Source organism: Vulpes vulpes, chromosome 6, assembly GCF_048418805.1.
Source record: "Vulpes vulpes isolate BD-2025 chromosome 6, VulVul3, whole genome shotgun sequence".
In the NCBI taxonomy this organism is placed as follows: Eukaryota; Metazoa; Chordata; class Mammalia; order Carnivora; family Canidae; genus Vulpes; species Vulpes vulpes.
Window position 1 is genome coordinate 86,140,321 of NC_132785.1, and position 72,089 is coordinate 86,212,409.

General features: G+C 33.5%; 1 pseudogene; it reads left to right on the forward strand.

Annotated features, from left to right (window-relative positions):
• Positions 1 to 7,358: 7,358 nt before the first annotated feature.
• LOC112921314 (kinesin-like protein KIF2A pseudogene) lies at positions 7,359 to 56,788 on the forward strand (annotated as a pseudogene).
• The last annotated feature ends 15,301 nt before the right edge of the window (positions 56,789 to 72,089 follow it).

Consider the following 72,089-nt stretch of genomic DNA (forward strand, 5'->3'; position numbering starts at 1 on the left):
GACCTGACAATTCTACTCCTGGGTATCTACCCTAAAGGATGAAACTTATATCCTGACAAAAACTTGTGAGCAAATGTTTGTAGTAGCATTATTTTTAATAATGCCAAACTGGAAACAGTCCAAATGCCTATCACCTGGAGAATTAAAAAAATAAAATATAAAGTATTCAATAATGATATATTATTCAACAATAGAAAGGAAGAAACTACTGATAGTTGCTATAAGAATAAGCCTGAAGGCATTATGCTAAGTGAAATAACCCAGACACAAAAGACTTCATATTATATGATTCTGTTTTATTGAAATATCTAAGAAAAGTAAATCTGTAAGAAAACCTATAAAGAAAAGTAGATTAGTGGTTGCCAGTACTGAAGATAGGAATGAGCACTGATAGCAAAAGGTCAGAAGGGATATTTTGGGTTGATAGGTTTTAAAACTGTATTGTAATGATGGTAGCATAGGTCTTTAAATTTATTGAAAAGCTATTGATTTTTCCACTTAAAATGGGTGAATTGTATAATATGTAGGCTATGCCTTATACGTTAATAAATTTGTTTTAAAAAGGAAGTAGGAACAAAAAGTAAGTCTACTTTTTAATTACATAATGCAATTAGCATAATATAGGATATTAAATATTTTCAAGTATAAAGATCCATAAAAAACAATCTTGCAATTAAGTATATTGTTGGTATAAAATTCAAATAACAAAGAAAATAGCAAACGGAGAATGCTGATGCACGCAGTATTTAATGAAAATTGTTTAAGTATTTAACTGGACATTAAATAATGTATATTGCATTCAATTTATATGATGTAATATTATTTTTTAAAAATCGGTAACCAAACACAAATTAATTACAGCACTTAATTTTCATTTTATCCTAGCTCTTATAAATGCTTTAGTTGTAAGAAGTTAGGTTAATAACAGTAGAAAGAAAATGAAAGAAAGAAAGAAAATGTCAAGAAGAAGTAATGACCATACATTGATTAAATAACAGTTGAGGATATGTTGCTACGTTTGCTAATAAATTAACACTTTTGTTAAACTGCTTTACTTTTACATTTTGCCCACCTAGAAAATATCACAAACTGTGAGCCTTTCAAAGTCATTCAATGTAGCTCACCCTTCTAGTTTGTAATAGTAGTAGAAAGTCCCAATCTCGTGGCCATTAAAGGTAATAATTCACTGCTTGCAATACTGGTCATATAGAATGTTTACTTACTGAGTACCTACTAGGTGCCAATCAGAAAGCTCAGTGCTTTATATGAAATTACTCACTTAACTCTTACAACATCTTTGGGAGGTCAGTGAAGAAATCAGAAAAATGAGGATCAAATATCTTAAGTAATTCGCTCCGCTCCCACAGTTAGGAAATCTAAATTTAAATATTCAAACTCAAGTGTATTTGACTCTAAAACCTGAATTTCTAGATAACAGACTTAATGACATCTACTTCCTGTTGAAATCAGTATTCCCCTGAATTAGTTAAGGTCTCAAATAATCAACATCCCCATTTTAGAAAAAGAGGTACTAAGGTAGATAAGCACTGGAGTGTTTGTGCCATATTTGTGTTATATACGATTCATACAAAAGAATAAATGTGATATCTGAGTACATTATGAAGCATAAGGATAAATTCAATTACGAAATATACTCAGTTAAGGGGCCAGCCCGGGTGGCTCAGCGGTTTAGCGCCGCCTTCAGCCCAGGGCCTGATCCAGGAGACCCAAGATCGAGTCCCACATCAGGCTCCCTGCATGGAGCGCGCACACGTGTGTGTGTGTGTGTGTGTGTGTGTGTCATGAATAAATAAATAAAATCTTAAAAATATATATATATATATACTCAGTTAAGAAGTAAAAAACTAATAACACCTGAAGATACCTCCTATATGCTTCTCCCTTAACCTCTACCTTTGTATCTTTCTCTTCACTTTTAAAATGTTAATTCTTTTGACTGAACTTTATTATAATATTACAAGACAGTATGTATTGTATTCTGCAACTTCTTTTTAAAACTGAACTGTCCAGGGTGCCTGGATGGCTCAGTAGGCTAAGTATCTGCCTTTTGCCCAGGTCAAGATCCAGGGGCCTGGAATCAAGTCCCGCATTGGGCTCCTTGCTCAATAAGGAGTTTGCTCCTCCCTCTCCCTGTGCCCTTCCCCCCTTCTTGTGCACTCTCTCCTATACTCTCTCTCTTTCTCTGATGTAAATAAATAAAATCTTTTAAAAAAAGAATTATTTTCTATTTCTATTCCCTCTTCTGTTAAATAATTGATCTTATTTTATCTATTTTTTTCTTTTGGAGTATTTTCTTCATATTGATATTTGATTCACTTATGAACTTATGAATTCTGAATATCTATTATATTAGTTAAATATTTTCTTCTTTGTATATTGATGCTTTATCTTCTTTATAATAATTTCTCAGCAAATTATCTTTTTTTATTTTTTTAAAGATTTAGTTGAGAGAGAGGGAGTACATAAACAGGGAAAGGGGCAAAGGGGGATGGAGAGAGAGAATCCTCAAGTAGACTCCCTGCTGAGTGGGTGGTCCACCATGGGGCTGGATTCCAGGACCCAGAAAGCTGAAATCAAGAGACAACTGCTTAACTGACTGAGCCACCCAGGTGCCTCAAGCATTTTTAAAATTAAATTAAATGTATTAATATTTTCTCCTATGATTTCCACTTTTATGGATTGTTTAGAAAAATCTCTAATTATTATAGATAATATGTCTTGTATTTTCTTCCTAAGGATTTTAAACTTAACTGTAGGTCTTGTTTTATTATAAACATGTTAAGCATATAATATATTGTTCAAGTCAGGTTATACTTTTTGCAACATTTTACTATGAAAACATATAACATTAAGAAACATTGAAAAAAGTTTTATAGTTAACATCCATATACAGCATATATCCACCACCTAAATACTATCATCATTATTATTTTATTTTGCTTTATCATTTATCTATCCATTAATTATTCCTTTATTCATCTATCAAACCATCTTATTTTTTAATGAATTTCAAGTGGTTCAGGTATCAGTACACATTTTCTTAAATAACTTCACCATGAGTACCATTAACTAGAATTTAATATTTCTTCACAGGTTGTTTTTCCTTTGAGTTAAAATTGACTTGCAATGACATACAATGAAATTAGTATATAAAAGTATTTTAGTATATTAAATAATTTGGTGACACTTGACAAGTGCATATACCTATGTAATAAAAAAAGACAAAACTTTTTTTTGAGCGAGAGAGAGAGAGAGACAGAGAGAGAGAGAAAATGTGCAACTCTGGTGGGGCGGAGAGAGAGAGAATCTTAAGCAGGCTCCATGCTCAGCATGGATCCAGATACAGGGCTTGATCTCTTGAGCCTGAGATTATGAACTGGGCTGAAATCAACAATCAAGACACTTAACTGACTGAGCCACCCAGGCACCCTATAAAATAATACTTTTAAGACATACAATACAGAAGCACCTGGGTGGCTCTGTGGTTGAGCATCTGCCTTCAGCTCTGGTCATGATCCCAGGGTCCTAGGATGGAGTCCCACATTGAGGTCCCTGTAAGGAGCCTGCTTTTCCCTCTGTCTATGTCTCTACCTCTCATGAATAAATAAATACTATCTTTTAAAAAAAGATATACAATATAAACAACATCCCAGAAAATCCTCTCTTGCCTCTTTCTTGTCAATCTCTACTCCTAACACCATGGAACAACCACCATTCTGATTTTTTCTACCATATATTAGTGTTATCTGCTCTGGAAATTTATATGAATGGATTATACAGTGTGGGGCCTTTAGTGTCTAGCGTTTTTTTGCTCAGCATAGTACTTTTGAAATTCATCCTATATTGCATAAATCAATAATATTCTATATTTTATTGCTGAATAAAATTCCATTGCATGAATATATCATAATTTTTTTAACCATTCACTTAGTTATATCCATGTGGGCAATTCCAGTTTTTCAATATTGTGATTAATCTCCTAAAACCATGTCTTCTAGTAGACAAGTTTTTACTTCTTTTGAGTAAATATCCTGATGTAGAATTTCTGTGCTTTAGGAAGGGTGAATAGTTTTATATAAAATTATGAAACATTTTCCCACAGTGGTTGTACCATATTGTGTACTCACCATGAATATCTGAAAAGTTCTGGTTACTCCACATGATTATATTAGATCTTGAAATTAAGTAATGTAAATCCTCTTCTTTTTCAGGATGATTTTGAATATTATAAGTCCTTTGAATTTCCATATAAATTTTAAGATCAGTTTGACAGTTTCTGCAAATATGCCTGCTGTCATTGAGATTGTGATTGCACTGAATGTAGAAATCAGTTTAAGGTGGATTGAAATAATAATAAAATTGAATTTTCTGATTCATAAAAATTGTATATCACAATTTATTTGAGTCTTTAATTTTATCAGTAATATTTTGTTGTTTTTAGTGTACAGGATTTTATGAATGTTTTGGGGTTTGATACTATTGTATTAGAATTGTTTTAACTTTCATTTTGCAATTTTTATTGTCAGTACATAAAATTATAATTGATTTTTGTATCTACTAATCTTTCAAAAGTGCTGTATTACTACACAAAGTTGTTTTGTAGACTCCCTAGGATTTTCTATGTAAGCAATCATATCAGTTGCAAAACAAAACAATTTTGGTGCTTATTATTTCTTTTACCCGATTCATTGTAAGGCCAAATATAAGTGAGATAAGTGAGCATAGCCATCTTTGCTCTTTCTCATTTTTAAACAGCTTATTAAAGTATAGTTTATAAAGAACGCATATATTTGATGTGTACAATTTTATGGTTTTGTACATATGTTAATATATATGCTACCATCACCACAATCAAGGTAACAGATATATCCAACATCTTCCAAAGTTTTCTGTGTGCGCCCCCCCCAATATCTTTCTTTTTACATACTTAATGTGAGACTTATTCCCTTAAATTTTGAAGTGCACAATACCATATTGCTAATTATGGACACTCTGTTATATAACAGATCTCTAGAACTTATATTTTATGCATAAACTAAAACTGTATAGCATTGAATAAAAACTGACCACTTCACTCACCCCCCAGACCCTGGCAACTGTTATTATATTTTTTGCAACTTTGAGTTTGACTATTTTATATGCTTCATGTAAGTGGAATCATACAGTATTTGTCTTTCTGTGATTGGCTTATTTCACATAGCATTATGTCTTCCAGGTTCATCTGGATTGTCACAAATGGTAGAATTTCCTCTTTTTTAAAGGCTGAATAATATTCCATCATATGTGTATATATGCCACATTTTCTTCATGCATTCATCTGTTGATGGAAATATGTTTTTCCACACTATGGCCACAGTGAATAATGCTGCAATGAACATGGTTATCCAGATATCTCTTTAAGATATAGTTTCAGTTCTTTTGGATGAATGCCTTGAAGTGAGATTGCTGATCATATGGTAGTATTATGTTTAATTTTTTGAGAACACTTCATATGATTTTTCATAGTTACTACACCGTTTTTCATTCTTATCAACAGTGTGAAACATTTTCAATTCTCCACCTTCTCACCAGCACTTGTTATATTTAGCTTTTAAAAAAAAAACAGTCATCCTAACAGGTATGAGGTGATGTCTTGTTATAGTTTTGATTTCCATTTCCCTGTTGATTAGTGATGTTGAGCATTTTTTCATATACCTTTTGATTATTTGTATGTCTTCTTTGGAGAAATGTCTATTCAGTTCCTTTGTCCATTTTTAAATTGGTTAATAAATTAATTTTTTGTTATTGAGTAATAGTAGTTTCTTATATATTTCTGATATTAACCCCTTATCAGGTATATGATTTACAAGTGTTTTCACCAAGGACATGAAAAACTTGTATGCTGAAAACTACAAAACACTGATGGAAGAAATTATAGAAGACACAAACAAATGGAAAGACATGCCACGTTTGTGGATTAGGAGATTTAATATTGTTAAAATGTCCATACTACCCAAAGCAACCTACAGATTCAATGCAATATTATCAAAACCCACTAGTGTTTTGGAAAGAAGTAGTGAAAACAATCCTAAAATGTATACAGAACCACAGAAGACCTCAAATACTCAAAACCATCTTGAGAAATAAGACCAAAGCTGGAGGCATCACATTTCTTGATTTCAGAATATATTACAAAGCTACAGTAAGTAAAACAGTATGTTACTAGCATAAATATAGACATATAGATCAGTGGAACAGAATTGACAGCCCAGAAATCTACTCACATTTATTTGGTCAACTGATTTTCTTTTTTTCTTTTTAATAAAAGCAATTATACAAACACTTTAAAAAATTATTTATTCATGAGAGACACAGGAGAGAGAGAGAGAGAGAGAGAGAGAGAGAGAGGCAGAGAGACAGGCAGAGGGAGAAGCACGGTCCATGCAGGGAGCCAGATGTGGGACTTGATACCGGTTCTCCAGGATCATGTCCTGGGTTGAAGGCAGGCACTAAACCACTGAGCCACCCAGGCATCTCAGGTCAACTGATTTTCAACAAGGGGGCCAAGAATACAAAATGAGGAAAGTATCATCTCTTCAACAAATGCTGTTGGGAAAACTAGATACCCACATGCAAAAGAATGATTTTTTTTTACACGGACATTGGGTAAAAGCTTCATGGCATTGGTCTCCACAGTGATTTCAGGGATATGACTCCAAAACTATAGTCAATAAAAACATAAATAAATAAGTAGAATTATAACAAACTAACAAACTTTTGCACGATAAAAAAAAATCAACAGAGTGTTAAAGCAATCTATGGAAGTTAGTGAACATAATTTTGATAACTACGAAAGATAAGTGAAAGAAAATAAACACAGAGATAAGAAGAAAAGGACCAGGCTGTCTGCTTCTCCCCCTTCGACAGACAACTGCAACTTCTGGTACAGTACCAGCTGCATCCCTGAGACACAATGGAGAAGATAAAAGTAAATGAATTTGGCCATATTCAGTGCCTGGTCACCAGGGCTGGTTTTAACTCTGGCCAAGCGGAAATTTTTGCCATCAATGACACTTGATTGACCTCATGTACATGGTCTACATGTTCTAGTATGATTCCACCCACAGCAAATTCCATGGCATAGTCAAGGCTGAGAACAGGAAACCTGTCATTAATGGAAAGCCCATCTCCATCCTCCAGAAGTGAGATCCTGCCAATATCAAATGAGTATGTGGTGGAATCCACTGAAATCTTCACCACTATGGAGAAGGCTGGAGCTTACTTGAAAGGTGGGGCCAAGGGAGTCATCATCTCTGCCTCTTTTGCTGATTCCCCCATGTTTGTGATGTATGTGAACCATGAAAAGTATGACAATACCTTCAAGACTGTCAGCAATGCTTACTGCACCACCAACTGCTTGGTCCTTCTGGCCAAGGTCATCCATGACAACTGAGCATCTTGGAGAGGCTCATGACGACAGTCCATGCCATCACTGCCACCTAGAAGACCATGGACAGCCCCTCTGGAAAGCTGTGGCATCATGGCCCAGGGACAGCCCAGAACATCATCCCTGCTTCTACGAGCACTGCCAAGACTATAAGCAAGGTCATCTCTGAGCTGAATGAGAAGCTCGCTGCCATGCCTTTAGTATTCTCCCTCTGCCTCCAAAGTGTCAGTCTTGGATCTGACCTACCACCCAGAGAAAGCTACCAAATATGATGACATCAAGAAAATGGTAAAGCAGGCATCTGAGGGCCCTCTCAAAGGCATCCCGGGCTGCACTGAGGACCATGTTGCATCATGTGACTTCAAAAGTGACGCCCACTCTCCCATCTTTGATGCTGGGGCTGCATTGCCTCAATGACCTCTTTGTCAAGCTCATTAGGAAATAATGTCATTGTTATGACAATGAATTTGGCTGCAGCAACTGGGTGGTGAACCTTACAGTCCGCATGGCCAGGAGAAAGAAACCCCTGGACTACCAGCCACAGCGAGAGCAAGAAGAAGACCTTAGCTGCTGAAGAGTCCTTGCCCCAACTCATCATCCCTCAACACATTGAAGGGCTTGGGGAGCCCTCCCTTGTCATGTACCATCAATAAAGTACACTGTACCCAGCCAAAAAGAGAAGAAAAGGAGCAGTACACAACACTACTGTAAGTGAACACTAGTAGACACAATTAAAGAACTACAGGACTGAATCATATCTGGCATCTACTAAAGAGGCAGATTGCTTTTGAAGTTTGAACATTCCACTATGCCTGAACAGAAGTGTAGTAACATAATGTTACTACATATCTTTTACCTAAATAAGATTATCTACCAAAACAACAACAACAACAAAGTGGAGTTAAGCAAAAAACTGCTACATCCCTCATCCAAATACAATTATTTATATATCAGCAATTGGCTAGAAAGCAGTGGAATATTGCATTAAAATTTGTTAAACACAAAAATTGAAAGCAACTGTATCTTATTCTGTATAATTTAAAAAATTATAGGTACTTTAGATAAGTAACAAGATGGTGCTTTACAAAATAATAGTGCATGAAAAGAAACATTTCAAGAGTTAAGAATTGTGGAAACAGGAAAAATAAATTTCATAGGTAAGAGAAAATAGAAGCTTTTCTTAAAAGCCACAGACTCTGTGGGATGTGGATAGTAAAAAGTAGTAGAGTTGAGCTTCCCAACTTTGTTTTTTGAAGTCAAAAAGGACTTTGGAAAGTCAAAATGATTTCCAAGATCACATGAGCTTAGCAACTGTTGAGTTGAACCAAATTAATAGTCTTGAGGACTTTTCAGATGCTGTAATAAACAAAATAGCAGTGTATATGATCAAAAATAGATGATAAAGTATGAGAATCCTTTATCCTTACTTAGCTACATAATGCTACCCATTAATCCATTCATTAAACAGAATGCCAATTAATATGCTTATTATTAGATAACAAATTTTTCTGGAATTACGATTTGGAAAGGACTGCTGTGAAAAGTATGAATTACCACAGATAACAAACATTAGTTAATCTTTGCAATCAAACCATGTAGCCACGTACGATGCCCATTTCTCTCTTGGACAAAAATGAGAACTCGAATATAGCCATAAGTTGTATTTAAAATTACCAGCTTATGATTTGACTCCTTAAGTGATGTTTAAGTGTTGTTGGTTTTTTTTTATTCAATGCTTTATTTAAAGAAATAGCTTAAATTATAATTCTTTCTATTCAATGTGCTTGGATGAGAGGCATAGTTTAAAATGTCAGTTTCTGAAACTGAACTAAAGAGAAAAAAATAATCACAACAAAGCAACAACTGGGAACTTAATAGTTCTGTGGCAGCAGCTGCAGCTGTCTGAGAGACACACCATGGCTGTGCTGTCCATCACTGTCACCAACATGGACTTCATCTTACCCTGGCTAACATGGTGGTATTCAGTAGGGTGTTTCAGAAACCAAGATTGCTGACCCAGGCTGAGGAGTAGCTATGCTGTAGTGGATGGCCAATCTCTAGGAGCATCTGCTTACTTTTGGAAAGAGGCAAGGCTGATGCTACCTTTTGCCCTGGATTCAAGAGACTAAAGTTCTAAGTGAATCTGGGCTTTCTGAGATCAAATTTTTGGAAATGACAGAAGTTATTAACTATCTCTATGGGGATTCAGAGCAGTAGAAGATCTGTGACCCATTCCAGAAGTCCTCTGAGGAAGAGAGAAGCATTTGGAGTTTTGGAGGCAGGGAGTCTTTTGATCCCAGAAGTACTTCAATGTCTGGAAGTGGTTCCCAGGACATGAGAGATTTGCTGCACAAAAGCATGTGGATGGTAGTCCACTCAAGGAAAGATATTTGAATTTTCTTGGTAACTGAATAGCTTTACTTCTGCCTTATAAGAGGAGTTAAAAAATTAAATCACAGAATGGATTAAAATAAAATGAGGCATTTTTTTTTTTCTTTAAAAAGAAGGTTCCATTACTTATTAAACAGAGGATGGGGCAGGTGAACATAGAGTAGTAAAATTTATGTATCCAGTAAAACTGGATGATGTGGGGTATAAAGGATTATGTATGCAATGGTCTGTGACAATGTAGGAAGCAAGATGAAGCATACAGTAGGCTGAGCTTTAGCATGTCTACAGTCATGCTGTTGCTCATGCTTCATGCCATGCCTTTGCTCCTGCATCTTCCTTATCTAGCTGGGAAACCCTATTCATCAAACATCAACTTCACAGAGCCTCAAATTACCTTCTCAGGAAATGTCAGTTCCTCTGGTCTCTATACCTTTGGGGTACTTCGTACACCAAAAAAAAAAAAAAAAAAGATTCCTAATATTGTCACTCAAATATAAGCAAAATGTGAAGAAATATGTGAAGAAATACAGTGAATTAATTACTCTTGCCTTAGCACATAGCTAATCATGGTATAATAAAGTATTAGACTTAAGTATGTTCAGGGACACAATATGAATATCATGAATGAAAATAAATTGTGTAGAGAGAAAAGGACTCGATATATAACCCAAGAGAAGCTTTCTGGCATCTCTTTCATTAGTTATATTTGATTAATCGATTATGGCATATAAACAAGGCTGTGTTTTTTTTAAAGATTTTATTTATTTATTCGAGAGGGAGAGAGATAGAGAGAGAGAGAAGCAGAGAGAGGCAGAGACACAGGCAGAGGGAGAAGCAGGCTCCATGCAGGGAGCCCAACCTGGGACTCGATTCCGGGTCTGCAGGATCGGGCCCTGGGCAGAAGGTGGTACTAAACCACTGAGCCACCCAGGCTGCCCAACAAAGCTGTGTTTTTTTTTTGTTTTGTTTTTTTGTTTTTTTATATAAATTAATTTTTATTGTGTTCAATTTACCAATATACAGAAAAACACCCAGTGCTCATCCCATCAAGTGTCCGCCTCAGTGCCTGTCACCCATTCCCCCCCACCCCCCGCCCTCCTCCCCTTCCACCACCCCTAGAGTGGGGAAAATTAACAAGGCAGGAAACAACAAATGTTGGAGAGGATGTGGAGAAAAGGGAACCCTCCTGCACTGTTGGTGGGAATGTGAACTGGTGCAGCCACTCCGGAAAACTGTGTGGAGGTTCCTCAAAGAGTTAAAAATAGATCTGCCCTACGACCCAGCAATTGCACTGTTGGGGATTTACCCCAAAGATACAGATGCAATGAAACGCCGGGACACCTGCACCCCAATGTTTCTAGCAGCAATGTCCACAATAGCCAAACTGTGGAAGGAGCCTCGGTGTCCATCGAAAGATGAATGGATAAAGAAGATGTGGTCTATGTATACAATGGAATATTCCTCAGCCATTAGAAACGACAAATACCCACCATTTGCTTCGACGTGGATGGAACTGGAGGGTATTATGCTGAGTGAAGTAAGTCAATCAGAGAAGGACAAACAGTGTATGTTCTCATTCATTTGGGGAATATAAATAATAGTCAAAGGGAATATAGAGGAAGGGAAAAGAAATGTGTGGGAAATATCAGGGAGACAGAACATAAAGACTCCTAACTCTGGCAAAGCTGTGTTTCAATGGAAGTTTATTTAAAAAAATATGGGGCAAGCTATATTTGGTCCTTAGGCTATCGTTTGCTGACACCTGTTACAGAAGATAGAATTTTATTTTTATTTTATTTTATTTATTTTATGTTTTTAATCAGAAGATAGAATTTTAATTAAAAATTTGCAATATCTGCTTTAGTAAATCTATAATTTTTGCATAGGTTGTAATGATCTAAGTAAAATGTCATCAGTCATATGTGAACATTGTAAAAATATTCTTTTACACAAGGGAAATATAAATGATTGGTTCTATAACAGCAGCCATAGAGAAAACTACCACAGTGGAAAGTTAGTTATTTGAAAAGATAAAAAAAAATTGAGAAACTCTATAAAAATGTGAAGGAGAAAGAAGAGAGAAAGGAAATGACAGTATTAAGAATTAAACTTGGTATATCACTATATGTGAAAGGATAAAATGAGAATACCACATAACTTACAGCAATAATTAAGTGAAAGAAAAAATCTCTAAGGAAAACATAGATTAATGAAAACAAAAAAATAAATGGAAAAGTTGAATAGTCTTAATAGTTTTATATCTAACAAAAGACTGAATTAGTAAATAAAAAAATTCTTACACAGATTTCCACATACGGATGCTTTTGCTAGTGAAATGTTTATAGAAGAAAAAATGCCAGTTTTCACTAAGCATTCTTAGGACATAAAGGACAAATCCCTTCCCAGTGATTTTTTAAAATAAATATAAAAATATTTCCTTTACACTGTCCCTCAATAATGTCTTGGTTGAGCCCCTACTTTTCGGTACATGCTGGGATCCTTCATCACACTATTTTTGACAAATTCCATAAGATTTCAGTTACTCTCGATTACTACAATGGTATAGTTTTCATACTTAGAACACAGAATTTTCTATTAAAATTGCCAATCTTGAGCTTTATTCAGAGACTAGAGCACAGGTCATCTCCACTTATAATACGTTGGTAAATAGGTGGAATGAACTGGGAGAGATGCCCCTTGCCCCCACTAAGATCTTGGGCTCTCTGCTCTTGGGCTCTGAAAGGGGATATAAGGAACAGAAGTCTCTTTTCATGGCTAATCAGTCAGTGTTGAGGAAGAATTCCAGGACTCACATGGCTCTGTCTGCTTGCCTGGTAGCCTCTGGTGAAGTAACTGTTTCTACAAAGATGGTGAATGGCCTTCCTTGGAATCGTGTTCAATTTCACCTCCACCACTGAGAACGGTTCAGCTCTGCCAGTAGTTTCAGTCTTTTTCCTGGATTGATTATCCCGCTGATTTTGAAATGTCTCTGACTCCTGTTCCTTCACAACCATTGTGTTTCTTCACATAAACAACAGAAACCACTAGACTTCTCTTCCACAACCTCTAAAATACATGAAGATACTTATGCTCGTTTCCTGTCACAGATTATGTTCCCCAGAAAGCAGACACTGAGGAGGATACATGTATGCAGAAAATCTACTGGAGAGTGTTTCAGAATCATCAACCAAGATGAGAGAACAGGTAGATACTGGTACTATGATTTTTATAATTATCTAATTATAAAACCTCTGATTGTTCATTTCTACTATGCCCCATTGTTTCCTCAAGTCTCACTTCCTTTTGCATAAAGCTGAGCACATCCATGTTGGGGGAATCTTCAACACGTGGCCAATAGGGTCTACTCTGCAGGAGAAGAGGCACTTCTTAATAATATTCATAGACCAGAATATATTTAATATTAAAACCTAAGTCATTACAAGACAAGAATCTTATAGACCAATTTTCCTTAGAAATATAGTCTCAAAAAATCCTTGGCAAAATATTGGCAAGTAGAATATAGCAAAACATGGGATGAAAAATATATAATGACCATTGGAATTGAATTCAAGAAATCAAGATTGTTTAATGATCAAAAATTCAATGTAATTTTCCACATTAACAAAGTTAAAGAGAAAAAAACAATCGCTCATCACAAAGATTTGACAAAAATCATATGGTAAAATTCACACTTCATTCACAATAAAATTTTTCAGAAAAGTAGGAGTTGAAAAGAACCTCTGCAATCTAAAAAAGTACCTCTTTAAAAACAAACAAAAAACAGCTAACATTGTAGGTAATGGTAAAATACTGAATATTTCCCCTTTGTGATTGAGAAGGAGAGAGGGCCTAATATTGTCACTTCTATTAAATAATGTTTTTAGGAGTATTAGCTAGTGCTGTAAGGTGAGGATAAAACACATAGAGATTAGAATGGAAGAATTAAAACTGTGTTTATCACAGAAGATATTATTGTGTTGAAAATCTTTAAGAAACAAACAAGAAAATCTTTAAGAAACTTATAAAATCACTACTAGATTTAGAGTAAAGGATATTGGTAAGAATGTAGGATAAAATCTAATAGTGATTCACCTAGTAAAAGCGAAATGTATTTTATAGAGTTGCAAGCATCCAAAAGCAAATGAACAGATGTGCATCTATCTTTCATCCAAATGGAGAGGGAAATACTTCAGTATTTCATTATTAACTCTGGTGTTTATCATGTTCTGGGGTTTTAGTTTTCAAGTTAGGCAACTCACTTTATTTTTTTTTAATTTATTTATTCATGAGAGACAGAGAGAGAGAGGCAGACACACAGGCAGAGTGAGAAGCAGGATCCATGCAAGGAGCCCGATGTGGGACTCAATCCTGGGACCCTGGGATCACACCCTGAGCCTAAGGCAGACGCTCAACCACTGAGCCACCCAGGCATCCCAAGCAACTCACTTTCTATTCCTATTTCACTGCAGGTTTTTATAATAAATAAATAAATACTAAATATTATAGAATGCTTTTTCTAATTCTAGAGAAATGATGTGATTTCTTCCTTTTTTGGCTTATGTGTTGAATTAATCTTATTAACTTTCCAACCAAACTTGAATTTCTGGGAGAAAAAAAACAAACCTAGACATGATACATTATCATTTGCATGTATTGCTGAATTTGGCTGAATGATTCTGTGTCTATGATTTTCTATCTACACCCAAGATCTACACCCATCTACATCTCCAAGATTGAAATCGGCATCTAATTTTCCTTTCTCATGCTGACCTTGTTGGGTTTTGGTGTCAAGTTTATATTTATCTGAGAGTATCTCTACCCCAATTTTCTATTATTTAGAAAAGTTTCTATAAGTTTAGAATTATTTCTTATTTGAATTATGTTAAATTTACCCTAAAATCCCTCTTTATGACTATTCAATTTCTTGAATATTGACTATATAATTCAGTTGTCAACTGAAGACCTAATCACACATTCATGGAACCCAATGAGCCTCAGGCAAGATTGAAAAAAATTCTACCCCTAGAAGCATATAGTGAAACTGCAAAAAAATGTTAAGATACAAAGAAAATCACTAAAACTATCTAGAAGGAAAAAAAAAAAAAACTCTTCAAATCACTATTGACTTCAATTTCTTTTTTCTTTCTCTCTTTCTTTCTCTCTTTTCTTTCTTCTTCTTTCTTCCTTTTTTTCTATTTTTATTAATATTTTATTTATTTGATATAAATAGAGAGAGCACAAGCAGGAGGCGCAGCAAGGAAAGGGGCCAGCTGACTCCCTGCTGAGCAGGGAGCAGGATATGGGGCTAGATTCCAGCACACTAAGATCATGACCTGAGCCAAAGGAAAGTGAGCCACCCAGGTGCCCCTCAATTTCTTTAATAGTCATAATATTATTAATGTTTTCTATTTTTATAGTCATTTCTACAAGCAATATTTGTTCTAAATTTAAGTTGTGACATAAATATTTTCATAATACATAACTGGGGGGGGCACTTGACAGGATGAGCACTGGGTGTTATTCTGTATGTTGGTAAATTGAACACCAATAAAAAAATAAATTTATTAAAAGAAAAAAAAATGATATTCAAAATATTTTAAGACGATAAAACAACATAAAGATAAAAACAACATAAAGATATTTATAAATAAATGACACTGAAATACTCAGTTTTAGTAATGTAAATAGTAATTTAGCACCATAATTTACTAATATATATATTAGTAGTTTTATATATATATCTATTTGTGATTATATATATATATATAAAACTACTAATTCAGTCATATAAGTTATTAGTGTAAATTATTGATCAAATCATTCTAATATAATCCAATTCTTTTGTTGATTTTTGGAAATATTAGTGTCATCTTTTGTTTAATATGGCTGTTACTAATTCATGAGACTCATTAAACTGATATTCATACCATCATTTGTAGCCTCCACAGTAACAGCTTTTCCTAATATCATTAGTGAAGAAACAGCAATTCCATTTAATAACAGTCATTTAATAATAACAAATCTCTTATAATAGAGCTGTAAGAGAGATACTCAATATCTTATTTCTCTAAGTTACTATATTTGTTTCCTCGGGCAGCTCCACAAAGTGTCACCAACTAAATGGCTCAAAACAACAGAAATTCATTGTTTCATGCCTCTGGAGACTAGAAGTCCAATATCATGGAGTGAGAAGGAGTAAGCTCCCTCTGAAAATTGTAGGAGAATCTTCCCTTGCCTTTTCCTAGTTTCTGGTGATTTGCTGGCAAACTTTGGAATTTCTTGGTTTGCAGTTGCATTAGCTCTATTCTCTGCCTTTGCTTTGGTAATTTCCTGTGTCTCTGTATCTTCACATGGTCATTTTATCAGGGCATCTGTCACATTGGTTTCCACTCTATTACACTGTGACCACATCTTTCCTAATGAAGTTTGCAACAACCGTATATGAAAATGTTATTGTATTCTTTTTGAGCAACATAATTCAACCTGTAAGAGTCACCAGCTTATTGTTTTGGATTGTGTGGTAAAATTTGTTTATACCTAATTCCTCAGCTAGTTGAGATACACCATGTTATAATTTAGTAATGGCTCCACTGACCCCGGGCTTTACCTTCCATTCTGACAGTTGAATTGTCACTCCTTTGGGGGGTATTTTTGTCTTTTTTCCTTCTGGATACTTTCAGAGGTTTCTTTTTTTGTATCTAATCTTTTTGCAGTTTCACTATATGCTTCTAGAGGTAGAATTTTTTTCATCCTTGCCTGGAATTCACTGGTTTTCATGAATATATAACTAGGTGTCTTCACAGATTCTGTTTTGTCCTTTTACTTTTCCAGAATTTCCAGAATTCCTGTTAGGCATATGTCAGATGTTTAATCTCTTTTCTCCATAGTCCTTAGTTCACAAAACTCCTGCTTCCTTGCCCCTCTGTGCTGCAGTCTACATAATTTATTTTGACCAATTCTCCAGTTCTTTCTCTCTTCAGAATTTTCTGATCTTTATATTTTTAAATAAAGGTTTTAAAATTTAAATTTAGTTCATAATTTTATACTTTTTTTAAAGAATTTATTTATTTATTTATTTATTTATTTATTTATTTATTCATGAGAAACAGAGAGAGAGTGAGAGAGAGAGAGAGAGAGAGAGAGGCAGAGACACAGGCAGAGGGAGAAGCAGGCTCCATGCAGGGAGCCTGATGTGGGATTCGATCCCGGGTCTCCAGGATCACACCTGAGGTGAAGGCAGCGCTGAACCGCTGAGCCTCCCGAGCTGCCCCATAATTTTATACATGTGATTATATTTTCATTTCTAGAAGTTGTATTAATTTAGTTTCTCTTTAAGATCTGAGGATTTCCAGTGTTTCCAATTTCCTGTTAATGTATTATATTGTATTGTGTTGTATTTCTTTAAATATAGTGACCATGTTTATATTATGGTTATTTGATTATTTCTAAAATATCTAAAAAATTTGGCTGGTTGATTAGTCATATCTATTGTTTGGTGCTAACCATAATGCTTTGTTAAATACCCTTATTGAACTTTTTGCTTTTCTCATAACAATAGTTATGAAAATTCACCTAGGTACACAATAGGAAATTCATTTAGCATAGACATGCATACCTTCAGTGTAGAATGACAGGATTACTCATCTAGAAAACTTTATTACATTTATGACTAAGGTTTTTAAATACCCAGGAAATGGCAACATGGGTGGCAAGTTCTTATGAGGAGTAGGGGTTATAATTTCATAGCATTTTTTCTCTGTTTTTTCCTAGCACCTAGACAACGTTCCCTGCAGTCATTCGGCTCTATGGCATATTTGCTGTCAGATGGCCCTTACCAGAGAGTGCACTCCTTTGTACTTCCTATTTAAGCACCTTTGGTTTGTTCTTTTTTTACTGAGCACTCAAGTTAGTGATTTCTAGGTTCTGAAAATATTCTCAGGTTAAAAAAGTTTAATACTCTCCTTACTTCCTAGACTCCTGCTTTACATTAGATATTTGTACAATTATTTCTTCCTCTCTTAGCTATAATTTGACGTTGTAAGAAGCTGTTAAAATATATGTAATCCAGAATTTTAGTTGTTTTCAGAAAAAGGATTAGTCAAAATACTATTTCAGTCTTATTACTGAACATATTATTCTTGTTTATTTTTTTATCAGATAACTAATAAAAAATCTGAAGCAAAGAAATAAATGCATATGTACCAAGCCATAAACAGTCACCTACATGAGCCCTATTTAATAATTTTCTTTTATGTAGTCATACAAGACACCAAACATAACAAGGCAGTAGCTAGATTATACATTTTAATTATTTATATAATTTTGTAATAAATAATTTACATTAAACATACTGAAAAAATGTTTTAAGGAGGATCGGTAAAATTTATATAGAAAGTTGGCAACAAAGCTAAAATAAAAAAATATTCTGGCCTTTTATTTAGATATTTATTCTAACCATAAATTGTAAAGAATATTTAGCTACATTAATCATTCATTAAATTATGAAAAGCATTAGTATTTCTTGAGAATGAAAGATGTTTATTTTTTTAAAAAATTTTAATTTATTTATTTATTCATGAGAGACACACAGAGAGAGAGGTAGAGACATAAAGGGAGAAGCAGGCCAATGTGGGACTCAGTCCCCAGATCTGGGATAACACGCTGAGCCAAAGGCAGGTGCTCAACCATTGAGCCACCCAGGAATTCCAAAAGATGTATACTTTAAATGGGAAAGAACTGACATGTGGAAGACAGAAACTTCATGAAAGTGGTTATCCCCTTGAAATATTTTTGGCATCATAGATATTAAACATTCATTATAGAAATAGTGTTGTGAAAAGTTTCTGTGAATGCATTCCACCAATCATTGACCTATTCCAAATGCATTTTTTAGACATCCATTAAGCATATCTTTCAGGAAGTTTTCCCTCTTCAACCCTTTTGTCTCCCCCACTGTGTTATTCTTTTTGGTGTTATTATTTTCTTTTATTTAAAATATTTTCAGGGCGCCTGGGTGGCTCAGTGGTTGAGCGTCTGCCTTCAGCTCAGGGTGTTATTCTGGGGTCCCGGGATTGAGTCCCATGTCTGGTTCCCTGCATGGAGCCTGCTTCTCCCTCTGCCTGTGTCTCTGCTTCTCTTTCGCTATATCTGTCATGAATAAATAAACAAAATCTTTAAAAAAATAAATAAATAAATAGAAGATTTTATCTATTTATTTAGAGAGAGCATATGAGTGGGGGGAAGGGCAGAGAGAGAGAGAAACTCAAGCAGACTCCATGCTGAGTGTAGTGCCTGATACAGGGCTTGATCTAGTGACCCTGGGATCATGACCTGAGTTGAAACCAAGAGTCAGATGCTCAACTGACTCAGCCTTCCAGGAGGTCTGCTGTCCCTATTTTCTTTCATAAACTTAATCAACACCCAATCATAAGTATTATTGCTTTATTTTTATTATATCCCAGAAATTTAGTAAGCATTTCATTGCATTATTTAATTTAAAAACTAAAAGAGATCTGAGAGTTAATGTTTTACTAACACATTTTAAGGTGAGGGAAATGAGTTAAAAAACCAGTCTAATGTCACACAGTTAATGAACTGAAGATATTAACTGAGTCTTGTCTGATCTCAAAGACAGATGCTTTGCTGCCTCCATAGTAATAGATGTGTGGTACCTTTAAAGAGAATTAAAAAGTAAAAAATGAGTTTAACAGCATCACACCAATAAGTTCTCCCTCCTACACACATACATATTCACAAAAATCTCTTTTTCACTACTGTCATCCAACTGAAGCCACCAACCAGTGATCAGTGATTCCGTTTTAAGTTGCATCACCTTCAGAGAAATAGTGCAGAAGCCAGAAAGTAATTTAAAAGGAATTTCAGTCTTTACTCACACGTGCCAAAAACATTGCTGGAACTCTTAAGTCATAGTCCTGCTAAGTACTTCAAATATTCTCTTTTCTCATCTTCCCGAATTCTCTTAGATACTTCTCAGAGTTTCTCCTTCCTCTCCTTTATTATACAGATTAGCAAAATTTCACGTGGCTTTTCCTTGTGGACCTCCTTCTACCTCTATGGTCTTTACTTTCTCTTTTGTTTTCAAATTCTGAACTGGAATATTTGCATTAGGCTGTGAAGGAGAGTCTACCTTCTGGGAAATGAAAGAGGTTAGATATACATGCATGTGTGTGTGTGTATGTGTCTGCTATAAAACATAATTTGGGTGTGGTAATGCCTAAAATAGAAAAAAATCTTAAAAATAAAAAGAAAAAAATCTAGAGTGGGGCTGAAGAAAAAAATGAGCTTGAAGTTGCTGTGGCCATTTTGCTTATTTTACAGGAAAGCCTTATGAATAAATGAAGTGACTGAATCTAAACTACAATTTCTTCTCTGCAGAAAGGTGACCATGGCAAAGGATATGTTCTTTAAGGCATTTCTTCTGCTAAAACCCTAAGTGTTCTTCCCTCTCTATTTTAACTGTGTAAGCAATTCCGTAATATATACAATTCATAGATATTACAAATGAATAATTTATTTTATAATGCAGCTACTTAAGAAAATATTTAACGGCATTTAGTATAAAGTTAGACATTTACTCACCAAATCCTGACAGTATATCTCCTAGGTTCTTAACTAAAAAAGAAAAAAGGAAAACTGCAGGCACACACAAACAGATTTGTAAATGTTTATAGTGCCTTTATATGAATAATGGCTCCAATACAAAAACAACCTAAATGTTCAACAAATGATAAATTAATAAATCTTAATACTTCACACATTAGAACTCTACTCAGTCCTTAAAAGGAATAAGCTACTGACACATACAGTGATATGCTTGAATCTCAAAAGTATTATGCTAAGTGAAAGAAGCCACCTAGTCACAGAAAGTAAATAACTATATGATTCCATTCAATGACATTCTGAAGATTCAAAATTATAGAGACATAAATTAGATGTGTGTCTCCCAGGGTCTAGGGTTAGGTAGGAGATTAGCAACACAGGGGCTGAAGGGAGTTCTTTGGAGTCACGGGACTATTATATATTTTGATAGTAGTGGTAGTAACATAGATTTCATTTGTAAAAAAATAAAAAATAAAAATGAAATTTTTAATTTGTCACATATATAAATGTGTGTATTAATGTATATCTTCAAACTATTTAAAATATTTTTGATATTATCTCTAGATACACTTTTAACTCAGATAGAATAATTATCAACAACTCCAAAGTTTTCCAAATTCTATAGTATTCCTTGAATTAAGTTTAGGAAGCTTCCTAAACTTCCTAGTTTTCTGGTCCCTTGTGTTTTATTTAACATATTTTTACCTCAGCACCCTAAAGCTATGAAATTCTTTTCTTACATAAATGTTTAAAATGGAGAGCCCCAATCCACTTTGTGGTGCCTGAGTGGAAGAGTGCTTTCACAACACAGGAATACTTGGGCTTGCCTCTAATGAGCAAAATTGTACCACTGGACTAGGATTTGAAGAAAATGAAAGCCCCTGTCTTCTTGGTCATATTCCCTTAACAGTAGAACAACTGGAAGTAGTTTCAGTAACTACAACCTGGGACATGGGAGGATTGAGTGTAAAGTGAACAAAGTTATGACTCAAATCTCACAGATTTGCTGCTCTTACCCAGATTTCATAGATTTTCTTGAATAAATTGTTTCTCAAATTATTTATGCAATAGGACAATTTCCAGATAGTTTATATAGGTATTATTATTGTTTAAAATAATTTTCACATGCAAAAAAACAAAAAACAAAAACAAAAACAAAAAACAAAAAACGAAAAACGTTATTTGCTGGGGAAAGGGTTTACTGAGCTCCTCACGTTGCCATTCTACAAGTCCAGGGCAATTTTTATTGATCTTCAGAGACTTCAAAGTTTCATAATTAGTCATGTTCATATACTGCTAGGGAATAATTGTGAGAATGATTCTAACTAATTGGCACACATATAAGCTAAAAAGTACTTCTCAACTCTGGTGGCACATGACTCCTATTTAAAATACACTGATGTGTTCTACACATCAGTGGAGCTATTAAAACAACCTGGGGAACACAACTACCCCCAAGATATTCTAATTCAACTGTTCTGGATAGGACCTAAGTATAAGCAATTTAAAAATAATTCCCACAGTGACCCTAAACCGGAGTGTTTTGAGAACCACAGAATTAGACATTTTAGAGGCAGTCATGGATCAGATTCATACCTGAAACTATGTAACTTTTATGCTTTCTTCCAACACTTTAAATTAAGATACAAACTTTCTGAGGAAATCTCTGTAGTAAGCAGTTATCCCTTCTTCTTTACACCATTATAAATAACTAAATAATGAAAAGAACCCAGAGAAAAAAGTTTAAATTGCTTTGGTTTGATAAAGGCATGACTCACTCAAAATAAATATTTTCTTCTCAGCCTTCTGATATATATAGTCATCTATGCAAACATGATATTATTTATAAACCTATTCAGAGATGACATTTATTACAGCAAGTGACATGTGTTGGTGGAACTTAGTAAATTTCATGCCTGCACAATATGGCAACCAGATATCTTTTGGTTACGTTATGACAAGCATTGTCTAAAAGAGATCTGGAAGCCTATAAAAGGCTTATGGTGAAAAATACAGGAAAGCCATGCTATGATCCAGGTAGAATTATTTTCCTGACTTTCTGTAGGAACCTCCATTATCACCTAAAGTGGATCTGACTAAGAAACTTCCAAAGGTTATGGTCTTAATGTATCCAAAATAAAAAGAAAATTAAAAGCAATATTTTTAGAAACCTTGCTTTAATGATTACACTATTCCTCCCAGGAGGATGGGCATTTCATTTTACAATTGCAGCAATTGTTAGTTTCTCCTATGTGATTTTACCTAATTATATAAGTAGACTATGTTTTATATGAGATTATTATCGTTAGTGTGACAAATTTTTTTCTAGGTTTCAGTTTGTAAAGAATTTACTAGTAAAATCTGTTTTTTTTTAATTCTTTGATCCTTTAAAAAGTGCTAATCAACACTGTGACAAGACTGTATAATACTATTATCTTGTAACATTTGGATAATTACCAGAAATGATTAAAGTTTAATAAGAAACCAACATGTTGTGATCTACATTGTAAGAAATCATTGAAAGTTAATGTTAAAGGCAAAATATTTTTCATCATTCTTGCCACTACCATTTTGAAAAGGAGGGTAAGTTATTTATGTGCTGATATATTGAGGACATATTTTCACTCAGTCTTTTTTCATGTCTCCTAAACATCCCAAGCATGTTGGTAAAATAACTAATGTATAATAACTTAAATGATATAAAATGTGAAATAAAATAAAAATTCGAATTCTAAAGACAATGGTTTTAAAACCAAAATAATAACAGAAACAGAAGTAAACAAACCCACTCAAATTTAACAATTCACAAGTTTCAAAACATTAAAGTTGTAAAGGCTTGAGCCAAACATGACTTTAAGAGGTTGTCTTCATTCCTTATATGCACATTGTTTTTTTTTTTAATTAATTTTTATTGGTGTTCAATTTACCAACATACAGAAAAACACCCAGTGCTCATCCCGTCAAGTGTCCACCTCAGTCCCCGTCACCCATTCCCCTCCAACACCCGCCCTCCTCCCCCCTTCCACCACCCCTAGTTCGTTTCCCCGAGTTAGGAGTCTTTATGTTCTGTCTCCCTTCCTGATATTTCCCAACATTTCTTCTCCCTTCCTTTATATTCCCTTTCACTATTATTTATATTCCCCAAATGAATGAGAACATTGTTAAAACATTATTATGTCTTGGTTTCTTGCTTTTTTTTTCACCTTCACATCCCAAAATACTGACAAGTTCTTTTGACTCATTCTCAAAAATCTCTTATAATCTTCTTCCCATCTTCTTCCAACTGGTTCATTCTTTAAAAAAAAAATTATTTATTCATGAGAAACAGAGAGAGAGAGAGAGAGAGAGAGAGAGAGAGAGAGGCAGAGACACAGGCAGAGGGAGAAGCGGGCTCCATGAAGGGAGCCTGACTTGGGACTCAATTCCGGAACTCCAAAATCATGCCCTGGGCAGAAGGCAGGTGCTAAACCGCTGAATCTCCCAGGGATCCCCCAACTGCTTCATTCTTGGTATAACAGAGTTAACTAATGGAAAACAAGGATTCATATATTTGATTGTCCCTTTCATAAGTTGTTGAATCGATCTTTGACGAAGAAGTAAAGACAATTCAATGGAGATATTTTTTCCCAATAGATAATGCTAGAACAGCCATATATTCACATGCAAAAATAAATAAATAAATCTTGGTGAAGATCTTATACCCTTCACAAAAATTAACTCAAAATGGATCATGTGTCTAAATGTAAAATGCAAAACTATAACACTGGTAGAAGATTACATAGGAGAAAGTCTAGCTGACTTTGAGTTTGATGATGACTTTTTAAGATAGAACAGCAAAAACATAATCCATGAAAGAGAAAATTTATACAATGGACTCTATTAAGATTAAAATTTTTGTTCTGCAAAAGACACAGAAATGAGAGAATGAAAACAATCCACTGACTGGGAGAAAATCTTTGCAAACACATATCTGCAAAAGTCTAGTATCCAAAATATGCTAAAAACTCTTGAGTAAATACTTACTTGTAAGAATAAGAATAAGAAATTAAATAATTCAATTAAAAAGTGAACACAATATTTGAACAGAAAATATGTTCATCTCACAAAAAAATACAGATGGCATATGTTTATGAAAAGATGATCAATATCATAATATGTCATCAGAGAACTACAAATTAAAACAATAATATACCATTACACGTTTATTAAAGAGGCCAAAATCCAAAACACTGACAACACCACATGCTGACAAAGATGTGGAGCAATAGCAATTTTCATCTATTGCTGGTGGGGATGCAAAATGGTACAGACTCTATGGAAGGCATTTTGACAGTTTCTTATGAAATTAAACTACTCTTAACTTTAAAAATCTAGCAATTTCACTTCTTGCTATCTAGTTAAATGAGTTGAGAACTTCTGTTATTTCATAAACTTGCACAAGAATATTTATAGCAGATTTATTTTTAATTGCCAAAACTTAGAGGTAACCAAGATGTTCCTCAATGAGTAAATGGACAATCAAGACAATGAAATATTATTCAGAAATACAAAAAGAAATGAATTATTATTCCACAAAAAGACATGGAGGAAACTTAAATGCATATTGCTTAAGTGAAAGAAGACAATATGAAAAGGTTACATAATGTATGATGCTAACTATATGGCATTCTGGAAAAGACAAAACTATGGAGACAGTAAAATGATTAGTGATTGCTAGGGGCTCTGGGCAGGAGGAAGGGATATTTAGGGATATGAAACTATTTTGTATGACACTGTAATGGCGGATACATGCCATTATACATTTATCAAAACATATAGAGTATACAACACAGAGAGTGAACCTTAATGTAAACTATGGAACTTGTTAATAATAATGTAATGATTTTTGCTCATCAATTACAACAAATAGAGCACACTAATTCAAGATGTTAATAATAAGGCAAACTGTGTGGGTGGCAGGGGGAGTTGAGAAAAACTCTACTTCCCACTAAACTTTTCTGTAAATCCCAAGGTGTTCTAAAGTCTATTAATTGTTTTGAAAAAGTTCCTAGTGGCTTTTAACTGCTTTTTTTTTTTTAATGCTTTAAAACAAAATTTGAGCTATTCACTTTTCTTGAAGTTCCTACATGCTGTGCTTCTTATCTCTCTTTCTTCATCTTCTACCACATTTTACCTGTCCCAAATATCCTCCATTGTGTTAATCAAATAAAATAGAGCTTTCTATTTTGGGATTTCTACAATTGCTATCCCCTTGGAGATGTTTTTACTGTAAATCTTCAAGCCTTCCCTTCATTTAAATGCCTTCAAAAAAGACTTTAATTACCAATTCATCTGAAGTTCTTTTTTCATAGGACTTATCAGTAGGTGGTATTTTCTTACATATGTTTCTCATGTTTCACCTGCATTAGAATGAAATTTTATAAAACCAAGTACCTCATCTGTCCTGTCTATATCTATCACTTCACAACTGTTTCACAGTCTAGAATAATGGCCATTATGTGATATTCACAAAATTAACATTTGAATAAATTAATAATTACAACTTTATAGGTGAGAAAAATAAGAAAGTTTGACAACTTGTTAATGTCTATTCAGCTGGAATGTCATAGGAAGGCAATCTTTAGTTTCCTGCTATCTCTTTGAGCAATGGATATTCCTCTTTAATAGACTTTGAGGCAGTGCACCATAGGATATTCATACCATTGTTGAGATAATTTTAGGGATAGAGAGGTTTTAATAAAGACTGTCATGAAGTTTTTGTCAATTAGGGTATAAAAATGCTTAATTAAGTCACAGTGAAGATGCTATTCTGTCATATATATTAGGTTAAAATATATGATTTTTTCTTAAATACACTGTATGTTGATTTTCATTTACATACTTTACAAATCAAAATATAATCTCATGATTATGGTCTACAAATACTAAGATCTCCACATTTATTGGTCTGGGTAATGACAAGCTCATCCCTATAGCCTCCTAGGTCACCTCTAGTCTCTGATGTCATTAGTTAAAATGTGTTTTAACAAGAGAAATTAAAATGCTTAGAATTTTTTGACCTGAGGATTGAATGGTTCTACTTATTAATCAACAGATATTTGAGACCTCTTGTGGATAAATTTATTACACTCTGGGCTAAACAACAGAATGAGCGATTTATTTCTTTCTAAGATTTATGCACATTTAGGGCCATTTATATGTTAGAGTGAGATAACTAATTCGAGGAAAGGCATAAAATATATAGTAAAATTGTTAGATTCATCCTTAATTTGATGGGTTTGAAAACTTTTTGTATCATTTTTCCTACTAAAAGGTCTATATTAAATTTGGGAGGGTATTTCATTAACTTTAAATCATTATTTTCAACAAAATTGGACTATGCATAAATATAAAATATCAGTTTAATTGATATAACCACTTATACCAATATAATACATATGGGTTAATTATCATCTGTTACCTATATTATAATATAGTTCTGTTACCCCAAATAATTTAAGTTGATTTTATTGAGATAATAAACATTTATTGATGAAATGAAGGGCCTATCATACATAGTGGTATAAAATTTTAGAATCTTTAAAACTTGTTACTGCTCTAAATCTTCACAATGACATTTGAGTGTCATTGTCATTTCATTAACATTGCACATCATTTTATACTTCAATTAGGTAACTGCAGATCTTAATGAGATTTTAGTAGTAACAAAATGCACTATCATAAAATTTGTGAGCTCTTATGGTAAAATTAAGCTCCAATGCTTGTATGGAGTTGTAAACTTCTTCAGACAGCTCAAGGAAATGGGGACTTGTGCCCATGGCTGACTTAAGGCAAAATTTATCTCATACAGTTTCATGCACTCTTTTTGAATTCTTTGCTCCTTTTGTACAATCAATGACCACATCAGTACTTGAGCCACAGGGCACTTGATGTCCAGGGATCTCCTTTCAGGTTTAGAGAAAATGGTAATCCCTAAATATCTAATCTATTTTCCTTATTTTGTGTAAAAAGACACTGAAATTCAGAGAGGCTCTGATCAATGCTATACAGCTATGGTGTTTCAGAAACAGGCAGAAAAATGAGCTTTGTTGATTCATATTGCCTGTATATTTGTGTTGTGACTGTTTCAAATCAAAAGTAAGCAATCTGTAACAATATTGTGGAAATTCACTGGCCAAAGGTCAAACAATGAAAGTTTAAGATGTTAAGTCCAATACCATTTTATAAAGGGAGGGAAAGAAATATTCATGAGATCAATATAGCAGTGATTATATGACACAAGGAAAGAAATTGGATGATGTGTGTATGTTGGGAGTGGAGGGAGGTCCCATGCTTTGTCAAGCTAACCAATACCTCCATGTTACTCCATCAATATTAAATATGCATTAAAAATATCATATTACTTGACTCCTCAATAATAATTGATGAAACTGATCACTCCTACCCTTAGTTTTCAGGATTTCACACATATCTGATTTTTTCCCTTACCTAAGTACCTGTTTCTACCTAATCTCCTTTGGTCTTTCCTCAATCCCCTCATTTCTGGATATTAGAGTGCCCAGGGCCCAATCCTTCCTTGGATCTCTTGTTCTCTTGGTGCTCACATTTAGTATGGAACTCCTAATTGTATCTGCCACCTAAATCTGTTCCACCCATTCATTTCAGTCAGATGAAATACTGTCTCTCTAGATGTTTCGACTAAAATTGTTGACATGATATTCAAATTTTCTCTTTGTTTTATAAATTACATCCAATCTATTAGCAAAAATATATGCAGACGCTAAGCACCTCATCACTGTGTCTAAAGCTCTCAGGTTGATACAAGCTACAAATATCTCTTCCCTGCATTCATACCTCATTTCCCTGTATCCCCAGTTACTTTCCCACAGGCTATTTTAAACAATACATCCAAGTTATTATATCATTCCTTTGCTTAAAGCCATCCAATCATTTACTTATTTCTTCAACAAATATTTATTCATGCTACATTCAGTCATTGATTTAGTCATCAAATATTTTCATGTGGTAGATACTCTTTAGATACTTGGCATCTATCACTAAGCAAACAAAAGTGATGCCTGCCATCATAAGCTTACATTTAAGTAAGGAAACACAATAAATGAGAAATGTGACTTAGAATAGAAATTAAAATTTTAATTTTATGAAGAACTTCATAAAATTAAAAGTAAAAGTAGATCAGAGTAAGGGGGATCCAGAATGCCAGATCGTTCATAGTGGAGAGAGGCCCAACCAGGCTGTAGTATTACTGTAGGTGGTTAGAGTAAGTCTCATAGAGAAGGTGAGATTTGAGCACAGATTTGAGAGAGATTAAAAACTTCAGCATATATCTGGAGGAATAGTGTTCTAGGCAGAGGGAACAATAGGCTCAAAGGTCAAAAGGTAGGAGCCTGATCAATGTGCCTGCCCTAATCATTTTGCTCCTGTAAAACTATTCCCTGACACCTGAATTGTATTCCCATGCTCTTGCACAAGGGTCTTCATTCCTGCTGCTCCTTCTTCTTTGAAAGTGCTTTTCAGGGTATTTGCAAGGCTTAAGTATGAAACTCTTCCATATTTTTGCTCAAATTCACCATCAGAGAGATCTTCCCCTGACCACATTATTTAAAATTGCAACTTCTCTTACCAGGCACTATCCAATTCCCTTCTCTGCTTTAATTTTGACTATTCTCCTCAGTTTAATAAATTATACCATATAATTGATTTGTCTTACCTTTTGTCTATCACTCAGTCCAAAGGGTAATCTCCACAATTGCAGATATTTTATCTATTTTATTTATCGTGCTATCCCCAGCACCTAGAAGAGCATCTGGCACTACCTCTTTGGGGTACTCTCTATTTTTTTTTAACTTTTTAAAAATTTGCATTTATTTTTTATTTATTTTCTTCAAATTTTTAATTCCAGTATAGTTAACATATAGTGTTATATTAGTTTTAGGTGTACTATTAGCGATTCAACAATTTTATACATTACTCAATGCTCATCATGATAGGTGTACTTTTAATTCCCTTCACCTATTTTACTCATTCCCCCACATGTCTCCCTCTGGTAACCAACCACCAGTTTGTTCTCTATATTTAGAAGTCTGTTTTTGGTTTGTCTCTTTTGTACTTTGTCAATTTGTTTTCTTTCTTAACTTCTATGTATGAGTGGAATCATATAGTATTTTTCTTTCTCTGACTGATTTATTTCACTTTGGATTACTCTCAATTTTCATATCTAGTGAGTGGAATTATTGAAGCATTGGATAAATAATCATTGAGTGAAAAAAAAAAGGCTGTTGGGGCACCTGAGTGGCTCAGTTGGTTAAGCTACTGCCTTGGGCTGAGGTCATGATCCCATGGTTTTGGGACTGAGCCCTGTGGCAGGCTCCCTGCTTCTCCCTCTCCCTTTGCCCTTCCTCCCTGCTCCTACAAGCTCTCTCTCTTTCAAATAAGAACATAAAACCTTTAAAGAAATGGATGATTATTTGAGAAGCCATAAATTCTCCACTAACATTACCCATCAAAATAAAAGAAATAGATAAATACTATGGTTATATAGGACGCTAACATTAGAGGAAGCTAGGTTAAGGGTAGATCACAACTCATAAGGTTGGTCAAAGTCCTTGCATTTTAAAATATTTAAATGATAATATTATTACCAGCTGGATAGGTAAAATATGACTTCTTGGAAGGGGATCTTCATATCATTAAAATGTATTGTAATGCTGATCAAAAAAATTTTTTAAAGATGTTTAATACTTGGGGCATCTGAGTGGATTAGTTGGTTACGGATCTGCCTTCAGTTCAGGTTATGATCCTGGCATCCAGGGATTAAGCCCTGCCTCAGGCTCTCTGCTCAGTGGGGAGCCTGCTTCTCCTTTTCCCTCTGCCCTCCCCCACTTGTGCTCTCTCTCTCTCTCAAGTAAATAAATAAAATCTTAAAAAAAAATATGTTTAATACTTTACAAAAAGTGGCTGATAATTATAATCACACAACAAAGTTCTGTCCAGCTCCCTTTTCAAGTTTGAGACACTTCTTTTTCCTCTAAAATTCTATAAATGTTTTGGCAGTATTTGTACTCTTGGTGGAGTACCAGCCTTCCTGAGTAGAATGAAACTAGGAAACATAGGAAGTATGGAGTCCTTTGGTTGGTGCAGTCCTATATGCCAGATAGGTTTCATATGTCATGGCTTTCATAATGCTAGGACAGTACCTCCCAGCGGTCGTTTAACAACTGTGTGGTCATGATGGAATAAGGTACAGATACTACCTATTTTGAGTTGATTTTTGTGCACGGTTAAGGTAGGGATCAAACTTCATTCTTTTGAATTAGTTGTCCCAAACCCAATTTACTAAAAAAACAACAACAAAAAAAAAAACAAAACAACAACAAAAAAAACTATTCTTTCTCTTATCAAATTATCTTGGCATCCTTGTCAAAAATCAATTGTTCATAAATGTAAAGGTTTATTTCTAGATTCTAGATTCTAAATATAATGCCTATACCATATACAATCTGGAACACTTTGTAGTAAGTTTTAAACTAAAGAATTATGAATATTCCAACTTCATTCCTATTTTTCAAGACTGTTTTAGCAAATTTATGTCCCTTGCATTTCCACATAAATTTTAGAATGAGCTTCCTAATTTCTGCTAAAGATCTGGGTTGGGTTTTGTTAAAGATTGTGTTGAATTAATAGATCAATCTGGAATGTATTGCCATCTTAACAATATTACATCTTCCAGTATGTGAACATGAGGTACCTTTCCATATATTTAGATCTTTTTACATTTCTTTCAACAATGTTTTGTAGTTTTCACTGTGCAGATTTTATGTTACTCTTTAATTGATTCCTATGTATTTTATTTTTTTATGCTGTTGTAACTGAATGATTTGCTTAGTTTTATTTTTGGATTATTCATTGCTGTATATTGAAATACAACTAATTTTTATAGGTTGATCCTATATCTTGCAACTACTGGACTTGTTTATTAGAGATACTTTTAAGGACAAAAGTACAATTGAGAGTCAACCTTAGTACATTTACAATGTTTCTTTAGTCTGAAATATTAGGTTGTGAAAGCATGCAGAGTGTGTCTAGATATAGAAATGGACAATTGAATAATTCAAGAAGCCATGCCACATTCTTGCATCATGAGATCTGGAGGATGAGGAGCCCTCTTCTTGAGGGAGGCCAAGCCCTATACTACTTGTAGAGAGTCTTCCAAGTTCCTTGGGGAGATCATAGCTGCAAGATCACAGAAACTTTGGAAACTAACAAACTCACTGAAATAGTTGGGTCAAATCAAGTAAAACTGCAGAGTTGAGATACTGGTATAGAAGAAGATGAACTAAATAATTCCAGAATCAATAAAATTCCACAGCTATAAAAAGTAAGCAAACTAATAAGTTGTCATAAAATTAGTGACTATTGGTCTAAATATACACACATTTGATGATTTAGTATAAGACAAACTAATTGAAAATATTTTAAAATATGTCATATAGAAGGACATTTAGTTCAACAGAAGGCTCTATAACAAATTTCTTTATAACTCTATCTGTTCACTATTCTGAATGACTCTGCCATTTATCAGTTCTTTACTAAAGTATCAGACATTTAATGATGTAGTCTCCTATACTTTCCCGTGTTCCTTAGTCTTCAAACTTGTTACAGAAAAAAAAATCTTTTTTCAAAAGTTATTATTTAGAAGCCCCAAACTCAAAATACATAAAAACAGATTGAGTTGAAAAGTAACTAAAATTTTATACTTCTGTACATAAATGCTCTATTAGCAGTGATATAAACGACAATTGAGAGGCAAGAGATTACATTTAAAGAAGAAACATTTTGTTGTCTTAAAGACATTGTTTCAATCTATTAGAACAAAAATATTCATATATTATTTCTGTAATATAAATACACTTTGAAAAATCATTATGATACAATGCGATAAGTATTATCAAAGGGGCAAAGAGTGTTTGGTGTTATGGAAAAGCAAAAGCACCAGTAGCCACCTCAATCTTAAAGGTTTTCCACAAGCAGCATATGTGCCTGAAGACTAAGAGATTTTTGTTTAATAGGTCCTTCCTTTGTGGAGGGAAGAGCTGTGCTTTCTCTCAGTAGTCAATGATCACTTCTGCAGATACATCCTGTAAATATCACCATTTTGGAAAAATCTCTATTCTGTTTTTTTCCAAGTGATTGCAATCGGAACTGGCTGCCAAATAGAGACAGTAAGGGCAGCTACAGCCCTCTTAATAACTCCAAGAACCTCACCCAGCTAAGTTCCAATCTCCTCTATTTTCCCTCTATTTGGTGAAATTCTGGAGTTGTTCCGGAGATAATTTCACATATTGAAGAAATTATGATTAACTCTGGAACAGAAAGGATCGGCTATCAAAATATATGGTTTGGTGGCTAAGTGGGTACCTGAACAGAAAAGGGTCTATCAATCATAGTAAAGGACTGGACGCTTGTTGAGAAGAAAGATTAAGTTTTTGAATGGTTCATATACGGAAATGGCATCATCATATGTATGTCCTTAAAAGATACTCACAATGTAAAGCCATTTAGTAGATTGTGGCAATGGGAGATTATGGTAAATGATTTGAGTTATATAATTTACTATGGGAACACAAAGGGGGTTTTAAAGAGAGAAATTATAAGTCAGTTGAAGTGAAAAGTATAGATAAGAGTAAAAGGAAGAATAAAGAACCAGGAGCAGCCAATTCTCTACAGGGCTCAAGTGTAAGGTAATTTTGTCCTTAGACACACAGTGATAGTCTGATCTGGGAGACTATAAATATTAGCTGCCTAGAACTGCACAAACGATTAACAATAATTAAGTAAAATAATTATCTCCTTTAAGGCTTTTAAAAGTATGTTTTTATGCAAATTTTATATTTATCCCAATATCTTACATTCTCCTAAATCTGTTGGAGGTTTAAGAGATTTGTGATTTTTATTCTAAGAAATTTTTGCTTATGTCAACAAACTGTTATTTCTCAAGGACTACACTAAATTCCAGTTAAAAGGACTGGGGACTAGAACTATCAATATGGTATTTTAAATGATAATCATAGATAGTATCTTCATATGCAGTGAATATGGTTACTGGATTCCATAATTTAAAAGTGTAAACATAATGATAAATTAAAAATTTTCCAAATGAAATGAGAAAATAACATGAATATTGAAATATTACTTTTATGATATACTACCTCTTTCTTTTATTATAAACAGAATGAGTGAAATACACTAAAATTAATATTTTATTTTTAATTTAACATTTTAGAAATTATTTAAAATGTATCTCTAAATACCTCTTTGCATGCCACTGGAAAAATCTGTGTACTCTAACAGTTTTCCAACTTAGATATTTTAGAATAACCTTTGGTCACACGATTTAGGCTTTTTGATTTCATAGAAATTATTGTTCAAAGACAATTCTAGCATTTGTTTTTTACAACATTTCTGAATAACTCCTTTTCCTCGACAGCCAGTTATGTATAGATACAATTGTGGGTAGACAGAGAGAGATACAGTTATTGATGTCGATATAAATTGTTACCAGAGTTTAATCATATTCCATTATTACAGTAAATAACTCTATTTCCAAACACCCTATGTATTTTCATAGAAAAAGATCATAATAGAAAATTAGGTATGCTTGGAGAATTGTCAAAAGAGCTTGGAGGGCATGAGACAGGGGAATATATTCTTTTTGATTAGGAGGCTATGGAAATTACACAAAACCAGTTCTAATGAGCTCCTCTTTCTGCAGTACCAAATTGAGTAATTCACTCACATAGGAGCTTGGGAGTTCATACAAATTTTGTGTTGCCTACCACTGCCACAGGAAATTAGTGGCTTCTCCTTCACCTAGGATTTTCTTTTTTTTTTTTTTTTTTTTTCACCTAGGATTTTCAATCTTATGTGAGTACCTCTCATTGGTATAATCTAACCCAGAATCCCGCTGACAAGAGATTCTGGGAAATATATTTCCAAGATTTCTCCCTTGTAATAATGTAGGAGAGAATAATACTGATTTGCTGATTCACAATGACACAAAGATATAGAAAAATTAAGTATGACTATACAGATACAGAAAAAGTTAAGTGATAAAAGTTTATATATTTGAGAGATATTATGACCAAAAATTGAATGTATTTGTTCAACAACAAGGAATCTCTCAATCAACAAATGTATGTTAAACAAATACTAGTTATTAGTCTTAGGGCAACTGCCCAAATAATTGGCAATTCAGGAATTTTTGATCTTATAAAAGAACAAGATTAGGGAGACAGCCAAAATTTTTTTTCTATTTACTGAAAAGGAAAAATGAAACAACATATTCAGATAATAAGGAAAATAATTCTGTTATATATTATATGTATTTATTTTAAAGATTTATTGATTTATTTATTTAGAGAGAGAGACAGTGTGTGCAAGTGGGGGGAGGAGAAGACGGTGGGGAAGGGAGAGAATCTCAAGCAGATTCCCTGCTGAGCACAGAGTAGGGCTTGATCTCTCCACCCTGATATCATGACCTGGACTGAAATCAAGAGTCAGATGCTTGCAATGCCTGAGTGGCTCAGTGGTTGAGCATCTGCCTTCAGCTCAGGGCATGATTCCGGGGTCCTGGGAGTGAGTACCACATCAGGCTCCTTGTGTGGAGCCTGCTTCTCCCTCTGCCTGTGTCTCTGCCTCTCTCTCTCTCTCTCTCTCTCTCTCTGTCTATCATGAATAAATAAATAAAATCTTAAAAAAAATAGAGTCAGATGCTTAAGTCACTGTGCCCAATCAGGCACCCCTCATGTTATATTTTTATTTTATTTTATTTTATTTATTTTATTTTATTTTATTATTTTATTTTATTTTATTTTTTATTTAAATTCAATAAGCCAACATATAGAACATTATTAGTGCCAGATGTAGAGTTCAATAATTTATCATTTGCATATAAAACCCACTGTTCAACACATCACATGATGCCTGTCACCCAGGTACCAAATCCCCCTACCCACCTCCCTTCCAGCAGCCCTCAGTTCTTTTCCCATAGTTGATTGGTAATGAAGTTTATTGTTTTCCATTATTTTCTTGCTAAACTATCTTTTAATGATAATATTCCATGTTCTTAATTCCAAAATAGTTTTATTGCCATTTAATTAAATTGAAGTCATATTTACTTCTGTCCTTTTAAAGCAGCATTATATTTCATTGAGTTGAATTATAAGAGTTATTCTATTTCTGCTATTGTTCAACATTTAGGCTCTTTTAACACTTTTGCCAAATAATAGATTTAGGCATATAACATTTTTATTGTTTGATTGTTTTAAAAGTTCCTAAGATGGAAAACACAATATTTTCATGGCATTTGATAAACATGACATTATTTTAATTTATATTCACCCTATTACTAAGATATGTTACCTGACTCATTGACATTAGGTAATTTAAGTTTATCTTTATCTTGTAATTAATATAACAAATGATATTCTGCTTTTTATTATGTACATTATTCACACCTTCATATGTATTCATGGTTCCTGCCTGATCACAGAGTTCTTGTAGTTAGGATATTTGCCCTGCTCATTTTCTACCATACACAGTGACTAAATTCCAAACACTCAGTAAACACATATTAATCCATTTTAATTATGAGATCATAAAATATGGGAAGCTAAAAATAAAACTCAGATTATTTGGATGAAGAAATATGTCAAGGAACTCTTTCTTGCTCATCATGTATTTCCACATTATTCCTTTTTTAAAAAGATTTTATTTATTTATTTATTTATTTATTTATTTATTTATTTATGAGAGAAAGAGAGAGAGAGAATCAAGGGAGGAGCAGAAGGAGAGGGAGACCAGCAGACTCCATGCTAATGTGGTGCCTGATATGGGGCTGATGTCATGACACTGAGGTCACGACTTGAGCTGAAATCAAAAGCTGTATGCTTAGCTAACTCCCAGACTCCTCAACATTATTTTTTTATGCATTCATCTAGATTTTTAATGGCTTTTTTTCTAATATATTTACTTTCAGTTTGTTGTATACGAATAAAACAAATGACCTGTAAGCCATATCTTGTAATACTTAAATCTATTAAGATAAATAAGCATTTTAGAAAAGTTAAAAAAGAATATTGCTTTAAATAGTTTGCATTTGGGTGTCATAAATTAAAATACAGAACTTTGTATGTAGCTTCCCATAGTGAGATTGAGGTGATTCTAAGAAAACTCTTCTTGTGTGCCATCTCTGAAACTTTAAGAATCTTGTTCAGTTTAATAACGGAAGGAAGGAAGGAAGGAAGGAAGGAAGGAAGGAAGGAAGGAAGGAAAATAAAGTAGGAAAGAAATCAAAAGAAGGAAAGAAGAAAGAAAGAAAGAGAAAAAGGAAGAAAGAGAGAACGAAATAAGAGAAAAAGAAAATTTACTTTGAGTTATCTGAAGGAAAGAAGAAAGAAAGAAAGAGAAAAAGGAAGAAAGAGAGAAAGAAAGAAGAAAGAAAAGAAAATTTACTTTGAGTTATCTATGAGTATTAAAGGCTCTTCCATTTACATATGAAGGCTAGGTACAAAATATAACTATTTTCACCTTGAAGGCTAATCTTTATGCTTATGTTTTCTTCTACTACTGAAACATACTACATTCCAAACCTACTTCTCTGATAACCTTATAAACTAAGCTTTTACCACAGAGAACAAAGAGACTTTTTTTTAGAGATAGAGACAGCAAGAGTGGGGGGGGGGGGGGCAGAGGGAGAGAATCTTCAAGCCGACTCCCTGCTGACATAGGGTAGTTGGGTAGGCAGAGGAAGCAGCTTGATATCGCAGGACCCATGAGATCATGACCTGAGCCAAAACCAAGCATCAGACACTTAAATGACTCAGCCACCCAGGCATCCTGATTTTAATGTTAAGAAAAAGTATTGGGGTACATGAGAGGCTTAGTTGGTTAGGCATAGGACTCTTGGTTTTGGCTCAGGTCATGATCTGGAGGTGGTGAGACTGAGGCTCCCATCAGGCTCCACGTTACTTTTCAGAGCTTAAAGTTTTAGGCTCATTGTTTAAATGATTTGATAATCCTAACATATCTATTTTAATAGCCAAACTGTCCTTGAATTCCATGTGCACACAAAGCCTGTAATTCGTCATTCTGTTCCATTCCTTCTTACAGATAAAGAGAAGTTTAACAGTAAGGTTATCATTTTCTGTGACTACATGGTTTTAAATGGTGTCAGCCTCTCAGAGCCATATAGCAGACCTTGAAGGCTCTTCTGTTTCTTTAAGGAAATCTCAAATGATTTCTGGGGAAATCATTGAAATTCAAGTGAGGAGTTGTTGAGCCATTTTAAAAATGCTTAGATGAAGTCTAGAAATTAGAGCGGACAAAATTGAAAACCCAGAGATCCCAGCAGGTGGTTCCTAAGTCTGAAGTAGCAGAGGAAAGGACTAGAAGAGCATAATAATGGTTAGACACAAAAAGACTATAGAAAAAGTGAAATATTATGGATGACAGGTTATTTCAGGAACAAAGTCTGTGATTATATTGTTTACTGTAATGTCATTCTTTTGTGTAGTTTGACTGCCATCACTAATCTGCATTATTTTCAGAAAGGGACAAAGTACTATTTTCCTTAAATATATTAAAAGGAAAACTGTATTTTATTTTATTTTTCATGGGGGGTGGGGTAAGGACAGAGGGAGAAGAAGAGAGAGAATCTTAAGCAGGCACCATGCCCAGTGTGAAGCTAGATCTTGAAACCTTGAGATCATGACCTGAGCTGAAATCAAGAGTCAGTCCCTTAATCAACTGAGCCACCCAGGTGCCCTAAAAAAGATATTTAAATATCTTTATTTAAAAAAAAAAGATATTTTAAATATCAACCTTATATAACATCTTAAAATTAAATATGTTCATTTAAATTCAACCAGAAGATACTCACAAATTGAATAGTATATATTTCTTGCTTATTTTCTGGAATATTCCATTGGAAATTTATTGACTCCCCCCACCCCCAATCTCATCCAATTACCCTTATCCAAAAAGCAACTACTTCACTTTTAGAACTTATTTTGTCTGCTGTGAACTTCCTTTTAGTAAAATATTATATTCTACCAGTTTTCCTGGGAAAATGCAAAGCTTAATTAGGTGAAAAAAGAATATTTTGGCAACCAGTTTATGTAAATCTGAGCAGTTATCATGAGAGAATAAGGGATGGAAGAAGAAAGAAGAATATAAGATTTATAAAAAGAGCCAAATGCTTGCTATTAATTTTCAAAGGTTATCATGTTGATTTTCCTGGAGAGTAAATCAAAGAAAAAGTAAGAAATATCACATCCTAGCATTTTCAAATTCAGTATTTACTGGGTGATTTTCTATTTTATTTAAATATTGTAATATAACCTCACATTTCTAACACAGGTAAAAAATCACAAACATATTTAAAAGTAGACATTTATGGTCTGAGTATTCACACATTTCAATATACCACTACCCAGGGTGGCAAAGGTTAAAAGAGAAACTTTTAAATATTTTCATATATTTTAGAATAATTTCTGCTTTTTGTTTCCCTTGATAGAATAAATATTGGAATAGTATCAATAAAATTCTATAGTCAAATTATTATTTATTATAATTTCATACTTTAACTAGAGCAAAAGATATCCAATACTTGTATGTTACATGTGTCATTGCAAAAAAAAAATTCTCAAAATTAACTTATTAGAATTAACCTAAGAATTGGATCCTTATTGAGTAGAGACTAATAGTATTCTGTTTAGCAGGTCATCAATTCAACAGATTCTTGAGAAATGAATTTGTTAAAGTCAAAAGTTAAATAAAAATAATTCCTTTTATAGATAATCAAGAATTATCTAAGTCATTAAATGTCAGACAAATACAATATTGAGGAAGTTTAGGTGGAATCATATTTTAATCCTGAAATAATTTAAAACTTCTTTCAAAAGGCCAACATTTCTGTGTTGTCAGAAGATTATCCAAGAGACAATTCTCCAAAGGCCTCTCACCTTCTGCACATCTCCCAAAGAAAAGGGGTAAGAGCTTCTGTCCTACATTATTTTCTCATAGATATTTGTACAGCAAGCCATACTGGAAGATAGAGATAGTGCCACCTCTGGAGCAAAATTCAGAATTCTTTGCTGTCCAAGATAGTAAAGATAATGTCTTTCCTCTGAGGCAAAGATTGAGCAGATTTACTAGTGGCTCCCTAAAATATTGGGGTTTCCTGAGTTCAAGTCCCCTTGGCCAGAATGCAAACCCACTATATGTGCAGCACCTCCACCTGAGCCTTCCTTTTCATCACCGTCATGGGATACGAGGGACAAAAAGAACCAACATTCACATAATGCTCAAGTCACTTGCTGTGCCATGAGTACAGAGTCCTTTATTTCTGACCCAGAAAACTTGTGACCTCTGCTAATATCCATGGAACTCTGGCAGGCCAACTTGTAGCATGCAAGCTGGGTGAACTTTCAGACCCTTTACAATTATTGACAGTGGGTAAAATCCAATTCTGCAATTGTGGATATGGACTTCTGACTATAAGAAATTACATTTTGAGGGATGCCTGGGTAGCTCAGTGGTTGAGCATCTTCTTTAGGCTCAGGGCATGATCCCAGAGTTCTAGGATCGAGTCCCACATCGGGCTCCCTGCATGGAGCCTGCTTCTCCCTCTGCCTATGTCTCTGCCTCTCTCTTTCTGTGTCTCTCATGAATAAATAAATAAAATCTTAAAGACAAAGAAATTATATTTTGAGATCTTGTCCATGATAGTTATTTACCTGTTTCCTACACACACACACACACACACACACACACACATCTATATTCAGTATAAGAATTTGATAGCATATAGTCTGATATGCAATTGTTCCCAGTGATCTGTCCTTTCACAGACCTACCTGATGCCTGTAGCTTCATCTTGTGCCTTGCACATAGCAGGTGCTCAATTTTCAAATGAATAAATTCACCTACTATATCACCTTGCTTTTAATTTCTCATAATGTTTCTATTACCTCACTGATTCTATGACATTTATGTTTCTATAAACGTGTCTTTCTATAAAAATACATCTATATGCATTTCAGTGAGTTTCTAGGAATCATTTTAACCTATATTAAATTTCTGTTCATATTGTAGAAAGTTTTTGATTAGTATAGATATTTCTGTTTATTTAGAGCATTTTGAGTCTAGTCCTATACCACAATATATATGTGTATTAACAATTTTTTCTGCTCTTCTTTTCAGTAAGAATGAAAACCACTTTTGTTTTTTTTTTGGTTTTTTTGTTTTCCACTTTTGAATATCTTACAAAAAGCTGATGTAAATCTGTTAGTCTGGGCTTCACCATGCCAAAGCCTATTGAACTGATACTGACTTATGTAGCAACAAATGTTAGCAATGAATCCTTTTGTGTTAGCATATTTTCACAACTATTTCAGAATTATTTAAGTGCTAGGGAGTATTTTGAATCCTATCATGGTACCATCAAGCTGTCTTTAAATCTGATTAGGGATGCTTTCTGTGATAGAGATAATTCAATGCAGGCAATAATGACTTCTTATAAAAAAGTTCCACTATGGCTCAGTTGTTGAGCACTTGCCTTTGGCTCAGTTTGTGATCCCAGGTTCTGGGATAGAGTCCCACATCAGACTCCCCGTAGAGACCCTACTTCTCCCTCTGCCTATGTCTCTGCCTCTCTCTCTCTCTGTGTCTCTCATGAATAAATAAATAAAATATTTTCAAAAAAAGTTCAGCTATGAATTTATAGAACCACATAATTTCCTCATATTCATCTCCTTTATTGTGATGAAATAATTATAAGAAGAAGAAATTAACTTGTGTTTATGTAACAAAGGATACTTTAGAAAAATATAGTAATTAACTTTAAATTTTTATTCAAATGCAATTGACTTTCCTATTAGTTTCAGGTGTAACATATGATTTGAATTGTGAAATGTGGAGAATAGTGGCTAATAATGCTGCATTATATATTTGAAAATCGCTAAGAAAGAAATTTTTCGTTCTTGATTGATATTAGCCTTTTTCAAAAAGGTGGGTACATTTCAAGCATATATTAAAATGTCTCTCCAGGAGAGACTAAAACGTATGAATTAGTGATGCACATAAATATTGTATTCATAAGGTCTATTATTTAAAAACCTAAATTATCTACTAATAGTTAAATAAGTTTTAAAAATTAAAATACTAATAACAATAAATATCACAATCTTACTTCCAAGTTCCCACTGTTAATGGTGTTATATATGTTATGCTCCAAAAAGAAATCAAGCATTTATATATGCCTCTACTGTAATAATTGCTACAGCCTAAAATAGAAACACTTATTCTTGCAGAGTATTCATGCCTGGCTTACCAAGTGACCCTCAAAACTGCTTACTCAGATCCTGAAAGGATTCTAACATTTTATATGAATATTAAAAATACCAATGTATAATACAAATGATTCCATAATTCCCTCCCCTCTTAATAATATATCTTGGGGGTATTTAATGACTGCATAATAATTCTTTGTATAAATTTATCATAAACTAGTTAACCTGTTATATTGCTAATTTCAGGTTTTGGGGTTCATTTCTTTAAAAGATAATGCCACAGTCATTTCTCTACCTATACTATTATATTTTTTCTACCTATACTATTATAAGTGTATATTTATGCATACATTCTTCTCTCTGCCCCTCCAAACTCATGTACCCATGCACATGTGCAAACATTCATTGAAATTTCTATTATGTGATATAATTCTCATTTTTGATAAAACACAGTCTTCAGTTTTGAAATGTGGGGCTTTAGAATATGAAACATAATAAAACTTCACCTTCCATATCTATGTAAAAATATTTAGCAATTATAAGATAATCTGTCCCATTTTAATTGATTGGTGTGTACTAGTTTGTGTGTGTGTGTGTGTGTGTGTGTACTCTGCACTAAAGTTCACCCTGTTCTAAGTTCACTTTCCTAAATCATTATCTGCTCTTAATAGTATCACTCACATTTCTAATAAAGCAGCTTACTGTGCTTTTTCTTTTAATTAGCAAAATTTTGGCGTTGTGATCCCCTGGAAATGTTCTTAATTAAAGTGTAACATGATGCCCAAAGTAAACAAAACTTACTGCTTGTAAAACAGCAAGTAATTTTGTTTAATATAGGATAAAATGTAGTTACCTTAAAAATAAGAGGTAAAAAATTTAAATAAGGTGTATCACAGTTAAATTCTTATACTTTATTTTAAACATGACAAGAAATGTGTGGGAAATATCAGAAAGGGAGACAGAACATAAAGACTCCTAACTCTGGGAAATGAACTAGGGGTGGTGGAAGGGGAGGAGGGCGGGGGGTGGGGGTGAATGGGTGACGGGCACTGAGGGGGGCACTTGATGGATTGAGCACTGGGTGTTATTCTGTATGTTGGTAAATTGAACACCAATAAAAAATAAATTTATTATTAAAAATAATAATAAATAAATAAATAGAAAATGGCAGAAAAAATAAACATGACAACCATCAAATTCCATCTTTAAAAATAACATTTTTAAACCATAACACTTAACTGTTTTTTTTTTAAGATTTTATGTATTTATTCATGAGAGACACACAGAGAGAGAGGCAAAGACACAGGCAGAGGGAGAAGCAGGCTCCACGCAGGGAGCCTGAAGTGGGATCACGCCCTGGGGTGAAGGCGGCATTAAAACACTGAGCCACGGGGCTGCCCCATTTAGCTGTTTAAATAAATGATTATATCTAATTTCTTAAGCTAGTTTTAATATAATGAAATAAATATATTCTAAAATGCTTCATATCAAAACACTTCTGAAAATTGGGGTGCTGGAGTGGTTAAGCATATGCCTGAGGCTCAGGTCATGATCCTGGAGTCCTGGGATCAAAGCCCCACATCAGGTTCCTTGCTCAGTGGGGAGTATGCTTTTCCCTCTGCTCCTCACCTCACTGTACTCTCACTCTCTCTCTCTCTCAAATAAATAAATAAATCTTTTTAAAAATTACTGAAAATTAAAATATTTCAAATTTGCCAGAGTAGCTCACCATTTCAAGAAATCTAATTGTTTTGATTTAAAAGCAAAAATAAAAAAATAAAATAAAATAAAAAATAAAAGCAAAAATAATTTTACATATGTAGTCATTGAGGACTTACTACATGCTTGCCAATCCACATTATTTCATCTAACAGGACCATTATCTTCAAAATTATTTTTAACATAGGTGAGAAAAAGTGGTAAGTCATCCAGTGTCACAGTTAATATCAAAGCTGATATTTTAATGCAGTTTTTTGAATGCATTACTCTGAATTAAGCTTTTAAATGAGCTTCAGGTCCTTTTTGTGGTGTTAATTTTGCATTCCATTTTTTATCTTTATCCAAAAAGTTTATTACAATGCAGATATATTACAAATACAATCTTTTGTGAGTCAATAATAGTCTTTACTAGATTTTCTAGCCTTAATTTATTTTATTTTAGGCAGAGAGAGAGAATCACACATAGACTCCATGCTGAGTGTGGAGCCAGAAGTAGGGCTCCATCACACGACCCTGAGTTCATGACCTGAGTCAAAATCAGGTGTTGGACACTTAACGGACTAAGCCACCCAGGAGCACCTAGCCTTAATCTAAATGATATAGTCTTTATATTATTCTTCAGGTAGTAGTAGAACTTGAGGCATTTATTCTAGTGAGCACATATTCATTATTTTCTGTATTTTTAAAGTCAAAGCAAATGAAGCTCCATTTAGTAATGCACTGGATCCCGGAAGACATGACTACAATTTTCATGTGAGCAGTGAGTTAAAATTTGTTTTAAATGGCAGAAAACAAATGTATTTCATCTCCTGCTCTTGTTATTGAGTACTTCAGTAATCTACTAGCTGATTCTTACAAGTAACCTGATTGTGAATACATTTCTAAATATATAGAGTAATAATAAGTAGAGAAAGTAGCTGTTATGCATAAAATGGATTGCTCCATTCTTCTTTTATAAGGAGGATTACAAAATCATCTCATTATACAGCATATGAGAAAGTAAAGAACCTGTTGCAGAAATGGTTGCCTAATGGTTGTTAATATCTAATTTTACCATGTCATTTAGCTGTTTTTTTTTTCTGAACTCCCTCTACTTTTACAATAAAGGAGATAGCTTCTGATGGCATCCTAAATCTCCAAACAAGTTTAACTTCAAAATTGGTGCATTCTTATATATACATATATAATATATATATACACATATATATGTCATGTCATATATATGTGTATAATGTATAATAATGTATATAATGTATATAATATATACATATAATAATAATGTATATAATGTATATAATGTATATAATACATGCATGCATACATATAATATATGTATATAATATAATGTATATAATAATATATATAATAATGTATATAATGTAAATATATAATGTATATTATATATTATGTATATAATACATATATATGTCATGTCATATATATTATACATATATAATGCCATATATATCTGATATATATATATCAGAAAAAAATATATATATCTTTCTGAGACAGTGTGGATGCTGGAACCAGACCATAATACTTTTCTTAGTACTATTTCTCCCCACTCCAGGTCACATGAGTGGATTTAATCATATACAAAGAGAACATAGGTCAGAATGGAAATATTGGAGCTGCCAATTACCCATTCAGAAAGCAATTAAGTGTTGTAAAAAATATATTTTTTCTCTCACTTTTCTTCTGTTTGGAGTCCAAATCATTTCTGGACACAGTATATAACAATGATTAAGAGTTTTTTTTTTTTTTTTAAAGTTTCTTGTGAGCATGACATTTTGGACATTTTAAGAAAAGAGAAATAAAAGATGGAAGAAGTATAAAAGAAATAAGGAGGAGGAGCAAGAGAAAAAATAGGGGGGGAAGAAGAAAAGAGGGAGGAGGAGGTACAGGAGAAAGGGAAAGAAAAAGGGAAAGGAGGAGGAGGAGAAAGAAAGAAACAGCAGCTTAAAATATACTATCAAAAGGCTATACATGGGGCCACCTGGATGGCTAAGTTGGTTAAGTGTCTGACTCTTGATTTCAGCTCAGGTCATGATCTCAGGGTCCTGAGATTGAGCCTCATGTCAGGCTCTACATGCTGGGCATGGAGCCTGCTTAACATTCTCTTTTTCCCTCGCCTGCCTCTCCTTCCCTGCTCAAGAGCTCTCTCTAAAAAACAAAACAAACCATACATCAGGTAGGTGCATTCTTGTAATAGAAATGAATAAATATGGGTTAAACTTTTTTATTTTAAACAATACTCATTAAACAAAATGGAATAAAGAAAGGGCTAGCAATAGCAATAAGGAAAGGATAAAATATATAGTGGCAAAAGTAAAAAGAAAGAAGAGATTATTATTTTGTTATCATATAAAAAGAATTGAGATCCAAAGCATTAAACGGGAAAAGGAGTTATTTTATATGATTAAGAATGCATCTACAAAGAAAAGAAAACATTTTTGCATTTGTATATAGCAAATAACATGGGATTGAAATACATTTTAAAAAATCCAGGAGCAATCTATAGATAATCTGATAAAATATAAATCATAGTATGAGACTTTAATATAACATTTTAAGCAAAATAATGAAAAAAAAAAAACCAGAATTGAAGATTTAAACTATAGCATTAGCATTCTTGGTTTAAAGTGTGTATAGCATAATTTGTTCTGAAAAGTAATTTTAAGCATCTGTAGGGGCATTGTTTGTTATAGCAAATATTAGAAAAAAAAACATAAAGTCCAAAAATAGAGGAAAATTTATAAACATTACAGTACAAAATACCATTCGTTTTTTTAGCCAGGCCTTGGGTCTCTCATAGCCAAATTAATGCCTAAGAAGGTTGAGGATTTTGTGGTGCTTTAACGTATGCCTTGTTGCATGGAAATTTTCTTGAGGTTGATAGGTGACCTATATCAATTTAACCCATTCTGTGATCAACTTATCCTAGCACAAGAGTCTAAGGTTAGGTGGCTCCTGCTCTAACAACTTTTAAGCGTTTGATTCATGCCCACCGATTATATGGCTTTGGCTTCCGTTAACAATAGATCTATTGTTCCTTTCATGAGAAGTATTCTTTATAATATGGATGACTTGATAGCTTTTAATAGTGTGACTTTATTCTACTTAGATTTTGATGTGCCATGGGTCAAACATTCTAAATTTCTTGTCTTAATTTATTTCCTCCAGACCTCTCATGGTTTATGTACCTCAAAGGTAAATCCTGCCTGATGGCCACCACCCACTGCAGACATTGGAATTCCTTCTTCTTAAGTCTCATCTTAAATCCCATTATGGCCACCACTCACTGTGGACTCCTAGTATAATTATTCCAGAAACTTTCCAGGATCTCACAACTTTTCTGGGAACCTTAAAAAATGCTGAATTCTTTCTGGGAAGTTAATATTTTTAAAATAAAAATTAGAATTAATATTTTATTGTCACATAATCAGATGGCAGTTGGATATATAGTCCTCATGCTTGATCTTTCTATTTCTTAAGTAAAAAAAATAAATAAACAGCCTATAGCTGGTTATGCTTTAGAAAAAGTGATGAGATTAATTCTTTAATGGTAGCTTCAAGTTTTTCCTTGGCTTTAGAAAATCCACCCACGATTTGTCCCTTTTTTAAAAGCTGGAAAGTTTGGCATTTGATTTCACACACTAAAAGCAACCTTTGAAGCCAAAAAATGTGCACTTACATATAAATATAATAATGTTACATAAATCTATAAATTAAAAACATAACGTTTGTTTGGATCAGAGAGCTGCACACAAGGGAGCAGAGCTTAAATCTGAAAGGGACTGACCCACAGCTCCTGATATTGATGAGAGGAACAGAAAGCTCAAAGGATATATTGTGCATCTCATCACATTGCAGGTAGCTAGCAGTCAGTTTCTGATCCTACTGCTCATCACCAAAGACTTAAAAAATGATAAAAGAATATAAGATTAAGTGATGCAAACAAATTTTATCTAACACTTCAAGGACAGTCTTCATTCACAGAACTGCCTAGAATGTAACTGTCTTTACTGAAGAGTGTAAGTAAATACAGAAAAATGATATAATTAACAAATTATCAATTTACAGACAGTAATGTAAAAAAATGTTTTAGGCAAGTATCCAGAAACAGACACTGAGCCATTGTGGGAATAGCAACTGGGAAGCAGGTATTCATATAGCTGGAAAGCATCAAGCCAGATTAATCAGCTAACATTCCCATTAACCATAAAAACTGAACTTATATCTCCCCATATAATGCCAAGGAATGTATACATTCCTTGTGATATGGTTTAAGTTGTTTTTAAATTGTTTAATCTAAGTATGATCATGAGATAACAAAAAGATTTAGAATGTGGAACGTTTTATACAAGTGGCCTGGGCTCTTCTGAAGTTATCAATGTTATAAAAGACAAGAAAGTCATGAGAATTAAAGACTGAAGATACATGCAACCAAACACAATGTATAATTCCTGGTGGAATCTTGTATTAGAATATGACTGGGAGCTAATTTTATAAACAATTAGACTTTAAATGTGGATTATATTTCATATACTATTATTGAATCCAAGTGGATTCTTGGTGTGAAAATGAGCTTGTGGTTATGTAAGAGCATATCCTTGATCTTAAAGGCAACTGGATGAAATATTTAGGAGTGAGTACCATCATGTCAGTGATCTACTGTTGAGTATTTAGCAAAAGAGAAAAACAAATTTGTCAGATGTTAACAATTGGTGATTCCTAGTAAAGGGTAAATGAGTGCCATTAGAATAGGACTTTTACTGTAACTCTTCTATAGGTTTGATATTTTTCAAATCTATAAAAATAGGGCAAATAATCAAAAACAAAATACAGAATTTTATACATTCAAAAAGTTGTATCTTCATGAAACCTATCCATTTTGTTACCAAGCCTTAGCTTTTATGATGATTTTAATATAAGCAAAGACCTTATTAGAATTAAAAAGTTTTTATAAAACATTTAAGAATCTTATTTTCACAACAATCATAAGGCAGAAATCGACTTTCACAAACCCAGAATAACCCCTCCCCTCACAATAGCCTTTACAAATTACCTTTCCCTGTTTCATCTGAATATGAAAAAGGTTAGAGCTTCATTCACAATTCCTTTTAATCTTTAAACTCAATTGAAGACTATACCCACTGTTTTTTTAACGATATGAAATAAATTAATTCAATAATGAATTAATGTTTTCATAGTAATTTCTAACGGAAATTAGATTTTAGCTGAAAGGGGAGGGAGACAATTCCCAATCTATACTCAGAATAACGTATTATTTCTTGGAGTAACAGAAAATAAGAAATTACAAAGAGGAAAAAGCTATAAACTTTGAACCATGACACCTTTGAAAATGGCATAACATTGTTAAAAGTATAAGGAAAATTGTAATGTTCAGGTGTACAATGAGAAGTCATTACTTATATCCTTTTGAAGACAGGAAGAGGAGTGGAAAGTTTACTTTGTGTTATTTTGAAAGAGAAAAACTGGCACTATTCTTTTGCTTACAAATTGAGAGCAAATAATACTCCTTTTATTTAAATTGATAGATTACCCTGTGAAAATCCATGATAGGATTCTTTTTTTTTTTTTCATGATAGGATTCTGAAAAAGTTTTACAATTTCACTTATTTGGACCATTAAAATGATGAAAATATCATCCTTTCTTACAAGAGTTGCATACACTTGAAGCGACAATTTTTTCCCCTTTTCCTCAGAGTGGCAGAATTCTTAAAAATGTTATCTCTTTCAAAAAGGTAAGTAATGCACACAATTTTTAGAAAGTACTCACATCACAGAACTGCAATCAAAGTCAACAATTATGTACTGATTGGCACAAAAGTTTGAGTGTTAAACGGATTCTCCTGTTAGGATCTCTTGATCACAGCAGTACTTTGCTATATTAGGCTTTCAAATTAAATGTTCATAAGTACTATCCTTACTATATAGCAAAATTCATGTTAATCTATTGAAAATAAATATATGCTCATTTGGCACCTGTTGGAACAGTGGTTTTAAAACAGTGGATCATAGTCTGATGACATCAATTTAATGCCTTGAAACTAGCTTTTAGAAATTATAAAGCAGGATAAGATAGGATAGGATGGAACAGACCATAATACTTCTACATACATCATAAACAGTAGGCATAAATATTGTTAGTGAATGACTGTGTCTTTATGTGTGTGGTTTTGCAATATAAAATATATTACTCTTGGTTTCAATTTAAAAAGTTGAAGGCAATGACTTTAATTTTCATAGGGTGAAATAGAGACTGCTACTTCCAGTGATTGTACATTACAATAGCAAATTTTAATGAAAAACGTTTCAAAGCATGGCAAGATTTGTTATAAATTTTATTAAAATAAAATTGTGTTTTTATAGATATTTTATTAATATTTTCTCAAATTATGTGGAAAATATACTCTTATCACAAACAAAACTAGAAGAAATAGACAGTCTAATTATGGGTTAGAACGAGCATCTTATATTCAAAAGGTATTTGTATTTTGCTGTGGACTCTGTATTATTTAAATATTTTTCTATTGGGCAGTTAATACTCTTATGGATTTGTAAAAATATAGATATCTATCCTATATTTTGCAAATATTTTCCCAATGTGTCTATAGTGTTTGATTTTGTTTATTCAGGCACTTTTAAAGTATAGGTAGTGAAACTTATTATGTCAGTTGCTTCTGGATTTGTCTCTTTAGGGCCTTTGCTATGTTCAGATTGTATATTTTACCTTCCCATTTCACCTATTAATACTTACAGTTCCATTCAATACCCATGTTCTGTCTTTCTCTTAGCACCAGTATCATACTAGTATAAACCCTATTAAATAAAGGTAGATTTATAAAATATTTTTATGACAAATAGGGTTAGTCTTTTAATACACTACTTTAAATATATTTCTGGTTAGTTCTGCTTATTTATTTTTTATATTCTAATAACTAAAAAACAGAATGTTTTTGAAAGTTTAGCATAAAAAGTAGACAAAATTAAAACTGTACAGCTTGATGAATGATTAGTCTAAAAAGATTCTGGTAGTAGCTCAATAAAACTTAAAAAAAAAAAAAAAAAAAAAAAACTTAAAAAAATACTCAAATAATCAAACCAAGATCATGGTATAGGGCATTCCTTACCGTTATCAGCCCATATAGGAAGCAAATATTCTAGTACCTATAATAGGTTAGTTTTGACTGCACATGAATGATATTAAAATGGAGTAACATGTTGTGAATTTGTGCTCTTCTTAACATAATGGCTGTGGAATCTATATAAGCTGTTGCATTTTGCATGATTTTGCTCATTTTCATTGCTTTATGATATTGCATTAAGTGACTATACTGAATGTGGAATAGCATATGGATTGTTTCAGTGTGCGAATTACATAAATAGTATTGTTATGCATATTTGTATATTTTTTTTCAGATAGTTTCTCGTCGTGTTAATTTTAATAATTTGTGTTTTGCAAGACTTTGTCCTTTTTCATTTAAGTATTCAGATGTATTGTCATTTAGATAGCATTTTAATTTTCAAATCCCAGTGCTCATTGCTTGGACCTATTCTACTCTTCATCATCACTCATTCTCCTGTGGAAGTAACTTCACATTCCTTCTCTAGCCTGGGAATCTTCTTTGCATTCCAACCTCAGATGTCCTTCTGCTTATTCTAAACCTCTACTTAGACATATAAGAATCTCAGACTTAACAGCTCTGAATTTAAACTCCGCTATTTCGCCCCATTTTTTTTTTCTTTTTGAGATTTCATTTTAGCAAATGTCAACTTCCTACCAGTTGTTCAGGTTGAAACCTTGAGGTCATCTTCCCACCCCATATCTGTAAACTTTCCTACGTTGCCCTCATCTTTTCTAATGGTTCTTTCTTACTATTCCTCAAAAGACAGAACATGTGCCTGTCTTAGAACCTTTTCACTTGATCTTCCTTTGCTCAAAATACTTTTTTTCTTTACCCACATGAATCAAATATTTTTCAATGAATTTCCATATTGTGTTTAAATCATAATCCTATATCAGGCATTCCATATTTTCTTCTCTGATTTATATTTCTCATTATCTATATTACATATTTAATATACAATGTAATATATATATTATATAATATACTATATATTTTGTGTATGTATTCATTTATTTTTACATATTTATGTTTTAGCCTATCTGCATGTCTCTAAAATAGTAATTCTCACAATATATATTTTTTAAGATTTTATTTATCTATTCATGAAAGACACACAGAGAGAGAGGCAGAGACACAGACAGAGGGAGAAGCAGGCTCCATGAAGGGAGCCTGATGTGGGACTCAATCCTGGGATTCCAGGATCAAAACCTGAGCTGAAGGCAGATGCTTAACTGCTGAGCCACCCAGAGATCCCTTCTCACAATATTTTAAACTTTTTCATTATTATATTTGTTATGGTGATCTGTGATCAATGATTATGACTTTGAAAACTCAGATGATGGTTAACCTTTTTCTAACAGGAAGTAGTTTTTAATTAAGGTATGTTCATTGTTTTTCAAACATAATGCTATTGTTCACTTAATAGACTGATATAAACATAACTTTCATATGCCCTGGGAAACCAAAAAAAAAAAAATCATTTGACTCACTTTGTTGTGTTATTTTCTTTATTGGATGGTCTGGAACCAAATATACAATATCTTCAAGGTATGCCTATACTTTCCTTTATATCTTTAAACATAGTTATAATAGCTCCTTTATTATCCTTGTCTGCAAATTTCAACATCTAGGTCACACAGTGTTATCTTTTATTTATTATTTCTTTTTTGAATTAATTATGTCATCCTATTTCTGTAGATATCAACTAATTTTAGACTGTTTCCTTGAACATTGCAAGGGTATTTTTTAGAAACCACAGATGATTTTGTGACCCTGGGATGACTATATTTTAAAATTTATTTTCAAAGACCTATAAGTTGGCTGAACTTGAACTATAAAACTTCATTTTCACTTTTAGCCTGTTTAGAGTTTTCCCTATGCATGATGGTTCAGAGATTAGCCAAAGATTTGGGCAGAGATCGAACAAGAAATTTAGGGATCTCCTCTCACCTTTCCTTGTGGTATTTCTGTTACTTTAAGTGGCTGCATTTACACTGAATACCATCCTATGTTCCCTCACGTCAGTAGGACTGCAGGGTTCTTGTTAAATTTTAACCACACTGAATAGTGAAAGCTTGAGGCTTCTCTGGATGAGTCATAAATAACTTGACCCCATGTCATTCCCTTCCTCTGTGTATCCACTTTCATGAAATATCTGCTTGCTTCTGTCTTTCTCCCCTGCCTTAAGGAAATTGCATATGTTTTGATGAGTTTATAGTTACTATCTGCTGGAGTGTTGGTCCAACTGGAGTTTATTTGGCCATGACAGGAGCATAACTCTATAGGGAATGACAATTATAGGAACCTGAAGATTGTTTCAACATAAAATAACATAAATCTGGTTAGATCAAAAATGAAATTGATCTTATTTCGTTCACAACATCTAGGTCTACAGCTGAAAGATTTTTTTTCAGCATTTGTTTTTTGAACATTTCCATATTTACTATCACTTTTTATGCTTCCCTAACTAAGATTTGATACATATTGTGAGAAGAAGGTTTTAGATCAGGGAAACTGGTCTTTAGTAGAGTCCAGAGAAAGGCTGAACATGGTTGATGTGTTAGGACAAGTGATAATACATTGTCCAAGTAACTTTGAGCCTAACTTATAAGATGTTTTGCTTTTTACATTACTAATATAAGCCCCTTAATTCTAAAATCCCTATGTTTGTGTGCAAATTCACATTATTGACACCAGTTAGGCAAGAAATGGACATATATTTATATATACTATAGTTCTACAAAGAATACTGTACTTTTAGCCATGTTATTCATTTTGCTTCATCTATATTATCTACGCTCTAATATTTGACTTTTGATTCTCATCATGATTATAATTAATGACTACAGAAAATAACCAGTATGTTGCAGTAACATTTTAAAATAATTTTATTAATGCTAAATATTGAATCAGTACCAAATGTACTCATTATCTTGTTTATTTTACATGCATTAGTTTTAGCCATCCTAAAACTCTGAAGGCATAGTCATATCAATTTATCAACTTCTTAAATATACAAAACAAAACAAAACAAAACAAAAAAATACTAACAGTCACAGAAATTAAGTAACCTGCCCATACCATGTAGCAAGTAACTGGTGAAATCTTGTTCAAATGAAACCTATGGGTTTTCAGTTGCAGTTTACCAGATTTTATTCCCAGAGCATTTATTTTCCTTTCCCTCCCCCTTCTTTTGATAGGGCAAGGGTGAATGAAGGGCAAAAATGTAAAAAAAAATAGAGCATAAAATTTAACAATTTATAAGAAATTAACAGATTGAGGTTTTAAACCTTACATTTTAAATTGTTAATCTCAAATCAACAAAATACCCAAATGTATTTAATCAATAACACTTTTAATATTAATGCAGTCATCTTGAGTTGGGAGAGTGTGTACTTTTATAGTTTTTGATTTCTTTGTACAGGGTATACAGATTTATGATGGATAGTTTGAGGACTGAATATAAAATTAAAGAATTTTAGGATTTAATGAATTTAAAAGATTGAGAATATAATCTGTCAACTCAGCAGTTTTACTCCTCAATGTTTTATGATAAAGTTGTATGATATTGACTTTTTACACTGGATTAAGTCCCATTTTTTTTCAACTTGATAATTTACCAAAATAAAAAATGAAGACTTCATTTTATTAAAAACAACTTTGTCTTCTGGAGAATTTGCCCATCATGTCCTCTGGCTGTATTTGTGGGTATTGCCTGGGATAATTTTCTTTCTTTGGCCATTTATATATCTCATTAATTTTATGAAGAAGCTTTTTAAATTTACTTACATGAACAGGAATATGTGTCCCCAGAGTTGGGTCTCAGGAATTGAGTATGGTCCCTCCCTCTCTCCTGGTGCCTGACTGCCCAGCAGTGGCATTTATACATGCCCTGAGGGCTCTACGCACATGTAGACAGTCACAACCATCCCCCACTCCACTTCAGTGGTGCTGTTAATGGCCAACTTCAGCCACATGCAGATCAGAATTTATGTGGAGATCTAGCAAGAGATGGTTCCTTTGGGGGAAAATGTTTAATGTCACTTGTTTGGGATATAGAGTGACATCCAACCAGGCTTGGAAGTACTTTTTATTGTAAAGGAGAAAACATATGGAGAGAGATAAGAAATGAGAACAATTTCAAAGCCCAAATTAGTGAAATATATCAACAATAGTAACATTTTTAAATGAAAATATTGAAAGAATTACTGTTGAATGGATAGAAAATGGAGATACAAAGATACAAATTGACCTGAAGAGCAACTTTTCACTCAACCTTGACTCTGCTCCTGATGAAGAAATTGAATCCAGTCCAGAAACACTTCTACCTCCAGTATCCTCAGCCAAAGTAAACAAAACTGTAAAGAATCAACAGACTGGATTCTGTTAAGAATGACCTTCCTCCAATAGATAGCAGAGTGGTTGGTTCTGCATGTGTATGACCTAGTCAACTTCCTGGACAGTCTTCCTCTTCAAAACCTAATGCACATAGAAATTCTTGCTGTGTAAAAAAGATAGAAAAATTACAAAAACAAAACAAAAACAAAAGAAGAGAAAGAAAGAGAAAGAAAAAAAAAGACTACAACATAAAAAACTTAAGCACCCCTGATGTTGATGCTACAAACCCAAATTATAAAATTATATATGATCAGAGACTTTAAAGGGATTGTAGGCCATTGACAACAGAAGATCCTATTAATAAACATAAGATATGTATTTGTATAAGAAAATGACCATTCAGTAAAAAAAGAAACTCAAATGAAAGATCTTGATGCAATCATGATCCCTAATAAAAATATTGTGATGGTATATAAACCTACTCTTAGTTTTGTGTCAGTAAAGTACCAAGAAAACCAAACATTGGGTTTTGATTCTGCTTTTGATGACTCAGCTCCTAAATGAAATGGTTTACAGGATTACAGTTAGGTCACTAGTGGAAATTGTATTTGAGAGGAGAATGGCTATCTTCCTTGCTGAAAGTGGAAAAACTCAAACAATGGGAAGTGACTTCTCAGGAAAGAACCAAAATTGTTCTAAAGGAATTCATGCATTAGCAGCTTGAGATTTGTTTTTCTTTTTAATGCCAAAGCAGTCAAACTTTAAGAAGTTAGAACTTCAAGTATATGCAGCTGTTTTGGAAATTTATAGTGGAAATGTATTTGACTTGATGAACAGGAAAGCAAAATGAAGAGTGCCAGAAGATGGAAAACAGCAGAGTCAAGCAGTGGGATTACGGGAACAGGAGATCAAATGTGTTGAAGATGTACTGAAACTCACTGACATAGGCAACAGTTGCAGAACATCCAGTCAAACATCTGCCAGTGCACATTTATCTTGGAGCCATGCAGTGTTTCAAATCATTTTTAGAAGGAAAAGAAAACTATACAGTAAATTGTCTCTCATTGATTTTCCTGGAAATGGAAGCGGAGCTGGTACTTCCAGTGCAGACAGGCAAAAGAGGCTTTGAAGGTACTGAAATTAGTAAAAAGCCTTTTAAGCACTGAAGGACTACATTAGAGCTTTAGGTAAAAATAAACCTCCTACTCCTTTCCTAGGTCTTGAGAGATTCATTCATGGGTGAACATTCTGTTGCCTGCATGACAGTTACAAACTCTCGAGGGATGGCATCCTGTGAAAATACTCTTGATACATTAAAATATGTAAATAGTGTGAAAGAATTTGTGCTGCTGGGATGTTCATCTAATAATGCATGGCTCACCAAATCAGATTGAGGACTTAGAGGCAGAATGGGGAATAGGCAGTTCCCATTAGAGAGATGGTGTAAAACTTCCTTGTGAAAAAAGTGAAGCAGAGATTTCTCTACAATTGCTTACTTTCCATGAAGCTATCTCACAAATAGAAATGAAAATAAATTGCACAAGATCACAGGAGGGCAGTGTTCTAGGAGTTTATTCAATGTTGGAAGATGACAAGTCTCTCATAGAGATGGCTGAAGAGATAGATGATGATGTAGATTTATATGCTACTCAACTTGGAACTATTCTTGAGCAAAAAAGAAAAAAGAAAAAGGCATTTTAACTAAGCTATGGGATAAAGTGAAATCTTTCTGTGTAACTCTGTAAGAACAATCCAGATCAAGATAGAGAGATCCCATGCCCTTTAAATCAGCATTTGCTGCTGAAGGATCCCCAGAATCCACACTATTGTAACATAATGTTTATGCTGTAAGAACCATTTGAAAGTTTGACATTTTTAAGTCTCTGTGAAAAATGTCTTTCCCTTCATCTGAATGACATTTGAATTTTGTGAAACACTCCTTTGTCTACAAAATGCTTCTAGCCCAGGAGATAAACCAAAATTTGGGAATAGTGAAGTACTTTGTTTCATTTTCACAAATTGTGATTTCCGTTGGGGATATTTTCAATTGTATTTTCTATATGATGAAGTAAGATTGTGGACTTGATCCAGTAGTGATTAGTAGGGGGAGGCCACAGCATTTCCTTTTAACTCTGTTCAATTTTTGTAGCAAGACTGAGCAGTTTTAAATCCTTTGTCTGTAGGATACCTCATCAGTGATTGTACATACCTTGCCCATTCCTAGGGACAGCTGTGCTCACGTCTCCCTACTTTGTGCCTTGACAAAGACTATTTTTTTTTTAAAGATTTATTTATCTTTAGAGAGAGAGGGAGGGAGTAAGAGACAGCACAGGGGGAGGAGCCGAGGAAGAGAGAGAATCTTAAGCAGAGTCCCTGTTGAGCATGGAGCCTAAAGTGGGGCTCCATCTCATGTCCCTGAGATCATGACCTGAGCCAAAATCAAATCAATGCTCAACTGACTAAGCAACCCAGGTGCCCCTTGATGAAGGCTATTGATTCTAAATATCTGAAGCACAGCCAAGATAAATTACATTTATTATTTGGTATTATGAATTACCTTATCATAGTACATTTTTACTATATTTGAAACATTTTTGTGGATGACTAATTTTTCAGGATGTGCCACATCATTGAATGGAACTAAAGTCTGTGATAGTAAACATAGATGCTGATTTATTTATTTATTTATTTATTTATTTATTTATTTATTTATTTATGATTTTGTTTATTTACTCATGATAGAGAGAGAGAGAGAAAGAGAGAGAGAGAGAGGCAGAGACACAGGCAGAAGGAGAAGCAGGCTCCATGCCGGGAGCCCGACGTGGGATTCGATCCTGAGACTCAGGATCGCGCCCTGGGCCAAAGGCAGGCGCCAAACAGCTGAGCCACCCAGGGATCCCCTATTCCATTTTTTAAATAAATTTAATTTACTTATTCATGAGAGACACAAAGAGAGAGGCAGAAACATAGGCAGAGAGAGAAGCAGGCCCCCTGCAGGGAGCCTAATGTGGGAAATATCAGGAAGGGAGACAGAACATAAAGACTCCTAACTCGGGGAAACGAACTAGGGGTGGTGGAAGGGGGGAGGAGGGCGGGTGTTGGAGGGGAATGGGTGACGGGCACTGAGGTGGACACTTGACGGGATGAGCACTGGGTGTTTTTCTGTATGTTGGTAAATTGAACACCAATAAAAATTAATTAAAAAAAAAAAAAAAAAAAAAAGAAACTGATCCTGGGATTCCCCGGAATCAAGCCCTGGGCCGAAGGCAGATGCTCAACCACTGAGCCCAACCGTCCCTGAATTACTTCATCCTATAAGAAATCTGAAAGTATGTTTTTAAAAACAATAATACATCGTTTTAAATTTCTTAGCATTTTCTTGGTAAAGAACTAAAATATAAACTCGTTGATGTGTAATAAAAAGTGAAAAATTTTAAAGTTTCCTAAAAGTACACATACCTAAATTATGCTAGTTTAATATTGAACTACTTTTTGATATGATCACTTTACAGAAAAAAATACTATTACAAATTTGATATAAAAGTTTCTTTGTGGGCAGTTGAATTAACTTATTGAAATAAAATATGATGAAAAATATCAAATTGACTTGTAGATTTATTATTTTTTACTTATGTTCCTACTACAAAGTCTAATATGCAATGGTTATTTTGTGATTTATTCTCTGAATTGCAATTTTTGAAAAAAAATTATATCTCGATTCCCTATTATGTATATAATAAAGAATTGACAGTGGAAGAGATGAGTTGAAGAGTTTGAAATAAAGTGATTTTGATCATCACAGGAAGAGAGGATACCACATAATTCACATATCAGCATGACATTACTTCCAAATTTTATTACTTTAATATCTCATTCACATAGAAATTAAGCCACTTTGCTATTCTAAAAATAATATTTGGATAATTTAGGTATTTGAGCGAAGATAAAATAGTTTTTAATAGTTTAGCTTAAAACTAAACACTAAGAAAACACTTTCAGCATTTTATTACAGTCTTTACAAAAGTGTACGCTTTCATTATATTAGCTTAACACTTACTCAGAATTTCCATTTTATTAAACTTAATCGTAAGAAAACTGAAAGCAACTAGAAAATAATAGTTATGAAATATATATCATTAAAATAAAATAAAATCTAATTCTTGAAGAGATCAGATAAAGGAAATGAACACTATAGTAAAAACAGTTGTGTCATATTACTTATCTCCAAACCTGAACACAGCCCAGCCACTTTTCTGTCACCTGATTGCTCATAGAAAATTAAACTGAGCTCTACACAAACTATTATTAACAGATTAATGAAATCTGTTCAAGCGGAATATTGATCCGCTTAAGTTGATCAATTAATTTTTCTATCCTGAAAAAAGTTTGACTCTTATGAGTAACATTGATCTGAAAATATTTGTAATGCTATACTTAATAAGCATTTTCCTGTTCAAATAATCTGTACTAAGGAAAATATAAATACATAGATGAAATTTAATATATATATTATACATGAAGAATGATTTAAAAAATGAGAGAAAATAATTACTTTTCATGCTCCTCTGTTTGGCATAGAAGATAGAAAATAAGTTGAACATAGCAAAAAACATATGCTACGATTCTTTTCACAGATAAAAGAAGCTCTGTGGAAAAGCACAGAGATTCTATGAGAACAGAAATTCTATGAGGACAGAGATTCTATGAGGACAGGGATTTGTTTCCATATCTTGGAACTTTTTCCCATTCTAAAATGATGTTAGTAAAGAGGAAAATATGTGATATATTTAAAAGAACATCTGGATAGTTAACCTGATTGGAAAAATAATTTTTTTATACTTTAACTGTCTTGAAAGAAGATGTTTTTGTGTTATTGTGCATGTGTGTTGTGCACATGCAAATTAGAGCACCCAACTGAAAATAAAAGCAATGATCTGGCTATAAAGGAGTCCTTTAGGTTGAAAGAAAATGTGCTCTTAGGGACCAATTTCCTAATTAGGAACTTTTATTACGCTTCTATTTCATGCTTTTGTTTGTTGAATTTCAGGAGATCTGTCAGAGAAAACATCAATTATTTGTTATAAAGTTATTTAAAAACTAAGATTGAAATAGTGAAAGCAATACACATCAGGACATCTGAGCATTTATTTGTGAGAAGGCGGCATTCAATGAGCTAGAGAGAATAAATCCTTTTTATTTCCAGATTCTCCAGTGATATCTCGCATGTAATTTAGGATCTTCATATCTCCAGGTACTTCTAAAATCTCTTGTTTTAGCTGCTGGCATAAGGAATAAAATGCCTCAAACATTTTCCTGTATTCTTCTAGGAGACTACAAACACTGGATTTTTTTTTTTTTTTGTCCTGTTGATTAAAGTGCATTCATAATGATAAAGTAATTAAGCACATTAAAGTAATTATTAAACAGATAATGTTGTTTTGTACCCCAGGCAGAAGTCTCTCGCTATATTACTTGTGCTGCAACTATATTCAAGTACAATCAACTTGAGTCTCCTACATTCTTGCTTCAGGAAAAGTTTTCAAAAGTTAACTAGGTAGTGATTTCTCTGAAATTTGCAATTTAAAGGCATAATGACCATGCTTATACAAAAACAATGCTCGCTTCCATCAGCCTCAGAGACTATTTCTAGTTGATATAAATATGTTGTTGCATTCCTCAAAATTACCACAAAAGAAGCAATTTTGTAACTCAGAAATGTAACAAGAGCTGAACTAAATCAACTATGAAAGGATCCCAATAATTGCCTAAGGACTGCAAGGAGGATAAAATAAGAAAAATACCCATAAAGTGACCCTTTCTTTTATATTTTATAGACATGGTCCAAAGGTTGTTGAAACTATAGCCTGTTTTCATCTACCACCTCTCCTTTCTAGGATGTTGGTATAACTTATCTGGTTGTAAATAGATATTTTTCTATTAAGCAAAACAATTTGAACTAATTGCCTGCTATTAGTCACTGTAGAAACCTGAAATTCAAACATATTTATTTCATATTTCTCTAAGCTGTGCACCTGAAACTAACATTAAACTGTTAGCTAACTGGAATTTAAATAAGCACTTTTAAAAAATGGGTGAAAGATTGATTAGGACTGCAGGTTAAATATGGTGCTGCAGTAAAAATGTGATCCTAGTGATGGGTCACTGGGAAGTGAGGGACCATTCCAGTAGCTTTCTATCTCTTTCCATTCTGGGATATTCTCAGTATCTGCTGTTGCCCCAAACTAGTCCCCTGGTTCTTTAAGCCAGTAAAATTGGGGAATCTGAATTAGAATCAGAGGTACTCAGTGCAGTGCAGACTAGGAACTGCTGTTAGGGTAAATGTTACCATTGTATCACCCACCCTATCCTTTTCTCCCTGCAAATGCCAACATTTAAACAGTAGTAGCCTTTTTGGGTATGATATTTCTCTCAAGGCATTCAGACCAGCACTGAGCAAAATGTGAGGTAGCTCAAACATGCCTTTTGACTCCTAATTACCACCTTTGATATTTTTCCTGTTCCACCTTCAGCTCTTGCTTTTAATTTCAGAGGTCTCTCCTGCTGCTTGGGCTCAGCTGTCCCGAGATAATAATACAACAATAAACTTATTACTCTAGATACTGCATTTTCCCCTTCTCAAGAGTTCTTAGATTTTAAACATAACCACACAGGACAATGCTTCATAAGAAGGAATAACTTTCTAGTTGACAACTGATAAATGTGATGAAAGATATTTGGATAGCTGGGCCATGTACCACCCTTGACTGGTGACACATATTCTGATCCCTTTCCATGCTGACCTTGTAAAACTCCCCCAGTTTCATTTATTTTTCTGAATATTATTTATTTATTTATTTATTTATTTATTTATTTATTTATTTATTTATCTATCTATCTATTTAGAGTTCGATTTGCCTAGAACTTTGGAAATTAAGTAACATGGAGAAGTTTTAAATTTTACACATCAAAAGTTAAAGGTAGTGACAAATCATGAGTGGGGGACGATGTCTTGTTTGTATTCTTGTCAAAAATATTCTTTGACAGAATTTATATAGAATTGTAAAATGAAAAAAGTACCCATTAGAGTAGCAGAAGTATACGACTAGTTTTGTTAGAGTGCCATGCCCTAATATATATATGCATTTATATATGTGGCTTCAGGACTCACATTTAGATATTTATCCATTTTATTGCCTTCACACATATATATTTGGATATCAGAAAAATAAGTCACACAGCAGAAATGAAATCTGAATTAATATACATTTGAAAAAGCCATATTTTAGCTGCAAAACTTAGGCCTACTATTTCCCAGTCTTCTTTCTCAGACTAAAGCCTTATGTTTTTTTTTTTTAATTTTTTTTTTATTTATGATAGTCACAGAGAGAGAGAGAGGCAGAGACACAGGCAGAGGGAGAAGCAGGCTCCATGCACCGGGAGCCCGATGTGGGATTTGATCCCGGGTCTCCAGGATCGCGCCCTGGGCCAAAGGCAGGCGCCAAACCGCTGCACCACCCAGGGATCCCAAGCCTTATGTTTTTATCTTGGAGGTTTTCCCTAATGCTACTGGGAAAATCTGACCAAATTTGCAGTTAATGAGGGTTGATAGAGTTGAGTTCCCCACTGCTGTTATTTTAAACACTGACCTTTTTTATTAGCATGATGTAATAATGTTTAATCTCTAAATTTAGATGGAGGTCATATCAAGTTGATAATAAAAATAAGTTATGGGAACAAAGAATCATTCTTTTCTTTAAGATTTTATTTATTTATTTCAGAGAGAGAGAGCATGAGTGCAAGGGGCAGAGGGGAGGGAGAGAGAATCTGAAACTGACTCTTCCCTGAGCTTTGAGCCTGAGGTGGGGCTTCATCCCAGGACCCTAGAGGTCATGACCTGAGCCAAAATCAAGAGTCAGAGGCTTAACCCATTGAGCCACCCAGGTGCCCCATATTTGTTGTTATTAACATTCCTTTCTTTTCTCTTTTTCCCTTTAGTCTTGTTTATTTCCAAGATGTCAGGATGTTAGTGTACTGATACCTACAGAATTGAACTGGAGGTTAATCACTGAATAATTATCAACTAATTCCTTTTTTTTTTAGTTTTATTATTTAAACCCTGCTTTCATATCAAACCTCAGTGTATGTCCTGCACAAAGGAGAGTCAATGTGAAAAAAATAAGTTCCAATTTTGATATTTATTTACTAAAAGGAAAGAGGAGCCATGAGGCAGTTTTGATTAGCATCCAAGTTTTAATGGTGATTTCAGATGAGAGCAGCAGGACTATCTGCCTCATTGTCTCATTTGTCTGTGTAATTTTTTGTTGTTGCAAAGTACAAAGAAATCTTTATATACAGAAGTGTTTATAAGTAAACATTTTTAACTACATTGTATCTAGGAAATATTCTCCTAATTAATATCTAATGAGATGCATAGTGATACTGGGAAGTCTTATAACAAAAGCTTTGATAGAAGCAGAAAATTCCATTGTTGCTGTGCCATGGTATTGTCTCTCAAGCCATCACTGTAGACCTGCACTACACAGAGTAATAATAGCCAAAAGACAAATGTGGATACTTAATACATGAATGCAGCTAGTCTGAGTTGAAATATGTTGTAAATGCTAAGTACACAATTTTATAGCTTAGTATAAAAACATAAACTCTCTTACTATTAAATTTTGGAATGATTACATTTAAATAAGCATTTTAGATAATTTTGGTTAATTAATATATCAATATATTAATTTCTTTTTTAAAAATAGGACTACTAGAAAATTTTTAACACAGGGGCAAATATTATTCTCAGCAAAGGTAAACTACAGTGGTAAATATTCTTTCAATTTCTTTTTTTAACTTAAAAAATATTACTTCAAGTATAATAATAGTTACACTAGTTTCATATGTACAGTATAATGCTTTAGCAATTCTATTCAATACTTAGTGCTCACATTAAGATAAGAGTAGTCTCAATCACCACATATTTCACCTATCAACCTACCCACCTCCTCTCTGGCAACCACTCGTTTGTTCTCTAAGAGTCTTTTTGTTTGTCTCTTTTTCTTTATTAATTTGTTTCTTAAATTCTACATATAAGTGAAATCATATGGTATTTTTATTTCTCTAACTTATTGCACTTGGCATTATTGCCTATAGATCCATCATTGTTATTGCAAATGACAAGATCTCATATATATATACCACCTCTTCTTTATCCATTCATTCATGGATGGACACTTGGGTTGCTTCCATATCTTGGCTATTGTAAATAATGCTGCAATAAACATAGGGGAGCATGTACCTTTTTGAATCACTGTTTTAACTTTCTCTGGATACCCAGAGAAAAGATAGAAGAAACATTCCAATGTAGTGGAATGACTGAATCATATAGTAATTCTATGTAATTTTTGAGGAAATTCATACTTTTTTTCCACAGTGGGTGTACTAGCTTGCATTCCCACCAATTTTAATTAGATTATTTGTGTGTGTGTGTGTGTGTGTGTGTGTGTGTGTGTGTATGTGTGTAAATTCTTTATATATTTTGGATATTAGCCCCTTAGTGGATATATCATCTGCAAATATCTTCTCTTATTCAATGGATTACCTTTTGTTTTGTCGATGGTTTCCTTTCTTGTGTAAAACTGTTTATTTTGATATAGTCCCAATAGCTATTTTTGCTTTTGTTTCCCTTGCCTGGGGAGACATATCTAGAAAAATGTTTCTTTTTTAAAAAGATTTTATTTATTTATTCATGAAAGACAGGGGGGGGGCAGAGACATAGACAGAGGGAGAAGCAGGCTCCATGCAGGGAGCCCCACATGGGACTTGACCCGGGTCTCCAGGATCAGGCCCTGGGCTGACGGCGGCGCTAAACCTCTGAGCCACTGGGGCTGCCCCATGGAAAAATGTTTCTATGCTTGATGTCAAAGCAATGGTTGCCTATATTTTCTATTGGAATTTTATGGCTTCAGGACTCACATTTAGATATTTATCCATTTTATTTTATTTTGTCTTGTTTTAGTATGGTATAAGAATTGGTCCAGTTTCATTCTTTTGTATGTAGAGGTCTGATTTCCCCAACAGTATTTGTTGAAAAGGCTGTCTTTTTCTCATTGGATATTCTTGGCTCCTATGTTGTACATTACTTGACCAAAAAATTGTGAATTTATTTCTGGACTCTCTGTTCCATGGCTCTATGTGTCTACTTTTGTGCCAACACCATACTGCTTTGATTACCACTGCTTTATATTATATTTTCATATCTGGGATTGTGATACCTCCTTTTTTGTTCTTTTTCAATATTGTTTTGGCTATTAAGGATCTTTTGTGATTCCATATGGACTTTAGAATTATTTTACTAGTTCCATGAAAAATGTTGTTGGTGTCTTGATAGAGATTTATTAAATCTGTAGGTTTCTTTGGGTAGTATGGACCTTTTAATAAGAAAATTGGGGTAGCAATACTTATATTGGACATAATATACTTTAAAACAAAGGGACATGATGATAAAAGAAACACTCCAACAAGAAGATATAATGATTGTTTAAATATTTATGCACTCAACATGAAAGCACCCAAAACATAAAGCAACTATTAACAGCCATAAAGGAAATCAATAGTGACTCTACTTATATCAATGAATAGATCATCCAAACAGAAAATCAACAAGGAAACAGTGGCTTTGAATGACACGTTGGAACAGTCAGATCTACTAGATAGATTCAGAACTTTCCATCTTAAACCAGCAAAAATATACCTTCTTTTCAAGTCCATATGGAACATTCTCCAGAATAGATCACATTAGGCCATGAAACAAGTCATAACAAAATTTAAAAGATTGAAATCATATCATGCATCATTACTGACCAAAACACTATGAAATTAGAAAGTAATCACAAGAAAAAATATGGAAATAATGATGGCTGTACTAGCTTGCATTCCCACCAACAGTGCATGAAGCTGTATATATGGAGGCTAAATAAGATGATACTAAACAATAAATGAGTCAACTGAAAATCCAGAGAACATAAAAAATACATGGATGTAAATGAAAATGAAAACATAATGGTCCAAAATCTTTGAGATGTGATAAAAGCTGTTCTAGAATGGAAGATTATATAGCAATAGAAACCTAATACAAGAAGCAAGAAAAATCTCAAACAACTTAACTTTGCCCCTAAAGTAGCTAGAAGAAGAACAAAGTCCGAAGCTAGTAGAAGGGGAAAAAATAAGATTGGAAATGAATTCAGAAATGAATGAAATACAGGCTTAAAAGTAAAAAGAATATATCAATGAAACCAGGAGCTGATTCTTTGAAAAGAACAATAAAATGGATAAATCTTTAGCCAGACTTACCAAAAAAAGAAGAATAGGACTCAAAATCAGAACTGAAGGGGAAGTAACAACAGACAACACAGAAATACAAAGGATTATGAGAGCATATTATGTAAGATTATATGCCAACAAACTGAACAGTCTAGAAGAAATGAATAAGTTCCCAGAAATATATAACCTCCAGGACTAAATCAGGAAGAAATAGAAAATTTGAACAGACTGGTTATTAGTAATGAAATTGAATCAAAAACAACTCTCAACAAAAATCCAGAACCAGCTGGCTTCACAGGTGAATTCTACCAAACATTTAAGAAGAAATAATACTTATTTTTCTCAAACTATTACAAAAAAATGAAAGAGGAAGGAATGTTTCCAAATTCATTCTATGAGGCCAGTGTTACCCTGATACTAAAACCAGATAAAGACACAATGCAAAAAGAGAAATATAGGCCAACATCTCTGATGAACATAGATACAAAAATCAACAAAATACTAGCAAACTGAATCCAATAATACAATTAAAAAATCATTCACCACAATCAAGTGGGATTTATTCCAGGGATACAAGGGTAGTTCAACATTTGCAAATCAATCAATGTGATATATCACATCAATAAGAGGTAGGACAAAAATCATATCATCATCTCAGTATATGCAGAAAAAGCATTTGGCAAATTACAACATCCATTCCTGATAAAAATTATCCGTAAAGTAAGTTTAGAGGGGACATACTTACTTCAACATGATAAAGAGTATATATGAAAAACTCACAGCTAACAACATTTTTACTGATGAAAAACAAAGTATTTCCTTTAAGATTGGCACAAAACTAGGATGTCTACACTTACCACTTTTATTCAACACTGGAAGTGTTAAGTATAGATAGCAACAGACAAGAAAAAGAAAAAAAAGCATTCAAATTGGTAAGAAGTCAAATTTCACTTTTTGCAGATGACATGATGCTATAATAGAAGACTCAAGTCTCCACTAAAAAACTACCAGAACTGGTAAATGAATACAGTATAATTTCAGGATACAAAGTTAATATACAGAAGATGGTTTTATTTTTATACACTGATAATGCAGTTGCAGAAAGAGAAATAAAGAACAGTTAGTTTAAAAACGCACCAAAAATAATACCTAAGAATAAACTAAGGAGGTGAAAGAACTGTACTCTGAGAAGTGTAAAACATTGGTGAAAGAAATTGAAGATTATACAAACAAATGGAAAGGTATTCCATGCTCATTTCAATTTCTTTACATGTGAGGCATGCTATTTTAATTTATATATTGTCAATATAGTCCAAATAAGTTAAAGTATTACTCAGAATACTGTTACATGTCACATCCTTCCAGCTCAATTAACATTCTAGTTCTTTCCTGCTGCTTTCAAGATATTTCCTTATCTTTCATCTCAGAATTTTAATTATGATATCTTGGCAGAATTTCTTTGGGGTTATTTTGCTTGGAATTTTCTCAGCTTATTGAATTTATAGGTTTAGGTCTTCTGCCAAAATTGAGAAATTTCCAGTCATTATTTCTTCTGGTACTTTTTCAGCTCTTTTGTTTTTCTTCTCTCTCCCTGGGTCTCTAATGACTAGAATATTGGGTCTTTATTATAGTCCTTGAGGCATTCTTGTTCAGTTTATTTTCTCACTTGTTCAGATTAGGCATTTCTACTGTTAATCTTTAAATTTAAATAGTCTTTACTCTGTGCTCTCTATTCTTCTACTGAGTCCAACCTTGAGGTTTTTCTTTCTTTTATTTTTAATAAAATTTGGCTATTATACTTTTCAGTTCTAAAATTTCATTTTGACTCTTCTCCATATCTTCTATTTTCTTTGCTGAGACTTGCTGTTTTTGTTTGTTTGTTTGTTTGTTTTTTGTTTGTTTGTTTCAAGTGTGTTTGTAATTGCTGGTTGAAGTCTTTTATGATAGCAGCTTAAATATTTGTCAGAGGGATGCCTGGGTGGCTCAGTAGATGAGCTTCTGCTTTGGCTCAGTTTGTGATCCTCAGATCCTGACATCAAGTTCTCCATCCGGCTCCCCACAGGAAGCCTGCTTTCTCCCTCTGCCTATGTCTCTGCTGTTCTCTCTGTGTGTCTCATGAATAAATAAATAAAATCTTTAAAAAATAAAATATTTGTCAGATATTTGTAAATCAGGTTGACGTGTGTTGATTGTCCTTTCTCATTCAAGTGAGAGGTTCCTGGGTTTTGGTATGATGCGAGTCTTGGACATTGGGTATTGTGTTGTGAGGTTTGGGATCTTATTCAGATCTTCCCTTAACAGGCATTTTCTGACAATGTGAGGCTCACATTGGAAGGCCAGGATCTCACCTCATTACTGCCTGATGGGCGTGGATATACAGGCTTCCTACTAGGTCTCTCTACTGATATCAAGTCCTGCTGAGACACTTATGACCCACCCGAGGCAGTGAATGCCCAAGATCCCCCTCAGGTTCCTTCTGGCATCCTCACAGCAGGGCAAGGGCTTTTTTTTTTTTTTTTTTTTTTTTTTTTTTTTTTTTTTTTTACCACAAGTAGGGATGAAAATTGAGGCTCTGACTAGAATGAGAGTGGAAAGGACAAAAGATTTTTCTATGGGATTTGACTGGAGTGGAGTAATTATAGTCATGATGTTTTCTGGCTTCCCAGACAGCAACATTCCTAGCCATTTGGCTAATGAGAGCAGACTTATCTTGAGGGTTTTTTTGTTTTTGTTTTTGTTTTGATCTGCTCTTTATAGACTTTCTGTGAGGAAAAATTCATAGTAAACACAACTGAAAATTTATTTATTTTTATTTTATTTTATTTTATTTTATTTTACATTTTTAAAATTGGAGTTCAATTTGCCAACATATAGCATAACACCCAGTACTCATCCCATCAAGTGCCCCCTCAGTGCCCATCACCCAGTCACCCCCACCCCCTGCTCACCTCCCTTTCCACCACCCCTTGTTCGTTTCCCAGAGTTAGGAGTCTCTCATGTTTTGTCTCCCTTTCTGATATTTCCCACTCATTTTTTCTCCTTTCTCCTTTATTCCCTTTCACTATTTTTTATGCAACTGAAAATTTAAAATCTCTTATCAAAAACTTGGTTGCCACTTGAGTATTTTTTCTCACAACTTTCTAGTTTCAAAATGTTCTCCAAAACTCCCTTCCTCCTTTGAAATGTTTTTTATTAGTGTTTCTTCTTTTCCCCAGATAACACTTTAGTTTAGTGTTTGTTTTCTACTCCCCTTCCTGATTAATGTTTGAAAAGCACACTTTGAATATGTCATCCATTTGCCAATAGCAGCAGCAAGCATAAAACCACTTTCTGTTACAACCTCTTTCTTGTTTAATAATGCCTGATCTCTGATTTTCCAAGCCCTTGAGTTTTCTTCTTGCTTTAATTTTCCCATTAGAGCCCTTCAGTCAGTGGGAATATGTATATAGCCCTAGAAATATAGCCCTTCAGTCAGTGGGAATATGTATATAGCCCTAGAAATATTTTGGCATTTATACCCCTAATTGCTCAAGCCATTAAGCAGGTGTGCCATGGACTTTCCACTCCTCTCTGGATGGTCACATTCTATGTAATTCTGAAGTCAGTTTGAATTTCCATAAAGTCTTTCATACTCACTCTAAAACCACAGATAGTTTCTCTGTAGGTTTGTAGGGTATATTGTCTCTGATTGTAATTTTTAGTTATAGGAGGCTCAAAGTCTACTTTTACCAAAAAAAATATTTCATACCCCTTCCCTTTTATATTATTTATAGTTAATATAATCAAGTTATGAACATAATTTCAAAAACCAATATCCTAGTTGAATTGTAAAGAAGAAATAAAAGGAGTATAAATTATTTTTAAAAAATAATCTCTATGTAATATGTAAGTATTCTGATACTTCAGAGACAGAAAGCACTATGAAACTATTTGAGCTGTGTAAATTTACTTGGAATAAGAGAGCAAAAATTGCAGACCAATATAGATGTTTTATATTAGTGACTCAAATAAATTGAGCCATAATTGCAAATGGCTTTGTTTTCAATGACAAAGTTATCTAATATAGTGAACTAGTCTTGATAACATCATAGTTTAAATGTTTTTTGCCAATTTTTATGGCAATATGATCCTTGAGTGTATAGTAACTCAAGCACAAAATATTTCATGCATTATGTAAATTGGAGTTAGAGTCTAGGCTCAGTTAACTGTAAATAGATTTTCTTTCCCTAGAATCCTTGGTCTTGATCATTTAAGTTTGCTACACTCAAGTAATCAACAATCATAGATGGTTCTGCAAATATCTCAACAATTTCAAGGGGAATCATATTGTAGATTCCAGCCACAATTGGAATCACAATATGTAATTTTGAATCTTTATTAACTTATATATTGCTTTTAATTTTGTCTCAATGTGTGAGATTCTGTATATGAGTTTTTGGAATGCCTTGTGAAAATGTACCTTCACAGCATCTAGTACCATGCTTTTGTGAGCACAGAATTTCAATGCATAGTTGCTGATTGAAAAGTTGCTAATATTGATGAATATACCTATAGAGGAGAGGGTGTTTATTTTGAAACTGTTCTTAATTTTTGACAAAAACTGTTTAATTTTCTTTTTTTAATTAAAAATCAATTTAATTAACATCTAGTATATTATTAGTTTCAGAGGTAGAATTTAATGATTCATCAATTGCATACAACAACTTTATATCATTATATCAAGTGCCTTCCTTAATGCCTAACAGACAGTTATCCCATCCCCCCACACGCTTCCCTTCAGCAATATTCAGTTTGTTTCCTATAATTAAGAATCTCTCATGGTTTGTTTTCCTCTCTGATTTCTTCCCATTTAGTTTTCCCTCTTTTCCCCTATGATTCTCTGCATGGTTTCTTATATTCCACATGAGTGAAATCATATGAAAACTGTTTTTCTCTGATTGATTTATTTTGCTCAACATAATACCCTCTGGTTTCATCCATGTTGATGTAAACGGTAAGATTTAATCTTTTTTTTTGATAGCTAAGTGATATTCCGGTATATATATATATATATAGCAGATATATATATATATATATATATATATATATATATATATATATATGAATTTCCTTGTAAATTCATCCATCAATAATGGGCATCTAGGCTCTTCCCATAGTTCGGCTATTGTGAACATTGCTGTCATAAACGTTGAAGTGGATATGCCCCTTGGAATCACTATGTTTGTATCCTTTGGATAAATATTCAGCAGTGCAATTGCTAAGTCAGAGAGTAGCCCTATTTTTAACTTTTTGAGGAAGCTCCATAATGTTTTCCAGACTGACTGGCCCAGTTTGCATTTCCACCAGCAGTGAAGAGGGTTCCCCTTTCTCCACCACATCCTCAACAATATCTGTTGTCTCCTGAGTTCAGTTTAACCATTATAACTGGTGTGATGTATCTATCATTGTGGTTTTGATTTTTGTTTCCCTGATGCTGAGTGATGTTGAGCAGTTTTTCATATGTGTGTTGGCTATTTGTATATCCTCTCTGGAGAAATGACTGTTTATGTCTTCTGCCCATTTCTTGACTGGATTATTTGTTTTTTGGGTGGTGAGTTTGATAGATTTATAGATTATAAATTCTTTAGATTTTAGATACTAGCCCTTTATCTGCTAAGACATTTGTAAATATCTTCTTCCATTCTGTAGGTTGTCTTTTAGTTTTGTTGTTTCTTTTGCTGTTAA